A 71,940-nucleotide genomic window follows, 5' to 3' on the forward strand; every position below is an offset into this window, starting at 1 on the left:
TTGCCACTGAAGACTAAAGGTGCCCAGAGCCATCGGCCCCATCTCACATCGCTGTGGATGAGCCTAGAGTATTTCTTCCAAGTAGCAGGTAAACTGATTTCCTTTCTTATGGACACAAGGGCTACCTACTACGCCTTGCCTGAATATTCAGGTTTTTTATTCATCCCTTGAAGATCTCTGTTGTGGGTGTTGATAGTCTTATTTTCTGCTGCTTTGTTTAATATTTAGTGTTTCCTTTATTCCTCTTGCTTCAATGCCCCATGCCTATTTTAGGCTGGGACTTACTCCTAATTTAGACGAACTTACCTCTGCTACCCAGGATAGTGTATCCACAGGTTCTCTTCACCATGCCATAATTGCAGAGCTCCAGAGAAAGGCACCCTGGGTTCACCTCTCCAGTTTAAAGAAAATGGGTGCTCCATTTTCATGCGTGCTGCAGGTGGCTTTTCCAGTCTACCTGGGTCATTGCCAGCTGGGAGCAGCAGTCATTGGGACTTTGACTCTAACTGAAGAGTGTAGAAGTGCGATGGCAAGTCCAGTGCCATGTGGACTTCTCTTGAATTTGGACTCTTACTGGACTCCTCCTGGGACAGTTTTTGATGGACTGAACTGGGGTTGGGATGCATTTGCAGAGATTTGGAATGGAGTTGGTGCCAACCTGGTCTTGGTGAACACTTTAAGGACATTACTCTTTTATAGATTCTTGTTGTATTAGCTTAAAGAGTTTGCTTAAAAGCTTTAATCATTGTGATGTATTAGTATACTTGTTTTGGGTATCTGTTAGCATTGGCTATACTAATTTTGTGTTTGTTCTGTATTTTTCCAGTCTGCCTTCAAATCCGAACATGGGAATTAAAATGAGTAAGAATCACAACACACAAATTTAAAATTTTAATATCTTTTGGAAACTGAAATATAAGCAGGGTTTTTTTATATCCAGGGGACAGGTGCTGGGCCTAACCACCCATCTCACCTGCCCAGTTAACAGAGCAATACCTGATTATTGCTTATCCCACCCTGGTCAAATGCCAGCTAGGGGCCATCAACCTCCTGGTCTGCCTACCTACTTTTCAGCCTACCTACCAGCCTCTCCCCTTGGTAGATACCATGTCTTATCTTCCCATTCAGAGGGGGGAATGAGGAGCCACTGAGCCATTTCACCAGCAGGTGTTGTAAAGCACCAAAGGCTACAGAATTAATATTAATATTTTAGGAGGCTTGGAGAACATTTTATTAATTTGGGTTAAGGTGTGCAGAGAAATTGTGAGAAATAGTCTCTGTGCTGTGTGATTGGCATAACCAGGATGGCCTTTGGCATTGTATTGTAAATGCAAGGGGAGGAAAACATGGACTCCTAGACATTCCACCACACCTGTGGAGAAAGGGTGAATGGCTAGCCAGCTAAAGGGGAGAAAAGCCAAAATAAACCTTTTCTTATAGCAATGAGCCATTTGAGGGCATTTGTCCCCACCGAAACTACCTCTCCTATGTAAATGCATGTGTGACTCTGGACAGAGAGATAGCAGATGAACACTAGATAATATAGGAATGCCTTTAATATGTAAAGTGACATCTTTCTACCATTGTGTTGGCTTGTAAATTTTGTTTTCTCCAAAATGATGTATGGTTTGCAAATTGAATGTGGTCCTATCATGGTAAAGGACATATGACTATAACCAATAGTGGTAAGGGGCTCCTAATTGCAATTTTTGCTTCTGTACTTCCCACTTACAAAACTATAAAAACTAAGTAGAACAAAGGGCCGCCGCGCTCTCCCTCAGATTTCTTTTTTTTTTTTAATAAATTATTATTAATGGTAATAAGATGACATTAATAAATCAGGGTACATATATTCAAAGAAAACATGTCTAGGTTATTTTGTCATCAAATTATGTTGCAAACCCCTTGCCCAAAGTCAGATTGTCCTCCGTCACCCTCTATCTAGTTCTCTGTGCCCCTCCCCCTCCCCCTAACTCTCTCCCTCCCTCCCTCCCATGTCCTCCCTCCCCCCCCACCCTTGGTAACCACCACACTCTTGTCCATGTCTCTTAGTCTCATTTTTATGTTCCACCAATGTATGGAATCATGTAGTTCTTGTTTTTTTCTGATTTACTTATTTCACTCCTTATAATGTTATCAAGATCCCACCATTTTGCTGTAAATGATCCGATGTCATCATTTCTTATGGCTGAGTAGTATTCCATAGTGTATATGTGCCACATCTTCTTTATCCAGTCTTCTATTGAAGGGCTTTTTGGTTGTTTCCATGTCTTGGCCACTGTGAACAGTGCTGCAATGAACATGGGGCTACATGTGTCTTCACGTATCAATGTTTCTGAGGTTTTGGGGTATATACCCAGTAGAGGGATTGCTGGGTCATAAGGTAGTTCTATTTGCAGTTTTTTGAGGAACCACCATACTTTCCTCCATAATGGTTGTACTACTTTACAGTCCCACCAACAGTGAATGAGGGTTCCTTTTTCTCCACAGCCTCTCCAACATTTGCTATTACCCGTCTTGTTGATAATAGCTAATCTAACAGGAGTGAGGTGGTATCTCATTGTAGTTTTGATTTGCATTTCTCTAATAACTAATGAAGCTGAGCATCTTTTCATATATCTGTTGGCCATTTGTATCTCTTCCTGGGAGAAGTGTCTGTTCATGTCCTCTTCCCATTTTTTTATTGGATTGTTTGTTTGATTGTTGTTGAGTTTTATGAGTTCTTTGTAAATTTTGGATATTAGGCCCTTATCTGAGCTGTCGTTTGAAAATATCAGTTCCCATATAGTTGGCTGTCTGTTTATTTTGATATCAGTTTCTCTTGCTGAGCAAAAACTTTTAATTCTGATGTAGTCCCATTCATTTATCTTTGCCTTCACTTCTCTTGCCATTGGAGTCAAGTTCATAAAATGTTCTTTAAAACCCTGGTCCATAATTTTAGTACCTATGTCTTCTTCTATGTACTTTATTGTTTCAGGTCTTATATTTAGGTCTTTGATCCATTTTGAATTAATTTTAGTACACGGGGACAGGCTGTAGTCGAGTTTCATTCTTTTGCATGTGGCTTTCCAGTTTTCCCAACACCATTTGTTGAAGAGGCTTTCTTTTCTCCATTGTGTGGTGTTGGCCCCTTTATCAAAGATTATTTGACCATATATATGTGGTTTTATTTCTGGGCTTTCTATTCTGTTCCATTGGTCTGAGTGTCTATTTTTCTGCCAATACAATGCTGTTTTGATTATCGTGGCCCTATAATATAGTTTAAAGTCAGGTATTGTTATGCCCCCAGCTTCATTCTTTTTCCTTAGGATTGTTTTGGCTATTCGGGGTTTTTTATACTTCCATATAAATCTGATGATTTTTTGTTCCATTTCTTTAAAAAATCTCATAGGGATTTTGATGGGAATTGCATTAAATTTGTATATTGCTTTGGGTAATATAGCCATTTTGATTATATTTATCCTTCCTATCCAAGAACAAGGAATATTTTTCCATCTCATTGTATCTTTTTCGATTTCCCTTAACAATGCTTTGTAATTTCTATTATATAGGTCCTTTACGTTCTTTGTTATGTTTATTCCTAGGTATTTTATTTTTTTTGTTGCAATCGTGAAGGGGATTATTTTTTTGAGTTCGTTTTCTAATATTTCATTGTTGGCATATAGAAAGGCTATGGACTTTTGTATGTTAATTTTGTATCCTGCGACCTTACTGTATTGGTTTATTGTTTCTAATAATCTTTTTGTGGAGTCCTTCGGGTTTTCGATGTATAGGATCATATCATCAGCAAAAAGTGATAGCTTTACTTCTTCTTTTCCGATATGGATGCCTTTTATTTCTTTGTCTTGTCTGATTGCTCTGGCCAGAACTTCTAGCACCACGTTGAATAAGAGTGGAGAGAGTGGACAACCCTGTCTTGTTCCTGATTTAAGGTAGAAAGTCCTCAGTTTTATGCAGTTTAATAGGATGTTGGCTGATGGTTTATCATATATGGCCTTTATCATGTTGAGATATTTTCCTTCTATACCCATTTTGTTGAGAGTCTTAAACATAAAATTGTGTTGTATTTTATCAAAAGCCTTTTCTGCATCTATTGATAAGATCATGTGGTTTTTGTTCTTTGTTTTGTTGATATGGTGTATTACGTTAACCGTTTTGCGTATGTTGAACCATCCTTGAGATTCTGGGATGAATCCCACTTGATCATGATGTATTATTTTTTTAATATGTTGTTGTATTCGGTTTGCCAGTATTTTGTTTAGTATTTTAGCATCTGTATTCATTAGAGATATTGGTCTGTAGTTTTCTTTCTTTGTGCCATCCTTGCCAGGTTTTGGTATGAGGGTTATGTTGGCCTCATAAAATGTGTTTGGAAGTATTGCTTCTTCTTCAATTTTTTGGAAGACTTTGAGTAGAATAGGAACCAAGTCTTCTTTGAATGTTTGATAGAATTCACTAGTATAACCGTCTGGGCCTGGACTCTTATTTTTGGGGAGACTTTTAATAGTTTTTTCTATTTCCTCCCTGCTGATTGGTCTGTTTAGGCTTTCTGCTTCTTCATGACTCAGTCTAGGAAGGTTGTATTGTTCTAGGAATTTATCTATTTCTTCTAGATTGTTGTATTTGGTGGCATATAATTTTTCATAGTATTCTACAATAATTCTTTGTATATCTATGATGTCTGTGGTGATCTCTCCTCTTTCATTTTGGATTTTATTTATTTGAGTCCTGTGTCTTTTTTCCTTGGTGAAACTTGCTAAGGGTTTGTCAATTTTGTTGATCTTTTCAAAGAACCAGCTCCTTGTTTTATTGATTTTTTCTATAGTTTTTCTGTTCTCTATTTCATTTATTTCTGCTCTGATTTTTATTATCTTTCTTCGGCTGGTTTTGGGTTGTCTTTGTTCTTCTTTTTCTAGTTCCTTAAGGTGTGAAATTAAGTGGTTTACTTCGGCTCTCTCTTGTTTGTTCATATAGGCCTGAAGTGATATGAACTTTCCTCTTATTACTGCTTTTGCTGCATCCCAGAGATTCTGATATGTCGTATTTTCATTTTCATTTGTCTGTATATATCTTTTGATTTCTGCGCTTATTTCTTCTTTGACCCATTCATTTTTTAGAAGCATGTTGTTTAGTTTCCATATTTTTGTGGGTTTTTCCCCCTCTTTTTTGCAGTTGAATTCTAGTTTCAAGGCTTTATGATCAGAAAATATGCTTGGTACAATTTCAATTTTTCTAAATTTGCTGATATTGTCTTTGTGGCCCAACATATGGTCAATTCTTGAGAATGTTCCATGTACACTAGAGAAAAATGTATACTCTGTCGCTTTGGGATGAAGTGTCCTGTAGATGTCTATCATATCCAGGTGTTCTAGTATTTCGTTTAAGGCCACTATATCTTTATTGATTCTCTGTTTGGATGACCGATCTAGAGCCGTCAGCGGTGTATTGAGGCCTCCAAGTATGATTGTATTTTTGTTAGTTTTTGTTTTAAGGTCAATAAGTAGCTGTCTTATATATTTTGGTGCTCCTTGGTTTGGTGCATATATATTAAGGATTGTTATGTCTTCTTGATTCAACTTCCCCTTAATCATTATGAAATGACCATTTTTGTCTCTGAGTACTTTTTCTGTCTTGTAGTCAGCATTATTAGATATGAGTATTGCTACGCCTGCTTTGTTTTGGGTGTTGTTTGCTTGGAGTATTGTTTTCCAGCCTTTCACTTTGAATTTGTTTTTATCCTTGTTGCTTAGATGTGTTTCTTGTAGGCAGCATATAGTTGGATTTTCTTTTTTAATCCATTCTGCTACTATGTGTCTTTTTATTGGTAAGTTTAATCCATTTACATTTAGTGTAGTTATTGACACTTGTGGGTTCCCTACTGCCATTTTATAAATTGCTTTCTGTTAGTTTTGTATCTAGTTTGATTCTTCTCTTTTGTTTTTCTATCATTTGTTTTTGTTTGTGTTCCATACTTCTTTCCTCTGTTGCTACCTTTTTTAAGTCAAGTGTTTTTGTGGTGGTTTTTTTAAGGGTGGTTACCATTAAGTAATGAAAAGGGTACCTACCGTATTCATTGTAGTACCCTATCTTATAAGTATTTCTGCACTTCATCATCCTTTGCTACTGTTAATCTCCATCCTCTCCCCCCTTTTTTTCCTTTGTTGTCACAGTTTAAGTTTGGTTTTATTGTGTTCTTGGTGGAGCTGTTACTTGTGGTGTTGTTTTCTTTTGTTCTTTGAATCTGGTTGGAAAACCCCCTTTAGTATTTCCTGGAGTGGGGGCTTTCTGTTGATAAATTCTCTCATCTTTTCTGCATTTGTGAATGTTTTTATATCTACTTCATACTTGAAGGATAGCTTTGTTGGGTATAGTATTCTTGGCTGAAAGTTCCTCTCTTTCAGGGCTTTAAATATTGGGGTCCACTCTCTTCTAGCTTGTAGAGTTTCTGCTGAGAAACCTGATGATAATCTAATAGGCCTTTCTTTATATGTTGTACTCTTCTTTTCCCTGGCTGCCTTGAGAATTTTTTCTTTGTCATTGGTTTGTGTCATCTTTATTATGATGTGCCTTGGAGTGGGTTTGTTGGGGTTAAGAAAACTTGGTGTTCTGTTTGCTTCTTGAATTTGAGGCTTTAGTTCCTTCCACAGGCTTGGGAAGTTCTCGTCTATTATTTGTTTGAGTATATTCTCCATTCCATTTTCTTTCTCTTCTCCCTCTGATATACCTATTATTCTTATGTTATTCTTTCTGATGGAGTCAGACAATTCCTGTAGGGCTTTCTTGTTTTTTATTATTTTTGAGTCTCTTTCTTCTTCTCTCTGTTGTGCCTCAAGTTTTTTGTCTTCTATTTCACTAATCCTATCTTCAATTTGGGCTGTTCTGTTAGCTAAGCTTGTTACCTCGTTTTTCAGCTCGTGAATTGAGTTTTTCATTTCTGTTTGATTTGTTTTTATAGTTTCAATTTCCTTGGTAATATATTTTTTGTGTTCATTGAGTTGTTTTCTGATCTCCCTATATTGCCTTTCTGTGTTTTCTTGTATATCTCTGAGTATTTTTAAGATTTATATTTTAAATTCTCTGTCATTTAGCTCCAAGGCTTCCAATATGTTAAGTCTTTTCATTATAGATTTTTCCACATCTATTTGTGTTACCTCTCTTTCTTTTGTATCCATAATATTCGATTTCCTCTTTCTTATCGGCATCTGAGGGTGGTCTTATTGATAGCACTAATTAGAATTAATAAAGAGTAAAAAGTAAAAAAAAAAAAAAAGGTAAAACACCCCACAAAAAAAAAACAGTAATAATTTATTATTTCCCCCTTTTTTTCTCTCTTCTCTTTCCCTCCTCTCCCCTCCTCAAGGAAGTATCATGCCTATAATGGAGGGCCTGATTTGGGGTGAAGAGTTCAAGGGGCAAAAAAAAGGGAGTAGGGACCTACTAAATGCAAAAAAAAAAAAAAGGAAGAAAATCTTAGACAAGCATAAGATGATTTGCTTGTAAGTGATGGTCAACTAAGAGATATAATGAGAGGGATAAGAGAGAACCAGAAAAAAGGACCAAAAAAGAATAATAAAGAAGAAAAAATAAAAATAATAAGTAAAAATCTGTTGTATTAAGTGGAGCGAAGACTAAATACAATGGAGACCTTGGGTTGGGAGGACCCAAAATGCCACAAAAATAAACAAACAAGAAAAAAAATTAAAACAAAAGCAAAAAAGAGAAATAAAGCCAAAAAAAGCCTTGAGTCCCAAATTAACTAATTTGTTCGTGATTGAGGATTATATGGGAGGAAAGTAAAATGAGAAAAGAAAAAAGAAATAGAAAGGAAAAAATAAGAAAACGAGAAAAACGAAGGAAGAAATAAAAAAGGAAGAGAAAAAAACAAAATAAAGCAAGACAAAAAAAAAAAAACAAAAGAGGAGAGAGTGAGAGTTAAGTGTTTTGGAGTATAACCTTAAAGGATGGTGAGGATAAAGAAGAAAAATAAAATGCAACACTCATGGGTAGTGTAGTTCAAGAAAGGGGAAGCATAAGATGGGCAGAGAATAGAAGGACCGAGGTGGCGGAAATAAAAGCAAAAAGATTGAAGAAACAAACAACAACAAAAAATTAGTGGATCAAGTTGTAAAGTCTGTGGGTTTTTCTTGATTTTGAGAGGTTAACTTCTTCCTTTTTCTTTTCTCTCCCTCTTCCTGGTCAGTGACTCTGTACCCCAGGCTCTGCCCCTGTGTCACTCTTAGGTAGGGATTTGCAGTTGATGGGATTCTATGGCAATGTCATATAATTGGCTTTAGTCTTGCTGGAAGTAAAGGCTTGTTGGCGTTTGCAGGGTCCAACGATGAGAGAGTTTGCTTTCCTGGATTCTCTCTCCTAGTCCCGCCTTTCTGAATTAGCAGCCTGGTGATCCAGCTATAAGGCTGCAACTGCTTCTGCCTGGGGAGTAAGAGGCTCAAAGAGCTGGGCAATCCCCACTCTATCACCACTCAGTGCAAGGCTTTGGGAAAGGCTCTGACAGTCAGGGCCTCCAGTGTAATCAGGCGGGGGTGGGAGTCAATTGTTGTCAAGGTGACTGTTCAGCGCCTATCATTTAGTTGGACCTCTCAACCCAGGCTTTCCACACTTTGTAGCCTGTTTTTGCAGGGAAGAAGAGGCACTAATCTCTGCTCACGACTAGTGTAGTATAGACCTTATTATCTGCCAAGTCCTTCTTGTTAGCGTTTATCCCTGAATATGGAGGCTCTATCAATCAGAAGTTGCCCCCGCCCCTTTAGCGAGAGGCACTAAAAAATATCACGCCTCTTGTCTTGGATCGCTGAACTGAGAGAGATCTTATCAATTAGAACCGAGGGTGCGCAAATTTTATGGGTTAAGCTAATTTCAGTGATTGTACTTCCGAAGGTATTTTAGGCTGCCTGCACGTGCCCCTCCCCCAACGCTTGATTGTTAGCTCAAATGGCTGGGTGAGGTGCCCCGCCCATGGAGAGAATCTCCCAAGCCTCTCCCGCTCGCCTAGTCGCTGGGGGCTGGACCGCGCCAGGCGCAGGATAATGGAGTCCCCTGGGTGTGCGAGCCAGCAGGGCGCCCTGGACGCGTGGAATGCCCAAGGCACGTGCGCGAATGGGGCACTCCGGGCACCAGTGGCCGGCGACCCCCGCTTGCAGTGTGAGGGCCGCTGGGAACGTCAGCGGTGCTCAACCGGACCGGACGCGCGCGGCTGCTCGCGGCAGCTCGCGGCGGCTCCTCGTGGTGGCCGCTCGCGGTGGCGGTTCGCGGCGGCGGCTCGCAGGGGCTCGCGGCGGCTGGCGGTGGCGGCTTGCGTCGGCCGCTCGCGCTGGCTCGCGGTTCCCAAGTATATGGTCTGACTCACCACAGGCGCACTTTCTTGCGGTTTGAAAGAACGTCCCTGTGGTAGATTCCTCCACACCCTCGTCTCTCAGATTCAAGTGATAACAGTCCTTTCGCTATCAGTTTGTGTGGAACTCCGGAATGCTCCGAGGATAAATTTTTCTGTTTCTAGTTGATAAATTTGTTGTGATTTAGGGGAGAGCTGTCAGACGCGCTGCTCACAGCATCATTTCCGTGATGTCACCTACTCCGACTATTTTTAAGAAAAATATGAGGAACAAGTAAGCTTTGTTTTGTAACAGTATTTAATGTATTAAATACTTTTACTTATTATAAGAATAATAGTAGGAACAGTAATTTTTAACATAAAATTTCACATAGTGGAGGTGTTTTGAATGCCTGCTAGCCAGAAAGTCCCTGTCAGGTGATTAATCTGTCTTTATAAACCCACATAGCAAAGACTATTAACCCAAGTGAACAGGCCAGTCAGTTTTTAATGGGGTCACGATAGTAGAAGGTAGCAGGGTAGAATTAAGCACATAGTCCACTTATTTCAGGTAATGGGATGAGAGTATAAGGTTGCTTTTTTGAAGATTCTAGGCATTCCTTTTAGATTGGATAATTTTTAAAAGTGAAATAAAAAGTATTTTAATTCTCTCTTCTAAAATGAACCAAAGAAGCTTACACACCACCTTAACTTTCTTCTCTTAACACTTTTACATTCATTCTGAAACTAACTGGCATCTGTAGACTTAGGGAAACTTTGGTGTCTCCCTGCATTACGTACACTTTACCTACACTCAGACTTTTACTCTTTGTATTGGACCTGAATCCATAAATTTTACTTATTTATTTATTTACTTGTTTATTTATTTAGAGACAGAGAGTCAGAGAGAGGGACAGACAGACAGGAACAAAGAGAGATGAGAAGCATCAGTCATTAGTTTTTCATTGCGGCACCTTAGTTGTTCATTGATTGCTTTCTCATATGTGCCTATACCTTGGGCCTTCAGCAGACCAAGTAACGCTTTGCTCGAGCCAGCGACCTTGGGTCCAAGCTGGTGAGCTTTGCTCAAAGCAGATGAGCCCGCACTCAAGCTGGCAATCTTGGGGTCTTGGACTTGGGTTTTCTACATCCCAGTCCAATGCTCTATTCACTGTGCCACCGCCTGGTCAAGCAAATCCATGAAATTTAAAAGAAAGTTAAAAATGCTAACTGCTGAGATATGCTAGCTGATAATAGCTGTTTTTACTTTAATAAAAGCTGTTGTTTCATTTTTGGAAGTGTTAGACATAAAACCAGCTGGTTTTAGATGCTTGGTTATTATTGAATTCCACATGGAATAAACAGATTGTATATATAAATAAAATACCTAGTAACAAGTGTAAGGATGAACTATTCTAAAATGCTATATTTCTCCCTTAAAATTATAATTGAATATCATCACTTTAAAGCAATAAACTAAGAAAAAAGGGTAACACTAGCTTCAGCCGTTTTTGAAATCATAAGTACCAAAACTTATTCTCCCTACTGCTTTAAGCTGTAATATCTTATCTTCATAAAGGGCAAACCATTAAAGTGCTTTGATATATATGATTATTTCATTTCATAGTGACTATTTTACAACTTAGTAAACTACTTCTAAGTATGTAAATAAAATAAATGTAGACTTTATTTTAATTTTAAATGAAGAAAATAATGTTGATTTTGAGACTGTACTTAGCATGTTAAAGCATCAACACATACTATTCTTATAATTTGACACCCTGAATTAGTTAAACTTTACACATTCTCTTAACTAATCTGATAGTCAGTCATGTTCTTTTTGAAAATATTTCCCCTTCCTCCCCCCAAAATGAGTTTTTTATAAAAACTCATTGTAGCCTGACCAGGCAGTGGTGCAGTGTATAGAGCAGGGGTCCCCAAACTTTTTACACAGGGGGCCAGTTCACTGTCCCTCAGACCGTTGGAGGTCCGGACTATAAAAAAAAACTATGAACAAATTCCTATGCACACTGCACATATCATATTTTAAAGTAAAAAAACAAAACGGGAACAAATACAATATTTAAAATAAAGAACAAGAAAATTTAAATCAACAAACTGACCAATATTTCAGTGGAAACTATGCTCCTCTCACTGACCACCAATGAAAGAGGTGCCCTTCCAGGAGTGTGATGGGGGCCAGATAAATGGTTTCAGGGGGCCACATGTGGCCTGTGGGCCGTAGTTTGGGGACCCTTGATATAGAGCATAGGCCTGGGATGCTGATGACCCAGTTTCAAAACCCCAAGGTTGCCAGCTTGAGTGCTGGTTCACCAGCTTGAGTGTTGGGTCACTGGCTTGAGGGTGGGATCATAGACCTGACCTCATGGCCTCTGGCTTGAGCAAGGGGTCTCTGGCATGGCTATAACCCCCAGGTCAAGGCACACATGAGAAAGCAGTCATTGTTCAACTAAGGTGCCACAACAAAAAATTGATGCTTCTCATCTCCCTGTCTGTCTCTCTCACTTAAAAATAAAAAAGTCATTATATATAATATTTCCTTTGATAGTCAACAAGAAAAGATTTTTGTACAATTAAGTAACTATAAGATAATATCTAGATCACTGGGTACTTAGGTTAAAATTACTGGTCTAGATGTTTGTTGGGCAGATAAAATGTATTATGCTCACTTTGTTAAAGGTGGAGGCCGTCGCCCAGGTGATATTAATGTGTGTTTAGAATTCTTATAGCCTGGGGCTTGGTTTTGGGATTAAGCCTTTCCCAACCTTTTTGATGTGGGGTGGTACAATCCAATCATGCCTCAGAGAAGTGACTCTACTGGAGACTTCCCTATTTTGTATATTGGATTAGAGGTTGTGAAGCTACAGTATAAAATGGGGGCAGAACGGAGTTTGGGCTCTTGGTTCCTGAGATTATCATTAGAAGAGAGAGCAGAGGGGAGCAGAGAAAGGCCACGTGGAGGAGGCCAGGAGAAGCAGCCAAGATGGCGGAGTGCTAAGTGAGATGCCAGTTTGTGTAGAGTTTGTATTTTGGATAGGGAAGGAGATGGGGAACAGAGGTGAATAAGTCTGGTGAGCTAGGAACCTTTGATTCTAGGAAACTCGGATAAGTCAGTGGCTTTGTGAGCACTGAATGTGACTGGGTTTTGGAGCCCAGTGTGTATTTTTTTTTTCATTTTTCTGAAGCTGGAAACAGGGAGAGACAGTCAGACAGACTCCCGCATGCGCCCGACCGGGATCCACCCGGCATGCCCACCATGGGGCGACGCTCTGCCCACCAGGGGGCGATGCTCTGCCTATCCTGGGCGTCGCCATGTTGTGACCAGAGCCACTCTAGCACCTGAGGCAGAGGCCACAGAGCCATCCCCAGCGCCCGGGCCATCTTTGCTTCAATGGAGCCTTGGCTGCGGAAGGGGAAGTGAGAGACAGAGAGGAAAGCACGGCGGAGGGGTGGAGAAGCAAATGGGCGCTTCTCCTGTGTGCCCTGGCCGGAATAAAACCCGGGTCCTCCACACGCTAGGCCAATGCTCTACCGCTGAGCAACCAGCCAGGGGCCCAGTGTGTATTTTTACTTGCCCACCGGGTGCAAGCTAAAATTAAAGACTATGGCCTATCAGTTTTTGGCTCCACTGTTTCTTTACTGACTGTCCGAATCCAATGCGTACCTGCATGGGCCAGGTGGCTGCTCTGATGATGGCCCTGGCTGTGGCTTCTGGCTTTACATTTGGCATAGTCGGCAGGATTTGATACAGATCGGCAAGGAACCTTTGAGCGGTGGAGTAGAGGACTGGCTAGTGTTATGGTTCCCCATGGCTGTCCTTTTGGGGATCGTAGGCTGGCTGACTTTTACAGCCATGCATGAGGAAACTGAGAGCTCTGTGGAAGAGGCTGCCTGGGACCTGCCAACCGAGAAGCAGAAGGAGCTGGAGCAAACGTGGGAGAAACAGATGCTGACCCTGGAGCTGGAGGAAGTGCTGGAGGAGGAGGCCGACCAGGCTCACGAGATTCGCCTGGAAATGGAGCAGCTACTGGAGGAGGAATCACAGGTTCATGAGTTGCAGATTGCCCTGGATGTTGTGGAGAGCAAGCAGCGGCAGGAGGCCGGGGCTGAGGCTGAGGCTGAAGCTGAGGCCGGTCTGGAGCTGCAAGGTCTGCGGAGCAGAAGGCGGCAGCGGCCCAAAGTTCAAGCCCGGCAGCAGGAACTGGTCTTTTCAGTTCCTCTTTGGAGGATGAGAAGAATTGGGTTGGAGTTGTGATCTGCAGTCTCCAGAAGATGGAAGCCCAGCTGGAAGGAGCACCTACTGCGGCCCCAGTTGGTCTGCGATTTTGGGACATAGGGCTGGACATGCTATCCGGAGCAGAGATGGAAATGCTGACTTCCATTGCCACGTGCCCCTCTTTGGGACAGTGTAAGACCTGCGAGGATGGCAAAAATGAGGTTGGTGGCTGATGCCCCATGTGCTTGGACTGATTTCCTGGACTACGACTGGAGTGGGCATTGGTTCCTTTGTTGGATGGATTTACGGATTACGGATTTTGGACAATGTGAAATACCCTGATGGCGGTGGGGGGTGGCTTTGCTGGAAGCACTCCCCTGCCCCCGGAAACTTTTCCCATAGGCCGAAGACATTTTGCACTTTGGGCAAAGTGCTCAGAGATTGGTGAAGTGTACCTTTGTAATTGTTGAAACTATGATTTTTGCTGTTGTAATTTGTGTAATGTTCTAATTTCCTTGCACAGGAATGCTGGTGATGTAAATTGTGGGTAGTAAAGTGAGCATAGGGGTGGATTGTTGGGCAGATAAAATGTATTATGCTCATTTTGTTAAAGATGGAGGCCGTCGCCCAGGTGATATTAATGTGTGTTTAGAATTCTTATAGCCTGGGGTTTGGTTTTGGGATTAAGCCTTTCCCACCCTTTTTGATGTGGGGTGGTACAATCCAATCATGCCTCAGAGAAGTGACTCTACTGGAGACTTCCCTATTTTGTATATTGGATTAGAGGTTGTGAAGCTACAGTATAAAATGGGGGCAGAACAAAGTTTGGGCTCTTGGTTCCTGAGATTATCATTAGAAGAGAGAGCAGAGGGGAGCAGAGAAAGGCCACGTGGAGGAGGCCAGGAGAAGCAGCCAAGATGGCGGAGTGCTAAGTGAGATGCCAGTTTGTGTAGAGTTTGTATTTTGGATAAGGAAGGAGATGGGGAACAGAGGTGAATAAGTCTGGTGAGCTAGGAACCTTTGATTCTAGGAAATCGGATAAGTCAGTGGCTTTGTGAGCACTGAATGTGACTGGGTTTTGGAGCCCAGTGTGTATTTTTACTTGCCCGTCGGGTGCAAGCTAGAATAAAAGACTATGGCCCATCAGTTTTTGGCTCCACTGTTTCTTTACCGACTGTCCGAATCCAATGCGAACCTGCATGGGCCAGGTGGCTGCTCTGATGATGGCCCTGGCTGTGGCTCCTGGCTTTACAATGTTGTATCAGTTTGTTTATAGGACTTGAATCTTACAACTATTTAGTGAAATATTTTAGTTTCCCCAGAATCTTGTCAAGTTATTCTATGTTCATTACTTGTTTTGTGGTGACTTTAATATCAGCTGCATTTTATGTCAGGGAACATAAAACCTGAAATTTTTTAAATTTACTTTAAAAAACTTTGCTTTCAAGCTCTAAGCATTTTGAGGTATATATTTAGTTTGGAGCTCAGTGGAAAATGTCAGCTTTGTAATGAGAAAAAGATAAATTCTAGAAACTGGAAATTTTTGTTTTAACTATTTCATTATCCCCTTAAATATTACAATATTTTCCCAAGTATATGATGCACCGTTTTTTTGGAAAAATTTGGGGTCTGAAAACTGAGTGTGTCTTATACAGTGGTTGTTGTTTTCTTACTTGCATTTTCTGCTTATTTGCATTTGTTATCATTTTCTGAAATTTTGGACCCCCAAATTAAGGTGTGTCTTATACATGGAGGCATCTTATACATGAAGAAATATGGTACTTTACAACCTTACCAGTTTTTTTTTCCTTTTGGGGTGAAATTTTGAAAAACATAATTCATTCCTCTATAGTATTTAAGCTGCAAAAACAACAAAAAAGGCATTGTCATTTTTTTCTTTTTTTTAAATTTTAATAATTAATGTTAGAGAGAGGAAGGGGTAGACAGACAGACAGACAGTCAGAAACATCAATCTGTTTCTGAATGTGCCCTGAACAAGACCAAGCCTATGACATTAGTGTATGGGGGTGATGCTCTAACCTACTCAGCTCTCTCGTGAGAGCAAGTCATTGTCTTTTGGGAGGAAAAAAGTACTAGAGAAAAGCTGAGGTAATTAAAAAATAAAATAATAACCTAGTCTGCTGTGGTGACAACACCAGAAGTATTTTCTTTGCTCTTAACAGTCAAGGGCATATACACTATTTGTAATTGTTTAGCACAGAGTGGCCCCTTTCCTAACATGTACTTTTCCTTGTGCCATGGCCACAGGCCAGACTGAGAGACCTGCTAAGCTCTGGGCATCCAGAATTTACCTGAGCCTGGGTCACCACTTACAAGCTAGGTTCTTTTCTTCACAGAACACCTTCAGGGTCCTTGTTTCCTCACTTATAAATTTTCTCAGTTTTATAGCTGAGAACTTGCATTGATGAAGGACCAAGACTTAGGCCACAGCTCTGCCTTCTGAGAAGCTGAGATACAGGACCTCGCCATGATCAAGCAAAACTGGGACCAAAGGCATTGCACTGCCAAATCCAATGTTTGTCATAACTTATAATTATTTTATTTATGTATATTTTTCTTTCCCTCTGTCTACCCTATGACAGCATAGTTTTTATAAAGAGAGAAAGTGAGTCTGTCTCATTCTCTAGGCAACAAGTGTCGAGCACAGTGCCTGGCACATAACAGAAGTACAATAAGTGTTTATTGGATAAGTGAATAAATACTCATTTGCATACATACACTGATATATGCAAATGACAGACACATGTGCACACAGAGATATATGCTCATGTGCAATGAACACCTATGCACACAATATATACACACCCAATCTACCTGGGTACATATAGAGAAATATAATAGGTACACAGAGAACATGGGAAGAAAATGCCACAATATTAACAGTAAATATCTCTGTAAGGTATTCCCCTCCCCCAGAAGGAAGGAAGGGGCCTGAGCCACAAAGTATGGAATAAAAAAAGGCTTTATTGAGTACAGAGCATGCATCATGCCCAACAAGGTTCCTTGGCCCATAGGAAAGCCGGAGGCCAGAGGAGTCGCAAGGGGTGAACCCTTGTAAGAGACATTTAAATGGTCCCTAGGGTAGTCGAGCTAATATGACATGGTGAACTATCACTGGCTGGAAGATGGTCACATTTTTCCAAAGGACTCCTGGGAAGTTTTTTTTGGCACACTTGGTTGTGGGCGGTCCCAGGCAAAGTTCACTGGTTTGGGTTCCCCACGTGACCTTCCCCCATTATCCACCGACCTTACAATCTCTGTATTGGAAATTTGTTGTTTTGTTTTTCTTATAATTTTTTCTAGCATTTCTGCAATAAGAATACTTTTTTATAATAAAAAGGCTGTTAAAATTCAATATACTTATCAAATCACATTATATTTTACAATAAATTAAGAACATTTAAATTAAAAAAGTTAAAAAGACAGAATTAAAAATAGTAGAATGGGAAGTCACTGACTGCAGGAATATGAGTTCCTAGCACAGTACCTGGTATATGATGGGCACTTTATGAGCACGGCAGGAAGGAAAGAAGAAAAACAAGATGAAAAGAAGGGTGATAGAGAAATCCAGGGAGGGAAAGAGGAAGAGAGGAAGAAAAAAAGAGAAAAACAAATCATAGCAGAGAAAAAAATAGGGAATGAAAGAGACAGAAATTCATCACAATTATACACATTCACATTCTCTCAGATCCCAAGTTTACGATAAAGGTTTTTAGCATTTACGAAGTATTCAGAAAATATTTTTAGAGCAAAAAGAATACGTGGAACTTATTGTCTCCACAATGTTGAATTTTTTGGACTCCTGAACTTCCTGGATTTGATAAACATAATCAAGTGAGGACTCGAAAATAATGTGCCTCTCTTTGTCCACCTGCAGGTCTACCTGTAGAATGGTAGCAAATGTCACAAATTGGCACCATCATTCATGCAACTTGATGCTCATGGAATGAACTGAATTCTGGAGGTAGAGGAGAGTTTAGGCACCATGGAGTGATCTGATCACTTTATTTACAAATAGGGAATAAGAAGCCAAGAGATAAAAGCGAGACTAATGCAAGACTTCTGGTTTCTGGTCCTACAAGTAAGAAGCTCAGCAGTTATCATGCCCATCCTCACAGAAGAAAAAAGCTAAACAAGGTGAAAATAAACTACTCCTCTTGGATCCAACAAAGAATTGAAGTCAGAGAGAAAACAAATGTCTCGAGAATTGTTTAGACATTTGAATATAAAGATTAAGAGCATATCAAAGCAGAAGCCTGTAGCTTCAGCCAATATCAGACTTTATTTAAGAACTCTCCAGTGTGTCAAAGATGATGGCACAAGTGGACGCTGAGCTTGCACCCACCCAAAACCAATCCAATGTACCCCTTTACTTAGAACAATTCCTCCAAAAAGACAACCGAGAAACAATTAAACAGCTTCTGCACAACAAGCTAGAGAGAGAAAGAAAAAGAGAGAGAGAGAGAATGCATAGAGAAGGTTGAGGAACCATGAGATCTCTGCAGAAGGTGAAGGATCAGCTCAGGACCCAATAGAACAGTGAGCACCACTGTTTACACCTCCCAAGCATGTGGATAGAAGATGGGAGCTCCATCCAGACTCTATGGCCACCCTCAGGGAGCTGCAGCACAACCCCAGCCAACCCTCCTGGAGCTAAATACAACAGAATCATGAGGGCAGCTTAGCTTGTGTAAAAAGAGGTCCTCTTCCCAGATATAGACCCAGCAGGTAGGTATGGCAGGGTCACACATCAGCCACTGAGCTGCATATGCATCTGAGGCTCCCCCACATAGAGAGAGTGCCTAGCTAGCAAAAAAATCTGGTACCAGCTGATAGATATGTGTATTCCAAACTGCCCTCTTGATGTTCCACTTATCTGTCAGACCTCACCCTTACTGGACTATCGCCCCTGAGACAGAGGAATTCCAAGAAGCTGACAAGCCACCCCCAAAAAGGGGCTCCGGACATACCAGGACTTTTGATTCAACACCCACATGATAGAAGACCCCCAAGGAGGAGCATTCCAGACATACCAGGACTTTTGCCTCAGTATCCACTCAGGCTCTCCCAAACACTATGTAACTTGCCCCTAGTCTGTAACTGGTGCTCTTCTCCCCCAGAAGAAGTGCCCGGCAGGGTTCGTTTCTTCCTTTCAATAAAGCCTGTTACTCTGGTCTTTCGGACTCCCATGGATTCCAACACTAGCTGTGAGAATATTCGACCCAGAGAAAGTGCAGAGATAGTGGGTCACTACTGGCATTCCCATCTTGGAAAATAGGAGCTAGAAAATGGGTTATGGTCTGCACACTGAACTGTATGATCAGAGAAAGTTTAGAGATTGGGGGGCACTGCTGCTCACACTGGTCAGGCTGCTCTACCCAAAGAAAGTACAAAGCTAGCAAAACCTTGTGGCCCAGTGTAGAGTGAGGGGGGCAATGCTGTGCATGTGCACAGGGCTGCCAGGTCCTGTGAAGGTGAAGAATAAACAAATTAAGGCTCTGTGTGCACCCAGGCTACCCCACCAGGACAGAGGGTGAATCTAATGGGGGGTGAGATACAAGAAAGCAATCAGGTAACCCACTGCAGATCGTGTTCTGCCAACAGATAATTAAAAGAGGACATGCAAAGCACACACCATGCAGCCCCTTTTACACCAGGCTGCCCTACCCAGATTAAATGTGCAAGGGGGCTCACACACCCCAGGTGGCCCATTCAGAACCCACTCCTTCAGGCCAGGTGACAGGACAGGCACTTCATGCACCTCCCCCCAGTGACAACCCGACAACCCTCAGGCTGAAACTATTCAACACACAATGTAACAAAGACAACATGTTCAAGACTGGGTGAGATTACTAATTACATTCAACTCAAAGGAACAAAAACCGACAAAGAAAATGGGGAGACAGAAAAATATACCACAAATGAAGGAACAAGAAAAAAACTTCAGAGAAATATCCAAATAAAATGAACATGGGTAACTGGACAGAGAAAGAATTCAAGGCAAACAGTCATAACGATGTTCAATAAACTTGAGAGTAGAATAAAAGGATCTCTAGAGAGCGTTTGAACAACACGAAAATGTAATAAGTTCATCTGGCATCAGCGCGGACTCACAGGCTTGAGCGCGGGATCATAGACATGACCCCATGGTCACTGGTTGAGCCCAAAGGTCGGTGAATTAAAGCCCAAGTCGTTGTTTTGAGCAAAGGTTCCTCTGGCTTGGCTGGAGTCCCTGCCCTGGCCTGTCCTAGCGTCCCTGGGGCTGGTCCCTTGTGTCCCCTTTCAGGGATACCCCACCGCGAGCGCCCACGCACGTGCGAAAATGCGCTTGGAAGGCCAAGCAGTCAGCCTCAGCATCGTCTCCTGCACAGGCACATAGGGGCTGGGCGTGTGGCGTGGCGGGAACAGAGACGTGGACGGGAGCCTGCAGGGCGGCAGAGGCAGCGCCGCAGGTAAGGGGGCAGGGAGGGGAGTTGGACTTGGAGCAGCTCGGATCCAACAGAACGAGGGGCGGTTCCGCCAGCCGCTGTGACGGGTCACGAGGCCGCGTCTTCCCTCAGGCACTGGAGGTTTTCAGGGACATCCACGCCTACTTCTCTCAGGAAGGGTGGCCGCCATGGGTGACTGGGAGACGGTGCGCTGCCCCAAAGTGGAGAGGAACCAGGACGCATTGCTGCGCAAAGGTGACGGGGTGGGGATGGGGGTGTGGGAACCGGGCAAGGACCCTGGGGCGACACAGAAGGCAGCGAGTTCCGGGGCTACTTTTTCAAGAGCTTCGCTTTGGGGACCACGATTTTGTTTCTCCCCAGGCCTCAGAGCCCCTAGGCCTGCTTTCATGTTTCACCGCCAGCAGGCCACTAGAACCCCAGCGGAAGACACTGAGGACTCGCATGAAGAAGGGAATCGGAGGCAGTGAGGTGAGGGGTCGCAGGCACGTGCTGCCCATTTGAAACTCACCTGGGGTCAGGTCCCCAGCCTATCAACAGCTAACCGGGGACAGAGCTTGCGTTTAACAAACAAGTGAGATGCAAACAGTGCAATGTGCAGTAAGGGGCAATTTGATACACTGCTTCCATGTGTAAATAATTACATATATTTATAGATGTGTTAATGATCAGGAAAGGTAGAGAGTATAAAAGCACATAAAAAATAACTCATTCAGAGCACTTGTCATCACAAAAGGAAGAGGAAGGTCTGGCAGGTGAGGAGTGCTCCAGGACAGCGCTGTCTAGCAGCCCTGGCCTCATTGCAGACAGGAAAGGATTAATCATGATTAAGGCAGCTGGGGTTGTGGGCCAGGGTAGGGACCATTGTATCAGGCCCTGTGTCAGCCATCTCTTCAGTGTGTCTGGTTTTATGAGGATGTGGTCAGCAAGGTCCTTCCACTTTCATGGGTCTAGAACTGAAACACAGCTGAAGTACAGATGTGATCTCTAACTTGAGCCAAATGGTTTCTGTGGTCCACAGACCTGAGGCTGTGTTCCCAAGACTGTTTGGTGCTGACCAGACTCTGATGATTAAGGAAGGGCAAGGATGGTTAAATGTGTAAAGGTGAAAGGATAAGAAGGAAAGGAGGTAAGGTGGTCACTGTACCATTAGACTGGACAAGGCCACTCTGAAACAAGAAGACAGAAAAGAGCCCTGGCCAAGTTGCATAATTCATTAGAGAGTCATCCCCATATACCTAAGTTGTGTATTTAATGTCCAGTCAGGGCCCATATAAAAATTAACCCTTGAAACCTGACCAGGTGGTAGCACAGAAAATAGAGCATCAACCTGGGATGATGAGGACTCAGGTTTCAAACCCCAAGGTTGTAGGCTTGAGGGGGTTCATGGGCTTGAGTGTGGGGTCCCTGGCTTGAGCATAAAATTGTAGACGTGACCTCATAGTCACTGGCTTGAAGCACAAGGTTGCTGGTTTGAGCAAGAGGTCAGTGACTGAGCTAGATTCCCCTGGTCAAGGCACCTATGCAAAAGCAATTAATGAACAACCAAGATGCTGCAGCAGTAAGTTGATGCTTCTCATCCCTCTCCCTTCCTGTCTGTCTGCCTATAGATTTAAAGAAAAGAATAAAAAAAGAGTAATTAACCACTAGATGCATAAATGAGTGGAACAACAAATTAATATTTCTCTCTCACTCTTATCCCTCATATCTCTCTAAAATCAATAAAAATTTAATTTATTGATTTTAGAGAGAGGAGTGAGAGAGAGAGAAAGAGAAGGTAGAGGCAGACAGGAGCAGGAAGCATCAACTTGTAGTAGTTGCTTTTTGGATGTGCCTTGACAAGGCAAGCCTGGGGTTACAAACTGGTGACCTCAGTGTCCAGGTCACTGCTTTATTTACTGTGCCACTGCAAGTCAGGCAAATTTTTAAAAAATTTTAAAAAAGACATGCCGTGAACCAGCATGGCTCTTAATAACAGTGCAGAATTAAGGAAACACACTTATCAAAACAAAAATGATGGGACCAGGAGAACTCTTCAACATGCCTGGCAGTATCTGAGTGCCCCATAGCCCCAGTTTGCTTTATGATAAAGCCATATGCAAATCAAGGACCTTGATACAAAGTTGCACATCCAAGGCTAAGACAGGAATTCTTCCAATTCAAAAACAGGATACATTAGTGAAATCTACCAACATCCTGAACAAAAAAAAAAAGTTAGAGGAAGGGCATGTATATTGCTTCTAGCAACCCAAGGAAGCAGGTAGAGTGGGTACAAAAAAGCAAGCATCACAGCCAAATATGGAGATGGAGGGGGGAGAACTCAGCCCTGTGCTAAGCCTCAAATCTACAATGGCTTTTTGCCATTTACAGTCCAAAACATATCCCCCTTTTTTATTTTTAATTTTTGTGTTGAGATTTGCACTCATCTGATTTCCTAGTTTCCCAGATTATAATTTGGAGGCAGACTAAAAAAATACAGAACAAACAAAAATTAGTATAGCCAATACTAACAAGATACCCAAATATTCTAAAACATAACAGTGATTAAAGGCTTTAAGCAAACTCTTGGCTAATACAACAAGAATCTATAAAAGAGTAGTGTCCTTAACATGTTCACCAAGTCCAAGTTGGCACCAACACCATTCCAAATTTCGGCAAATGCAACCCAATCCCAGTTCAGTCCATCAAAAGCTGTCACAGGAGCAGGAGTCCAGGAAATACATCTAGAAGTCCACATGGCACTGGAGTTACTGTCACACTTCTACACTCTGCAGCTAGTGTCAAAGTCTCAATGACAGCTGCTTCTAGCTGGTAATGACCCAAGTAGACTGGAAAAACCATTTGCAGCACACATGAAGATGGAGCTTCCGTTTTCTTTAAACTGGAAAGATGAACCCAGGGGGTCTTATACTGGAGCTTTACAACCATGGGTTGGTGAGGAGAACCTTGGGATACACTAAGCTGGGTGGCAGAGGAAATTTGTAAGTTGGCAACAAAGGAAAAAAGGAGCTCTAAATTAGGAATAGGTCCCAGCCTAAAATATAAATGGGGCATTGAGGCAGGAGGAATAAAGGAAAACTATATATTAAACAAAGCAGCATAAAATAGGACTATCAACACCCACAACAGAGATCTTCGAGGGAAGAATAAAAATCCTGAATATTCAGGCAAGACATAGTTAAGTGGCCCTTGTGTAAATGAGATCAGTTTACCTGCTACTTGGAAGAAATACTCTAGGCTCGTGCACAGTGTCATAGATGGGGAAAACGGCACTGGGCACCTTCAGCCTTCAGTGGCAAATCCTAGCATTCTGGGCAAGGTTAGGTCACAGGTGGCTGGAACAGGGCTGGAAGAGACTGAACCCTCCCTTAGAGGAGTGGGGGGGGGGAAGCCTACCTTCCAGTGTCCCTTCTTCCTCACAGCAAAGGCATGTAAGCCTGGCAAGCTTTGGCTTAAATCATTTCCACTATTGAAGCAGGGCCCTGATGGAGTCCTAAGAGGCCCCTTTGGGGAATTGGAGCCTTTTGAGTGTGTATCCCAAGAGCTAGTATTTCACCTGATCTCTTTTGGGCTTTTTCTGCCACTTGGTACCTTAAAAGACATGCTCAGAAGATCTTGCTGAGGGGTTTGAGGATCCCCATCTGCCTATATAAAACTTTTCCATATATCTGGAGCCATTTGGAAAAAGACAAAACAGTGTTATTAGCTGGATCAAATAAAAGAGCGTAGAAGTTTGCAGGAGAAAAAAAATTGGCGTCTCCTGTTCAACATTCAAAAGAAAATTTTTTTAAAATGTAAGGTAGATTTGCAGGAATTCCAGGATAAGACTTCCCCTTTTATATATTTAAAATTGACCTTAAATATTTGCTGGGAACACTTTAATAATACCTTGACCTTAAAGATTGTAAGAAATACCTGTAATTCAAAAGATTTGACAAAATACAGTAAATGCTTTTGCTACATATGCAGGAACATTGTCAGTTTTAATCACATCAAGAAGTCCAATAGTAGAAAATGCATACAATGAGCTATATAACATGCTTAGCAGCTTCTCCTCTCCTAGCAGAGGCTACCATAAATCCAGAATAAGTATCCACTGAAACATGGACATAGGACTGTTTGCCAAATGAAGGTATATGAGTAACATCCATTTGCCAAAGTTGTCCTGGTAGGAGTCCTTGAGGGTTAACTTCAAATGAAGGGACAGATTGTAGTATAGGACACCTTGGACAGGATTTACCAATCTGTCATTCTGCCTTCTGAAAAAGTTGAAACTATTTACGTAGGGCTGCAGCATTCTGGTGATGAATAGTATGAGAATGAATTGCTTAATCGGTCATGGTTGCTCCAAATAATTTTATTTTGGGTAGCTTGATCAACAAGGGCATTCCCTTGTGCTAAAGTTACAGGGAGCATGGAGTGAGCTCAAATATGTACTATAAAACATGGAGCTCTATGTTGACGTACAAGTCTTTGAAGAAGGAGAAACTGCTTAAATAGTTCATCAGCAGTTGTCCCTAAGACAGCAGTCTCTATAGTGGAAACAACCATAAGTAAATATTTGCTGTCTGTATACAGGTTAAAGGAGGAATATGGCAAATGCTGAAAAGCCATGATAATGGCATGTAATTCTGGTCTTTGAGCTGATTTTAAGGCAAATTATTTTAGTATAAATTTGTCCATCGATTATAAGCCTGCTATTCCTGAGCTAGACCCATCAGTAAAGACTGTAGGTGCTTCAGGAATGGGCTCATTAACAATTGTTTTAGGAAATACAAATGTAGTAATTAATGAAAATTAAACTATTTTATTAGTTGGATAGTGAGAATCAATTTGGCCTCTAAAATTTGTAAAAGCAATTTGCCATTTAGTGAAAGTTTTCCACAGCCATTGTTGTTGATCCTTTGAAAAAGGAAAAACAATAATTTGAGGCTCAAAACCTATAAGCTGTTAGAGTCGCCTACACCCCTTGATAATCAAGGAGATGGCAAGATCAAGATACAAAGATAAAACTTTTTTAGAAGTAACAGCCAAATGAATCTATTCAGTAGGACCTAAAGCTTGCCACAATAGTCCCATTGCCATGTAACTGGAGGGACAAATTAGTAAGGCAATTGATTCTTCAGAATTTATGCATTTTAGTTGTGCTTGTTGCAAGGCATTTTCTACAAGCTTTAAAGCTTCTTGTCCCGCAGCTCTAAGTAGCTGAGCAGAAGCTGGTTTAGTGGAGCCTCTAAGAATATCAAAAAGTGGTTTCAGTTCCCCAGTAGTTAATTTCTAGGAAGGTCTAAGCCAGTTAATGTCTCCTAACAGTTTCTGGAAATTATTTAAAGTTTACAAATGATCTGTCCTGATTTCTATTTTCTGTGTATAAATTTGTTGTCCCTCAACAATTTGTCCTAAATAAGAAAAAGGTAAAGATTGCTGTACTTTTTTAGGAGCTATATAGTCCTAATTCTTTCAAAGAATATTCTAATTGTTGTAAAATGATTAACACAGTTTCTTTTTCTAAATGAGTGATAAGAATATTATCCATATAATGAATTATGTATGCCTTAGGGTACCACCTTCATACTGGAGAAATAGCTTGAGAAACGTATTTTTGGCACAAGGTAGGACTGTTAGCCATACCTTGAAGAAAACTCTTCACTGGTATTGCTCCATTGAAGCCTAGAAACTAAATGAAGGAACACTGAATGCAAAACACTTGCAATCATGCAGGATTAAAGGAATAGTAAAAAAGCAATCCTTCAAGTCAATAATTACAATGTGAAAATTCCATGGAATGGCAGCAGGAGAAGGGAGTCTAGCTAAAGAGGACCCATAATTTTCAGTCTTATTTATTGCTCTCAAATCTTGTAATAGTCTCCAGGTTCCTGATTTCCTTTTAATGACAAATATAGGCATATTCCATGGACTATTGGATGGTTCAGTGTGCCCAAGCTGTAACTGCTCTTGTACCAATTGAGCAGCTCTCCTAAGTTTTTCCTGAGAAAGGGGCCATTGATCTACCCATACAGGATTATCTGATTTCCAAGTAATTGGGTCTACACAATGCCTTACTGGGCTAGCAGGAGCTACCAAGGCCCTTATGATAATTTTGATATCCTAATCCACACCTTCTGGTATTGGGTGCCACTTCTATGGGGGTGAGAATTCCCTGCTGTTATTTCCCTAGTCCCTTAGTGGGCAAAAATCCCTGATCAAGCATCTGAGTACTGACTAATCTATTAGGACTGACAAGTAATGCTCCCATATTTTTCAAAACATCTCTACCCCACAAGTTACCTGGCAATCCAGGGAGCACATAAGGCTGAAAAAATCCAGAATGACCTTAATCTTTCCAGAACTTTGTTGAGGGGATTTACTCTGCCCTATACCTTGTAATTCTGTGGCTGCTGCATGAGTGGGCCAGGAAGGAGGCCAATGTGGCTTAGCAATATCAGATACATCAGCTCTGGTATCTAAAAGTCCTTTAAATTTACACCCTTGTATTGTTAGTTCCATTTCAGGGCATTCCTGACCTATTTTTTTTAATCAATTGGAAAAATCAGAGGAGCCAAATTACCAATTTTCTTGGGGCCCTTTTGCAGGACGTGGCCTGAGAAGCAGAATTAGCATGCTTATACTATTCTTCTAACTGCCTGAATTAGCCATGAGACAAATTCCTGAAATGACTTATTAGGGCCCTGCTTAATTTTGCTCAATTCCTTTGTTTTGCCTATCTGAGTATAACTTTACACATAACAAGACAATTTACATACAAAAAACACAAGTATAACATGTAACTTTGACTAATCCTAATATTTAAATTGCTATTTGGCTCTAACTCTGAACATACCTCACAATGCACTAACCAAATCAGGAAGTCTTAAGGATCTACATTTTATTCTATTTAAATTTAAATGAGCACTCCTTACAAGTTCTAAAAACATTTTATTTTTTTTAAATATTGGAGCCAGCATTTCCAATTTTGCATGCAAAAAAAACCTTAGTTTATGCCTTAAAAACAGACACATTTTAGACAACATTAAACAAAGACTAAACAGAGACAAGAATTAGATAAACCCAACAAACCAGAGAGAAACCCAGGATTTCAGAGCACATCCAGATTAAAAAGATGCCTGCCAGATATTAGTTCGGGCATTTTCAGTCAGAGGGACTGAAAGATGTGACTAAACAAAATCTCCCCAAGAAAATTTGCTCTCGGCAGCTGCTGGGATATTTTTTATAGGCAGATCCAACACAGTTCCCCTCCCTCAACCTCCAGGCAAAGAACAAGGAAGAAACAAAATAATAGTTCAGAAAACCACAGTCAGAACATTAAAAAAAATCAGACCATGACAGGAAAAGCTGCAATCTTCCTGTTACCTGAGTCTCCTTTCCATTCTCAAGAAAGTCCAACTTCCACAGCAAATAATTACCCTCAGAGAGACAAGCACAAGCAATCGCCTTCCAGCCATTTGGGGAAGAGCCTTTGCCCTAATATTATCTAATAAACCAAGTGTAAAAGGGGCAGTAGGCCCATATTGAACACAAGCAAGTAAGTTCTTTCAGAGTTCTAAAAAGTACAGGTTCATGTTCTTGCACTAGTCTCCCTGTACCATCCTCTCTTTTTACAACAGGAAAATGGGTAAAGCCATCATTTATTGTTTCCCCTACATTTTGAGCCTGGTCTATAGATTGTTGGAGAGGGGATTTCCCAGATTTTGAGCTATAGACTCTGGAATCAGCCCAATAAGGGAACAGACGAGCAGAGGGTTGAATGTAGAAAGGATTTGAGGGCAGTGAAGGCCCCACGGCTAAGGCAACCATAGCCTGGATTTTTTATCCCCCCTGTCATCCTCAGACTCCCAAGTTATCCTTGTATTCACATCCCTCTGTTTCCAGCTCACCCTGATACTCTTCAGACAACAATTTGTCTTCATACAGAAACATTTCTACATAAAGTTCCCTTATTTTTTACCCTATCTGTCCCATAATCTTTTACTCCTGGCTACACTTTCCCCAAACACTTTCTTTACTCACTGTGTGAACTTCACTTTGGGGAGTTCCATCACCTTCATTCAGTTTTAGTTTCCTTGTACTCATACTCAAGTCTTCTGTTCAGGCGCCACTTGCCATGGACCAGCATGGCTCCCAAGGTACAGAATTAGGGAAACACACTTATCAAAACAAAAACGATCAGACTGGGAGGACTCTTCAACATGCCTGGCAGTATCTGAGTGCCCTGTAGCCCCAGTTCGCTTTATTATATAGCCATATGCAAATCAAGGACCTTGATACAAAGTTGTACATACAAGGCTAAGACAGGAACTCTCCCAAGGCAAAAACAGGATACATTAGTGAAATCTACCAACATCTGAAACAAACAAAAAGTCAGAGGAAGGGCATGTATATTGCTTCCAGCAACCAAAGGAAGCAAATAGAATGGGTGAAAATACTCAGCATCATAGCCAGGGGGGAGAACGTAGCCTTTTGCTAAGCCTCAAATCTACAATGGCTTTTTGCGATTTATGGTCCACAACAAAGACAGAAAAGAGAAAGTGTTATATTAAAGAAATAGACTTTCTGTCCAGTTAAGTGACCTTTATTATATTTTTGACATAAATGGCCAATTTTTTTTCTTTTTTCTTTTACTGAGAGATAGAGAGGGAGGGAGGGACAGACAGAAACAGACTGGCTGAAAGGGAGAGAAATGTAAACTACCTATTCTTTATTGCAGCTTTTTAGTTGTTCATCGATTGCTTTCTCATATGTGACTGACTGGGGGGCTACAGCACAGTGAGTGACCCCTTGCTCAAGCCTGATACCTTGGACTTGAGCCAGCAACCATGGGGTCATGCCTATGATCCCACACTCAAGCCAGCGACCCTGTGCTCAAGCTGGTGAGGCTGGCACTAAAGCCTGAGTAGCCCCCACTGAAGCTGGCAACCTCAGAGTTTCAAAACTTGATTCTTCAGCATCACACTCCATCCTGGAGAAGCAAGACCCTCTAGAAAACAGTCTAGATGAAAATTGGTTAAGAAAAAATTATTTGTAGATTCCAGTTCCTCTGAGTCTTCTAAAAAGGCTAATAATTTCGGCCTAGGTGTGTGGGGTGGACTTTGGATAGGCCTGGATTTAAGTTCTACTAAACTGAGAGTGAATTTAGCACTGGACCTTTGGGCAAATCTTACAAATTATCTAAGCTCTTAAATGCTAATGTGTAAAATGAAGATACGTGCATATATTCTTTGACAGTACTCAATTCAATTTATCTGTATATGTATTTCTTTATTTTTTAGGTAAGATGAGGAGAGATAGGGAGGTGACTCACATATGCACTCTTACTAAGATCTACCCGGCAACCCCAATTCTCAAGTATTGAGCTGGTTTTTAGCACTTCAGGATGATGTATTCTAGCTAACTGAACCATCCTCAGTGCCCAGGGCTAATGTTCAAACCAATTGAGCCACAGGCTGCAGGAAAGGAAGAAGGAGAAAAGGGGAGAGGGAGGGGTGGAGAAGGAGATGGTCACTTCTCTTATGTACTCCAATGAAAATCAAACCGGGACATACACTGGCCAAAGCTCTATCCACTGAGCAACTGGATAGGGCTTAAATTCAATTTAAAATAACTGACACATACACGTTGTCCAATAAATACATCTCTGATAATAGCAACCATATGCTGTTGGTGTTGTATCCCTGGCCTTTCCTAAATGCTTTACATATACTGTACCCTTAATAAATATTTTATGAAAAACTAAAATTTGAGAAGTTACACCTCATAATCAGAAGATCTAGAAACTAAAACTGAATTGACCATCTGTAGTCAGTGTAGAGGCTTACTATTATAGGGACAGTCTGAGCCAATAGTTGACAAAGAAAAATACCAGAGTGTATAGAAGGACAGGTGATAATTTGATGGCAGCAGTTTGTGTGTTTTCTGACAAAATAGGAACTAACACTCCAGACTCCACCAAACTCACTCTTCTCCAAATTAGAACTCAAGAGATAGGAGACTGAAGTAAAGATGTATAGCTTATGAGAAAGAAATAGCCACGTGTACCTAGAGATCAGTGAGCCCCAGGACAATGACTACCTCTGTAAGTGACCCTACAAAGCATGCTAACTCTTCATACAATAATGTCATCTCATCATTTGGCCCTTACAGCATTCAGTTCGCCCATGGACCCACATTACAGAAGTGAGGCTCAATGATGTGAGTTTCTGGGCTCTCTATGAGGCTCTATATGTCCAGGAACATGCACTACACCTTCCCTAATTCCTGTTGCTCTCACCCCCAGATTGTGAGAAATGTCAGAACTTCTTCATTGACAGTTGTGCCGTGCATGGGCCCCCTACATTTGTAAAAGACAGTGCAGTAGATAAGGGGCATCAATACCAAGCAGCCCTCACTCTGCCCCCTGGGTTGAGAATCAGAGCATCGGGCATCCCTGATGCTGGGCTTGGAGTGTGGAATGAGGCACCTGCTCTGCCAGTGGGTCTGCACTTTGGCCCTTATGAGGGCCAGATCACAGAAAATGAAGAGGCAAGCAACAACGGATACTCCTGGCAGGTGAGAAGTATTTACCTCTTCCTCTGTCATGTGAATTCCCACATCCCCCCCATAGCTTGGTGGGACCTGCCATTCTACATGCTAGGACATCGATGGAGACAATATGGTTAGCTCTGGGTACTGAGTGGACTTTGCAGACCATGTACCAGCTCCTGTTGAGGATCACAGGTTAAGTGGGAGCAAAGTGGTACAGACACAAAAGAATGCCTCCTCCCAGCCTTGAGTTGACAGGTCAACGCAGATATGATGAATAAGAAAAATATGTGGTCACTAGTGGCAATGCATGCAAGCTGAAAGAGCTCTGTTAACAGTAGAGTAAAATAATTTTATTAACTTACCATCCAAAAAAATTCTTTATTTTTTTCCCTGAAATGCAGATCTCCAAAGGGAGAAACTGCCATGAGTATGTGGATGGAAAGGATGAATCCTTGGCCAACTGGATGAGGTAAAGCCAAGAAGTTTCTGGGAGTCACGAAAACACTCATCCCTCTCAGGCCCATACATCGTCTCATCATGCCTCCCTCAGTGGTCTCCCTCAATTCTCTCTTCCTCTATTTTCTCCATTTAGTGCTCTTTTAAACCAAGAAGTATATAGAGAAAAAAAGAAGATAAAAATATAGCATATGTCCTCAAAATATAAATCTCTATGCTAGACAAAATTTAGGCACTGAAAAAAATTTTGAGGGCCTGAATTACACTTTAATTGATCTAATGAACATTATTTAAGCAAGCCCTAACTATAGTGTATATTCCATGTTAGAGAAAGGTATTCATTACTTAAACAGATTATATAACTTATCTTCTCATAAAGAACTAATTGCAGACATGGTGAAACAATACATTTTAGAAATGTTTAACTATAATTTTTCTATTTTTTGAGAAGTGCAGAGTGCCAGGATACCTAATCCAAGTATAGCCTACACCTGTGAGGGCAGCAAATTATCCCAGCCTCAATTCTAACTAGAGCTGAGTTCTGAACCCCACAGAGCCACATGATCATTGGCCACTTCCCTGAGGGGCTCTTTTATCAGAGGCTACCGAATGTGAATAAGCTATTATTGTTCTTTATGAATTTGCTAAGACAAAGAGACCTCCAAGTCCTGGTCGGTTGGCTCAGTGGTAGAGCACTGTCCCGGCCATGGAAGTCCAGGGTTTAATTCCCACCCAGGGCACTGAAATGCGCTCATCTGATTCTCTGCCCTTCCCCCTCTCCCTTATTTCTATCTCTCTCTTCCCCTCCCACAGCCAAGGCTCCACTGGAGCAAAGTTGTCCCTGGCACTGAGGACAGCTCCATGGCCTCTGCCTCAGGTGCTAAAATGGAGCAACATTCCAGATGGGCTGAGCATCGCCCCTTGGTGGGCATGCCAGATGGATCCTGGTCAGGTGCATGTGAAAATCTGTCTGCCTTCCTGATTCTCACTTCAGTGGGCAGGGGGAGACCTCCTGGTTTTTATGGAAACCTGGGTGAGGCATCAAATGCTACCTAAATAAAATGTGAGAATAGAGAATGGCCTCTCAAGAAAAGATGTACTTCACCTGACCAGGCAGTTGTACAGTGGATAGAGCATCAGACTGGGATGCCGCAGACCCAGGTTTGAGACCTCGAGGTAGCCAGCTTGAGTGCAGGCTCATATGGCTTGAGCACAAAGCTCACCAGGTTGGACCCAAGGTTGCTGGCTCAAGCAAGGGGTTACTCAGTATGCTGAAGGCCTGCAGTCAAGGCACATATGAGAATGCAATCAATGAACAACTAAGGTGTCTCAATGAAAAACTGATGATTGATGCTTCTCATCTTTCTTCGTTCCTCTCTGTTTGTTTCTATCTATCCCTCTCTTTGACTCTCTCTCTCTCTGTCCTTGTAAAAAAAATTAAAAAGAAAAAAAATGGACTTGAGCTGAATATTGAATGATGTGAACTAATCTATACAGAGTCCAACATCAAGTAGCAAGTTCTGTGATATAAAACAGAACCTGAGTTAATTTGAAAAAGCTAGGGGTCAGTGGGTTTTATGGCCAATCAGGGTGGAGATTACATCTGGAATTGGCTTTGGAAAATGGTATTAGGCAGGATAAGCATTGTAAGTAAGACCTGGAGATAGGAAGTCATTTGACATTATGACAGGCTGAGACATTGAACAAAAGGTTCTTCAGGAGCACTGTGGGAGTAGGTGACATCTGAACCCGAGTGTCAGGTGCAGAGCTGGACATGGATCAGAGAGGCAGTAGGAACTCAACATCTTTGGGTTTCTTTTCTTTCACCTGCCTCAATCCCAGGTATATGAACTGTGCCCAGGATGATGAAGAGCAGAACCTCGTTGCCTTTCAGTATCGCAGGCAGATTTTCTATCAAACCTGCCAGGTCATCATGCCAGAGTGTGAGCTGTTAGTCTGGTATGGTGACAAGTTTGGCCAGAAGCTGGGCATCAAGGACTGCAGCAAGTGGAAGAGAGAGCTCTCAGCAGCTAGAGGTGGGCACAACCATTCTTCAAAATGAAAATGAAGAGAGAACTCACCTTAGATATTTTCATGGTACACTGTAAAGTCAGTAAGATTTTGAATCAGATGCTTCAGAAATTAAGAATTCATTTTGTATGCCTTTGATTCTTAGAAAAAATATTTATATTTTTTATTTTTTATTTAATTTTTTTAAGTGAGAGGAGAAGGGAGAGACATATTCCTTCATGTGCCCAACCAAGACCCACCCAGCAACCCCAGTCTGAGGTCCATGCTCAGACTAGCTGAGCTATCGTCAACACCTGAGGTCAACACTTGAACCAACTGAGCTATCAAGCTGATGATCAAACCAATTGAGCCACTGGCTGTGGGAGGAAATGAGAGAGAGCAGAGGGAGAGGGAGGAAAAGATAAGCATATCATCAATTTCCATGTGTGTCCTGACCGGGGATCAAACCCGGGACATCCACATACAGGGCCAACACTCTATTCACTGGAAAAATTGGCCAGGGCCTGTTTTCTAAGGGCCACCGCTGTCTAGTATACAGGGTAAGAGCAGAGGTCGGAGAGATGTTCAGCAGCCTGGAAATGCATGCTGGGATCCACGCTGAGACGCATGGGACCTTTCTGAGTGAGGTGGGATGGTGGTGCTGTTCTAGACCACAGGGTGGCTTATTCTCTAAGATTTTCTTTGTTAATTTTTGAAAAATACACTTCAGTGAGAAATCCCCTCAGAGATTACTTCATCTACAAGTGAGAGAAGATTATGGATTAGCTTCAGAGGAATAGAAGTAAGAGTCAAGTATGTAAAAAGTATGGTTGGGGGATCTGGCTGGTTAGCTCAGTCACTTAAGCACCAAACTGTAATACCAAGGTTGAGTCCAGGTCAGGGCACATACAAGAAAAGACCAATGACTGCATGCCTACGTAGGAAAATGAATAAATGCCTCTCTCTTACTCTCTCTCCCCCCTCTCTGTCTTCTTCTTCTTCTTCTTCTTCTTCTTCTTCTTCTTCTTCTTCTTCTTCTTCTTCTTCTTTTCTCTTCTCCTCCTCTTCCTATTCTTTATCTCCATCCTCCTCCTCCTCTTTTTGCCTCTCTAAAAATCAATCAATTTTTAAAAAATATGATTGAGGAAATATTTTGAAACAGGACTTCACATTATATATGAAATGGGCTGACACTGAATAAAATCAAGTATGAATATTTGATGTGAGGTTTGAGGAAGGGCATATTTTCAGTTTATCATCTGTGAAAATGTATGAGGAAAGCAATTTCTAGTTGGGGCCAGTGGTATTTCTAAATAACTGTTTTAAAAGCTACATGTATATAGGATAGGTCAGCATTGTTCCAATCATATAAGGGGTGAAACAGCCCCTGATGCTACTTGAAAGTCCCTCATCTGGTAATGCATACAAAGGACCCTTGATATGGGCTTTCTGGATTTCTAAAGAAGATACAGTACATAAAAATGAAAAGAGAAAACATACTGTAAAAAAACATTTTGTGAGAGACAGAGATTACATTGTCAACCCCATAAGAATGACTGATGGGACAGGTCTTAATAGAGACAAAACATATGACTCAGGCAGCCTTGTCAACATCTGTCCTGACCAAAATTTTCTCTTTCAGCAGAACTACAGCCAGAGATACACCAATGACCAATGTCCCTCCTGCTCTCTGGCATTCTCCAGTCAGAAATTCCTCAGTCAACATGTGGGATGCAATCACCCCTCTCAAATTTTTTCAGGAACATCTGCAAGAAAACACCTCTGATCAGAGGATCCCTGCCCAGAGGATCCAAATCAGCAGCAGCACCATACTGATACACACAGCTGGGATGACAAAGCTGAAGGTCAAAAGGACAAAGGAAAGTCCAAACATTTGCTTAAAAGGACCAGTCCAAGGAGGATTTCAAGGGCCTTTTTTAAAACTCCCAAAGGACACTTGGGAAGCTCTATTGAGCAAGAGAGAATGCTGCAGGAAGCACCCATCAGAGGCCAGAGAGTGAATTCAGTGGACACACAAAACTGTCTATGAGAGTAGGAATTTTGAGAATTGTACCTGTCAAGTATAGAGTGTTTGGGCAAGGCTTTGATGATGGGTCACATCTCCTCAGACACCAGAGGACACATTCAAGAGAGAAGCCCTATGTTTGCAGGGAGTGTGAGCAAAGTTTTACACGGAAATCATATCTCCTCAGACACCAAGTTACACATTCAGGGGAAAAGCCCTATGTTTGCAGGGAGTGTGAGAGAAGCTTCACATGGAAGTCATATCTCCTTATACACCAGAGGACACACTCAAGGGAGAAGCCCTATGTTTGCAGGGAGTGTGAGTGAGGCTTCACACAGAAGTCAACTCCCCTCACACATCAGAGGACACACTCGGGGGATAAGCCCTATGTTTGCAGGGAGTGTGAGCGAGGCTTTATACAGAAATCAAATCTCCTAATACACCAGAGGACTCACTCAGGGGAGAAGCCCTACATTTGCAGGGAGTGTAAGCAAGGCTTTTCACAAAAGTCAACTCTCCTCAGACACCAAAAAACACACTCAGGGGAGAAGCCCTATGTTTGCAGGGAGTGTAAGCGAGGCTTTTCACTGAAGTCAACTATCCTCAGACACCAGAGGACACACTCAAGAGAGAAGCCCTATGTTTTTCAGGGAGTGTGAGTGAGGCATCACATGGAAGTCATATCTCCTCAGACACCAAAGGACACATTCAGGAGATAAGCCATATGTTTGCAGGGAGTGTCAGCAAGGCTTTACACAGAAGTCAACTCTCACTTGACCAGGCAGGGGTGCAGTGCAGAGTGTGGGACTGGGATGAAGGCTCATCTGGCTTGAGCAAAAAGCTCACCAGCTTAGACCGAATGTCGCTGGCTCAAGTAAGGGATTACTTGGTATGCTGAAGGCCCACGGTCAAGGCACATATGAGAAAGCAATCAATGAACAACTAAGGTTTCACAACAAACACTGATGATTGATGCTTCTCATCTCTCTTTGTTCCTGTCTGTCTCTATCTATCTCTCTATCTGACTCTCTGTCCCAGTAAAAAAGAAAAAAGAAGTCAACTTTCCTCAGACACAAAAGGACACTCTCTGGGGAGAAGCTCTATGTTTGCAGGGAGTGTGAGCAAGGCTTTACATAGAAGTCAATTTTCCTCACACACCAACGACACACTCATGGGAGAAGCCCTATGTTTGCAGGGAGTGTGATCAAGGCTTTTCATTGAAGTCAACTCACACACCAGACAACACACTCAGGGGAGAAGCCCTATGTTTGCAGGGAGTTTGAGTGAGGCTTTACACGGAAGTTAGTTCTCCATGGACACCGGATGACAGTCAGGGGAGAAGCCCTCAGTTTGCAAAGAGGGTGAGTGAGTCATTAGCATTAAGTTGCATATTTGCAGCTACAGCTGTGACATAGGTCATACCCCAGCTCTGAGGGAACTTCAGAACAAGTCTACTGACCCCTTACCCTCTTGCTCCTGTCCTGGTTTCCTCTGACTTTTGTAGAATCAGAGCTGAAAGCCAGGGAGAAACATGTTTGTGTGTATCTCTGTGTACCTGGCTCAGTCTGGGCACCTGGTCTACCTCACTGCCCTTTAAGGGTGAGTATCATGGTGTACACCACATGGACTCCAGGTAATTCCATAGTGTGTTTGAATCTCAGCTCTGCCCTCACAAGCTCTGAAACCTAAGGCAAAATTCTCAACTTCTCTGTGCCTGTTTTTTAATCTATAAAATGGAAATGGTGCCTGACCAGGCAGTGGTATAGTGCATAGAGCATTGGACTGGGATACCAAAGAACCATGTCCAAAACCCCAAGGTCACGGGCTTGAGCACAGGTTCACCAGCTTGAGTGCAGTGTTGCAGGCTTGAGCGTGGAATAATAGATATGACCCCATGGTCACTGGCTTGAAGCTCAAGGTTGCTGCCTTGAATAAGGGGTCACTCACTCTGCTCGAGCCTCCTGGTCAAGACACATATGAGAGAGCAATCAATAAACAACTAAGGTGCTCCAACAAAGAATTAATGATTCTCATCTCTCTCCCTCTCTGTCTGTCACTATCTGTCCCTCTCTCTGTCTTTCACAAAAAAATTGCTTCCCTGTCCCCATACTTTCAAATTAATAAAATAAATAAACAAAAAACTGGAACTGCCTGATCAAGGCATATATGGAAGTTCATGCTTTCTGCTCCTCCATCTCTCTCTCTCTCTCTCTCTCTCTCTCTGTCTCCCTCTCTCTCCATTCTCTAAAATTAAATTTAAATAAATAATTGAAATAGAAATTGCTACACTGTCAGTCTGCAGGATTGGAGATCTTCATTCCAAATGTTTGGAGTCATTTTGGCTCAGATAAACTCTTTAAAACCTCCCAGTTTTCATGTTTCTTATTTTGATAGGACCAAGTACCTAATCTTATAAAAATAAGCTCTGCCTGATATATCATTAGAAAATGGCAAATTCAGACTACTATAGTATGGCACTCACATCATTTAGAAATGCTAAACTCCAAATATGACAGCACCAATGTTCTCATACATTCATTAATTCTGAGATGTCCCCTGACAGGATTGAGCCTATGACCTTGTATCAGAAAGACGCTCTAACTAACTGAGCTACCAGGCCAGGGCATAACCATGGGTTTCATCCAACTCTCTCATTTAGGGATACAGAATACCTCTTTCAGAACCAATAGATTACCACAAAAAAAGAAAATCCACAGAGAGATTAAAAAAACTTACTTAACATAAGCAGGTAAGTGGATCAACTGAGGAAGGAGGGGCAGGCACCCTCTTCCTTGAGAAGAAAGAAAAATGCAAAGGAAGGGAGCCTGCAGGGGTAACTGAGTCAGCCAGTTCTAGATTAACTACTTTCTATAGTTCTCTGAAAGGGTGCCTGGAGCCACTTGCTTCACAGAGCAAAGAAGATAGAACTTATCTGAAAACCCCTTCACTTTTCTCAAAAGCTGTTTAAAAACAATGTTTACATTCCTTAATTTAAAAATCCAACACTTATCCTCTAATTTCACCTATAAATTCACCCTCCAATCCTGGAGTCATGAAAGTGACATATAGACAAAGGAATCACAAGCCCATTGCATGAAAACCCTGTATTCTATAAAACGTATATAAGATGTAAGATATCTAACTTTGGGGAGCACGTGTTTGGTTGCCTCTTTGGGGGTCACACTACTTCACCAGCTAAATAAATCCTACCTCCTTCATCAAGTTGTCTGGGCATTTTTGTCCTTTGATTCCTGCAATATAACCACTGACAGATAATGCACTGTACCCACCCCTGTTCCTCCTGACCACCACCAAGGTGTTGTTCTCAAGGTGCACACGACATAACAGCAGAGACTCACATTGAGGACACATTTAAAAGGAACCATATTGCAACATAAAGCAAGTGACAACAAACTTCAAAGATTTGAAATTATATAACCCGTGTCCTCCCTTCATGACAGTTGACCTTGAAATTATTAGTAACAGATAAATCAGGAAGTCCTTATACATACACTTATAAAATACCATTTTATTATTATTTTTTAATATGGTTAACATCTATTTTTATTTTCCTCTCTTTTTATTTATTTATTTATTATTTTTTACAGAGACAGCAAGAGTCAGTGAGAGGGATAGATAGAGACAAACAGACAGGAATGGAGAGAGATGAGAAGCATCAATCATCAGTTTTTTGTTGTGACACCTTAGTTGTTAATTGATTGCTTTCTCATGTGCCTTGATCGTGGGCCTTCAGCAGACTGAGTAACCCCCTGCTTGAGCCAGCGACCTTGGGTCCCAGCTGGTGAGCTTTTGCTCAAACCAGATGAGCTTGTGCTCAAGCTGGAGACCTCGGGGTCTTGAACCTGGGTCCTCCACATCCCAGTCTGATGCTCTATCCACTGCGCCACCACATGGTCAGGCTAAAAATATATTTTAAATAACCTGTAACATACATTGCAATCAGAATTCTAAAATAATTTCCTCAACTAAAAGATAATAATTTAAAATAACCTATGGTGCCCTGACCAGATGGCTCAGTGCATCGTTGTGGGTTTTGTCATAGGCCTCAGCATCTAAAAGAAGTGACCAAGTTGTACATAACTAAATAGAACAACTAATTTAAAAAAATGATTTCACGGTGGTGCAGTAGATAGTGCATCAGACTGGGATGTGGAGGACCCAAGTTCAAGACCCTGAGGTCACCAGCTTGAGCGTGGGCTCATCTGGTTTGAGCAAAGGTCAAAAGCTTGGACCCAAGGTCACTGGCTCGAGCAAGGGGTTACTCAGTCTGCTGAAGGCCCACAGTCAAGGCACATGTTAGAAAGCAATCAATGAACAACTAATGTGTCACAACAAAAAACTGATGATTGATGCTTCTTATCTTTCTCTGTTCCTGTCTGTCTGTTCCTATCTATCCCTCTCTCTGACTCTCTTTCTGTCTCTGTAAAAAAAATGATTTCATGCTTCTCTATCTCTTTCTCTTTCTCAAATCTATGTAAAAACTGTAAAAATCTAATGAAAAAAGCTGTGATAGACCAGCAACATGCCTAGTGCATTTCTCTCAACAAAAAAGTAGAAAACACAGGAAAGAAAAACAAAGTAAAATACCCAGATATCTCTTCGGACCATGTTTCTATTTTTCAGCTAGAAAAGACTAACTTTTTTTTTTACTATCAACAAAAGAATTCTGCACCTCACACTGTTTCCCACCCATTTCTGTCTCCAATGGTGCTTATTCTACACTGGAACCATTTCCCTCTCCCTTCCCCAAAACACATGACCAGCACTGCCTTGGAGAAACTCCTCCCAAACTTGAACTAGAGGGCTAAGGGAACGATGGACATCTCAGAACATAACAGACTACTCTAATGTGCCACCAAGCCTATGAATATTGGAGCCTTCTATCAGATTTGACTAAATGGAACCTTGAGACTTCTTCCTGGAGCAAGTATTCCAAGTTTTATAGAATAAAATCTCCCATTCACTTTGCTCTCTTTCCCCATCCAACATCATTACTGAACAGACACCAGAGTCCTTAGACAAAATCAGGATCCCATAGACCCTAGACGACTTAAACTGAGCAATGGACCAACCCCCAAACCAAAAAGGGGACTTGGCACCAAACACCAAACACTAGTCTACAGACCCAACCAAGACTAGGAAACACCAATTTCAGAAACTGACACAGCACCTTGGACACCAGAGTCCATACATCATGCCCTAGAACTGGAAGCTGCTTGAGGGACCCACATTGGAACTCGGATACAAGGCTACATGCAAAGGGACTCCAAGTGCACAGCAGAATACAGATTATACAACAAACCCTGGAGACACTCCTGATATGTAACCAAGACCCCATAACTGAACTTCAGACATAGAGCCAAAGGACATGCTGTTTGACACTTGCAGCATGACAAATGCAGGAGCTGAACCTGATACTCACTAAGCAAACAGAGCCAGGACTCTATAAAGGACATCTTATGACTCCCTAAGTCTGAGCAGTGAGCTTGAAAATATATTTTATTACTCGTGTAAATGTAGAAGAGAGAAACATCACTAGCAGCACTACCACATTCTAACAAACCCTGCAAAAATAAACCAATTAAGAGATGGAACAGAAATAAAGCTTACCCTTAGCAAACACATGTCCATGATCTCAGCTGCAGGACTCTCCAGGACTTAATGCCCCAGCTATTCATGTCACATGCCTGGATATTGACACTGTGTGGAATAAAATTAAAAAAAATGTTCTTATACTTTGAAAGTTCTAGCAGGTGGGCTAATAATCAAGTGAAATAATAAGATGAACAAGGAATATTCAATGTATAATAAAGACTCAAGGGGAACTGATATAAGACAATGAGGTTATACTGGGTATGTAGATCACTTCAAAAAACTGAATAACAGAATCTAACATTTTTTGAAAAAAATATTGATTGATTTTAGATAAAAGACAGAAGAGATAGAAAGGGGGAAGGAGCAGGAAGCATTACCTTAGAGGTGTTGCCTCTAACCTGTGCCCTGACCCAGCAAGCCTTGAATTTCAAACCATCAACCTCAGCATTCCAAATCAATGCTCCATCCACGGCACCACCACAGGTCAGGCCAGAATCTTATATTCACAAAGGTGACATGGATAACATGCAGCTAATTTGAGAACAAGTGACACATCTGACAGATTATTTTTGTTGGGAAACCCCAAAACATATTGGACACAAGAAATAAGGTAAGGGGGTAAAGAAGCTGCTCCTTGCAGTCTTCATGTCACACACTAAGGTGCTTGTACTTAAGTTCTCTTTTGGAACTGGCATGTGCACAAGGTGACAGAGAAGCACACTTCAAACATATTTAAGAGACCACAAAGCAACAGAACGCAACCTTCAATGAGTTCATGGTTTCAAAGAATATAAAGTGTATGTCTTGCTGTCATGGCCATGAACCTAAAAAATTTTAATAAGAGGGACCTACAAGCTCCTTATGGTTTAAGGTATAAATGATATTTTCTAAATAACCTCCCAAATGCATCACAATTGGAAATATAAAATAACTTCAATTGAATGATAATTAACATATTACATTTAAAAAAACCCTATGTGGCACTGGCCATGTAGCTAAGTGCAGATACCATTTTCCCAAATGCTAAGGTAACAGGTGTGAGCCCCATTGTCAGCACCTAAAAGGAGCAACCAATAAGCACATAACTAAATGGAACAACTAAGTGGAGCAATGAGTAAGTGCTTCTCTCTCTATGTATCAAATTAATGGATAAATTTGGAATACCAATGAAAAGTGGAGTGATGGATCCACAACATGGCCACTGTGTTTCTCTCAGCAGGAAGGCAGAATAAAATGACAAAAAAAGGCCCAGATCCCTGTTAGGACCATGTTTCTATTCTTCAGCTGGGAAGGACGACCTTTCTTGACCATCAACATTCTGGATTCTGAACCTCAGTGTTTCCAACCCATTTTTTACTCCCATGGTGCCTCTCCTACAATGGAACCTTTTTCCTCTTGTTTCCCCTCTCACCTGGCCAGCAGTGCCTTGGGGAAACTCCTCCCAAAATTGAGCCAGGGGCTGTGGGGCCAATGCACTTCTGAGGACACAATGGATTCCTCTAATGTGCAATCAAGCCTATGAATACTGGAGACTTCTATCAGGAAAGACTAAATGAAAACCTGAAGCTTCATTCTGAAACACCTATTTCATTTTTTGTTTCTTATTTTGTTTGTTTTTGTTTATACGTTTCTGAAGTGAGAAGTGGAAAGGCAGAGAGACAGTTTCCCACATGCCATCAGCCGGGATTCACCTGGCAAGGCCACTAGGGAGCAATGTTCTGATTATCTGGGGCATTGCTCCATTGCAACTGGAGCCATCCTCAACACCCAGGCCAATTTGCTCCATTGGAGCCTCTTCTGTTGGAGGGGAAGAGAGAGATATAGAGGAAAAAAAGAGGAAAAGGGTAAATAAGCAAATGGACGCTTCTCCTCTGTGCCCTGGCCAGGAATAAAACCCAGGACTTTCACATGCCAATGTTCTATTACATATTCCGTTTTATAGAATAGAATATCCAATTTGATTTGCTCTATTTCCCCATCAGTATCTACTTTCCTGCCAATGTGAACATAACAACCATTACTGAACAGAGACCTTAGACAAAATCAGGATCAAAGGACTCTAGATGACTGAAGCTGAGCACTGGACCAACTCTCAAACCAAAATGAGGACTCGGCACTGAACTCCAAACACTGGTCTCCAGAGCCATCTGAGTCTAGGAAATACCAATGCCAGAAACTTACATGGCACCTTGGACACCAGAGTCCATACGTCATGCCCTAGAACTGGAGCTGCTTGTGGGACCCACACTAGAACTTGGATACAAGGCTACATGCAAAGGGACCTCAGACCCCAGATGCACAACAGAATACAGATTCAATCACAGACCCTGGAGACAGACTCCTGATCTGTAACCAAGACCCCATAACCAAAATTCAGACATGAAGCCAAACACCTGACCCCACATGCTGCATGACAGATGCAGGAGCTGAACCTGATACTCACAATGCAAACACAGCCAGAACTCCATAGAGAAAATCTCATAGCTCCCTAAGTTCAAGCAGAAAGCTAAAATATATTTCACTACCAATGTAAATGTAGAAGAGAGAAACATAACTCACAGCACTACCACATTCTACCAAACCCCACAAACATAAACCAAGTAATTGGTAGAGGAAACAGAAATAAAGCTTACCCTTAGCTGACACATGTCCATGATCTCAGCTGCAGAACTCTCCAGGAGTTAGTGCCCCAGCCATTCATGTCACATGTCATGCATTGACACTGTGGGAGGATAAAATTTAAAGATTTTCCCATACTTTGAAAGTTCTAGCAGCTGGGCTAATAATCAAGTAAAATAATCAGATGGACAAGAGATATTCAATGTATAATACATGCTCTGGGGAAATTCATATTCCCCAAAATACAAGACAATGAGGTTATATTGCATAATAGGACATTTCAAAAACCTGAATAACATAATATTATATTTTTGGGAAAAAATTATAGATTGATTATAGAAAAAAGAGAGAAGAGACAGAGAGCAAGAGAAAAAGTAGAAAGCATCTCTTCAGAGTAGTTGCCTCTCATGTGTCCCATTACCTGGCAACCCTAGAGTTTTAAACCAGCAACAGAGTTCCAAGTTGATACTCTATTCACTGTGCCACCTCAGGTCATGCCAGAATTTTGGATTCTTAAAGGTGACATGGACAGGCCCTGGATGGTTGGCTCAACAGTACAGCATCTGCTGGGTGGAAGTCACGGGTTCAATTTCCAGTCAGGACATACAGGAGAAGTGCCCATCTGCTTCTCCACCCTCCCCCCTCTTCTTTATCTCTATCTCTCTCTTCTCCTCCTGCAGCCAAGGCTCCATTGGAGCAGAGTTGGCCTGGGAGCTGAGAATGGCTCCATGGCCTGCACCTCAGGCACTAGAATGGCTCCAATTGCAGCAGAGCAACACCCCAGAGAAGCCAGGCATTGCTCCCTGTTGGGCATGCCAGGTGGATCCTGGTAGGGAGCATGCAGGAGTCTCTCTGCCTCCTACCGCTTCTCACTTCAAAAAACAAACAAACAAACAAACATGCATCTAATTTGAAAACATGTGACATACCTGACAGAATACTTTTTGTTAGGAAACCCCAAAATCTATTAAACACAAGAAATAAGGTAAGGTGTCAACAAGCTGTTTCTTGGAGTCTTCATGTTAACACTACAGCGATTGTACTTAAGTTCTCTTCTGAAACTACCATGGGCACAGAGTGACAACAGAGAAGTACACTTCAAACATATTGAAAAGGGACCACGAAGCAACAGAAAGCAACATCCAACCAGCTTCCAGGTTTGAAAGAATATAAAATGTGTGTTTGGTTTTCAGGGCCATTACCTAAAATATAGGTTGAGAGAGGAACAGAGAGGGACAGACAGGCAGAAAGGGAGAGAGATAAGAAGCATCAATTCTCATTGCAGATCCTTAATTGTTCATTGATTGCTTTCTCATATGTGCCTTGACTGGGGGGCTAAATCAGAATGAGTGACCCCTTGCTCAATCCAGCGACCTTGGGCTTCAATCCAGTGACATTTAGCCTCAAGCCAGCAACCAAGGGGTCATGTCTATGATCCCACGCTCAAGCAGTGACTCCACAATCAAGCTGCTGAGCCCGTTCTCAAGCCAGATGTGCCTGCACTCAAGCTGGGGACCTCAGGATTTAGAACTTGTGTCCTCTGCATTACAGTACCCAAATTGTGTGTGAGAAAAATAGCCCTGAAGCTAGTTATATAGACTTGATCACATATACATTGGGGGAAAAGGAGGGGGAGCATGACACAATAAGCTTACAACATTCGTCTATAGGATCTATAAAAACATTCTTACATATTAAAACTTACAAAGTAACACAACAGTGATGTCATTCTACATATCAAATACATTTATAAATTTTTTAGTGTCTACCTCCCATTCCTTTGTCTAGAGGTATATGTTAGTTTCAGGACTCCAGGAAGGGAGAGTTAAAATCAGTGTAGGATATGTAAATATTGTCTCCTATTGAAAGGGAAAAGAATTTCTTCCCATTATGCCTCAGATAACTGACTTTGTATCAGAGACTTTCTTATTTGTATATTAGATTAGAAGTTTTAATTTCTAAACTATAAAGTGGGGCAGACCGGGAGCTTGTTTCTCGGTTCCTAAGATAAGCTTTAGAGGAGAGAACAAAGGAAAAAGAGCAGAGAAAGGCCACATGGAGGAGAGAAGTAGCCAAGATGGTGGAGTGCTGAGGGAGAATCCAGTCTGTGCAGAGAGGAGATGGGAAACAGAGGTGAGTAAGGCTGGTGAGGCAGAAACCTTTGATTCTAGGAAACTTGGATAAGTCAGTAGCTTTGTGAGCACTAAATGAGTGAGGTTTGGATCCCAGTGTGTGTTTTACTTGCCCACCAAGTGCAAGCTAGGATTAAAGATAATGGCCCACCAGTTCTGGGCTCTGTTGTTTCATTACCATCTGTCCGAATCAAATGTGAACCTGCATGTGCCAGAAGGCTGTGATAGTAGCCAGGGCTACTGGCTTTATAATACATTTTTACTTTCAACCAGTCCCACAGATTACCCTGTTAGCGTTCTCAGCCTTCCTAATCTATCACCAATTTTATGTAACCCCCTTGTCTTCAGCTTTGCTTCTGATGTACAAAATATAGGTCAAAACGCCATTTTCCAGATCACTTTTTTAATCTGCTGAGATTTTGATTACCAGCAATCGTAGACAGTTTGGCTAAAATAAACTAATAAAAATTTTACAGGTCTGGACATTGCTTAACTTGATAAGGGAGACCTGGGGGAAAAAGGCTCACTCCCCTCAGTAAACACCTCCAGGGAAGGGCCGCCCCTCCACAGAACGAGAGCCACTCTACAGAGGGAGGGTCCCCTCACTCGGAAGGTCACCAAATTTTAGGAGAAAGACCTTCTCCAGGGAGTTATCCCCTCTCCCGGGAGGAAGCTCATGTCCAAGGCGAGGCTGGAGCTCCTGTCCACGAACTGACCCCCCCCCAATAGTGGTCTTCTGCCCTCGCTGTCTCTGCCCCGCCCCACCCTGCGCTATCTAACCAGCTCCTTGCTACCCGCCCCGCACTTTGCCAACCCTACCCCACCCTGCCTGGTGTTGTCCCCGACCTGCGTGGACCCCGCTTCTCGATGGCCCCACCCCGCCCACATAGTCCACGCCCTGCACCATTTGTTCCACTCCATCACTGCCCCACACCATCCTTAAAATATAAGCGTGTAAAGAGATTCAAATTGAAAGACGGGATGAGACACGTGGGTGATGCAAAAGTAGGTTGAGAATTTTTTGGTTAATTGCACTCAGCTTTTCATTTCAAATTGTGCACCAGATTGCAGCAGAGGAAATAACTTTCTGGTGACTTTTACCTAGCTGTTATTCTCAAGATGTCCACGAGATGGCAGCAAAAACATAGTTGTGGGTGTTTTTCCTAGACTGGTCCACTGCGATATTGATCCAAATATGTACAAAATAGAACAGCAAATGCCCTGGCTGGATGGCCCCACTTGTTGGAGCATCGTGCTAAGATGCAGAGGTGGCTGGTTCCATCCTAGGCTGGGGCACATACAAGAACAGATTGATGCTTCTGTCTTTCTCTCTCCCCCTTCCCCTCTCTGGATTCAATTTTAAAAAAAAGACAAAAAATAAATAAAAATTAAGCAACAGTACTGCCCTCTGCATTAAATGAGAATCCAGACTTGGAAATAATTCCTACTTTAAGACCCTCACATGCCTAAACTTACCTGTACCTCTCATTTGCCTAATGAAACAGAGACAATTTTGTTATCTTCATTTCACAGGCATTTGAACTAAAGACTTATTCTAACACAGTTCAAAGTCCAGAACTGATGATCCAAGATGGGCTAGGAAACTGTGCACTCACAGTATCCTGGAGACATCGAGCAATTCAAGTACTCCTTGCAGCTTTGTGTTGAATATTGTACTTTAATTTATTTTTATGTTAAGAAAACCTTCACACAACCTGAGGGTTCAGCTTACCATGCTCTCACCTGAGGTGGTGTTTGAGGTGGAACTTGGGCAGGAAATGTGATAGGATAGGTGGGGAGGGAGGACGTACCTTGGCCCCTTCCAGGTGCTCAACCAACAGATCCCTTTAAGAGTGCCCTCCCCACTTCTACCCCCTCCCTGTCTTATGGCATTCTAAAATCTGTTCTTGAGTCCAGAGCACCGGTCTGCTTCTACCCACGTTTTCTTCCTTTCAAACCTCAACTGACAGAAGCTTCCCACAGGCTCGAAATAAAATCTAGAGCTGACTTCTGGCTCTACCACCTGTAAGTTTTGTGATTTCTGGCAAATAATGAAAACTTAGTCTTCCCCTCAGTCAAATGGGGAGACACCTCCCTCTCAGGGGGCTGTGAGGATTCAGGAAAGTGGTGCGTGTTAGCTCCTGCCAAACATGTGACCCTCTGTCCCTCTGTCCTATATTTGTCCATGCCTCATATGACATTCTTATCAGTCCCCTCCTGTCAGCAGCCACCACCACATGGCATGTGAGACCTTGGAGCTCAGGATGACTCTCTTCCACCCTGTCCTTGCCATTTCCAGCTGACATCAGGCCAATAATAAACTGATATGGCCAAGCACCTTGATGGCTAGGCTTAGCCGGGAACACCCTCCCAGTTTTTGCTCTCTCACAACCTCTTCATTTCTTGTAGACTGTGGTCTGAGAAGGGACACTAAGGGGCCACCTGAAAAGGGAAGGCATCCAGAGGAAAAGGGCAGAAGGAATCAGTGCCCATAACCTCCACCATTATTATGACTTGCTCTTAGCCTTCTCCAGAAGCAGAGCAGCTATGGCACAGAGGGGCCAGACCCACAGGCCATTGGGCTGTTTTCCCTAAACTCCTTCCTGACATCTAATGTGAGATCCTCAAGCTGTAGAAATTGTTCATATGGCCATACTGGGGTCTCTGTAAAGATGAGACTCTCCAACCTATTCATTTTTAAAATTCATTTTAAAATTTTTATTTATTATTTTTTTAGAGAGAAGACAGAGAAAGGTGGGAAGGAGTGAGAAGCATTGACTAGTAGTTGCTTCTCTTATGTGCCTTGGCCAGCAGAGCTTGGGGTTTCTAACCAGCAACCTCAGCATTTCCAGCTCGATGCTTTATTCATTGCACCATCACAGGTTGGGCTATTTATTGATTTTAGAGAGTAAGAGGAAGGGGAGTGGGGGAAGACAGACAGAGGGTGAGAGAGAGAAACATTGATTTGTTGTTCTACTTATTTAAGCATTCAGTGGTTGCTTCTGACATGTGTTCTGAGCAGAAATCAAACCTACAACCTTGACATATTGGGAGGACACTCTAATCCACTGAGGAGCTACCCTGCCAGGGCTCCACCCTATTCATTTTGTAAGTTAGCTCTCAATATGCCAATGTGGCTTATCTGTGTCCATGGCTAAGAATTGGGACACCTGCCAGTGCATGATGACCTGGGCCTCCTTCACTCACTCCTGACTGACTGGAATGCAGGAGACAATAAACTTCTGAGGACACAGTGGATTTATGAAATAGGCCATCAAGCCTAGAAATACTTGAGCTTTAGTGCTGATTGAGCTTAAGCTAAATAAAATGTTGAAGCTTCTTCCTAAAACAGGCTTTCCTAGATTTATAAAATATAATGTGCAAGTTTCTTACCTGTCTTTCTCCACCAATAGCCAGCTACCTGTCTATAAAAACACAACAACCATTACTGACAGACACCAGACAGAGGCCACAGTTAGACTCAGGACCCCAGACACAGACCCTGTGTTTCTTCACCTAAATAATAGACCCCAAACCAAAAGTAGGACCCTGGGCCCCAAACAAAACACTGTTATTTAGACACAAGTCAGACCCTGAAACCCAAATGCCAGGCACCAGAGACTAACACAAGTATTTGGACACTAGATGCCCCGCATTATATCTTATAGTTAGAGCTGCATGTGGGCCCCACACAGATGCCACAAAGCTCAACACAGATTTAACCACAGGTGCCGCAGACTGAATCCACATCTGTAACCAAGACTTCACAGCCAAATTACAAACATGGAGCCAGACAACGGACCCAAGTTTCCACACAACAGATGCAGGATCTCAACCAGATTCTTACAATGTAAGGATCAGCTGGGACTCAATACAGAAAACTCATGATTGTCTGAGTCTAAGCAGCTAGCTTCTCAGATGTGTCTTCATGCTAGTGTAAATGAGGAAGCACTACATAATTCCACCAAACCCTGCAAAAATTAACCCAAACAGCTGACAGTGAACAAAAAGAACAGTAACCCCAGCTGGCAGAGGTCCACATCTCAGCTGCAGCACTTCCCTGAAGTTAGTTTCTCATCCTTTATCTTCACATGCCCAGCTCATTGACAGGATGAGGAATAAAAAACAGACAAACACATTTTCCTTGTACCTTGTAAGTCCCAACAGCTGTGGTAATAATAAAATCAACTAAATCAGATGAACAAGAGATACTCAACATATAATACATGCTCAAGGTGAACTCATATTCATACAAGACAATAAAGTAACAGGGGCTCCTCTCACAGGAAGAAGGCTCTGCCTTGTGAAAGTAAGGGGTTATGCCTGTAAGCTCTGGGTCCAGTCATTGTGGAAGGGGTCTCATCTGACACAGGGAGTCCTGTCACTTTGGTTCTGTTCCCTGTGAGCATAGGAAACAGGCCCACCAGAGATAAGGGGGGGTCCTGTCACATCAAGTCTGGAACCTGTGAGTATGAGGGGAGGTTCCTCCCTGAGAGAGTAAGGAGAGTATCACATCATTTTTGATCCACATGAGTGAAAGGAAAGGTATTTCCCTGAGAGCATAGGGTATCCTCTCACATCTGCTCTACATCATTTGATGGTGTGGAAGGGTCACACCTGAGAGAGTAGAGGGTCTGGATTTGGTCACACTGGCTCTGGACCCTGTGATGTAAGAATGGATCCTACCACAGGAGTCATGGTAGAACAGGACTGGGTCTTCTGACTGTGGTGAGGGGCCACACCTAGGAGGGGGTCATGTGAGCTATAGATTTTGTCTCCATGGAGAAGAGTCCCACCTGACAGAGTGGTGAACTTTCTCCCATGCACTTTAGTTTCTACCATTATGGAGACACAGACATCCAGAGCTGGGGGTGATGGGAGGTGCCTTGGACATTCCCTGTGTCCCTGCAACATGACAATGGCCTGGCTCAGTAAATAGGCACTGTTCCCAAGGTGCACACTAGATGGCAGCAGAAAGGAGTGTTCCTGGCAGCATGCACCAGAGCGTGCGTGAGGTTCAGCTCAGACAGCCAGACAGCATGGAGAATCCAGTCACATTGGCTCTGCCTCCTCTGAGTGTGGCCGGGGGTCTACCCTGAGGGAATATGGAGCCCTGATACATCAGATATGACCCTGTGAGTAGCGGCAGGGGTCCCACCTGAGACTAGGGGGTCCTGTCAACTGCAGCGACCAGTAAATGCTTACGTAAATGGAACAACAAATTTCTCTCTTTTATCAATAATTTTTTTTAAAAAAGCTGAAGGCCTGGCTACTGGAATTGGCAGCAACTGATGCTGCTAGACCCTGCTGTCTCTTCCTCTCTGCGGGGGAAATGGGAGCCCAGACACATCACCAGGCAGCTTCATGATTGTGGTTTTCATTCCATTCCCTTTCCTTAGGATCTCTCTCTCTCTCTGTCTGTCTGTCTTTCTTTCTCTCTCTCCTTCCATGACCTCGTCACACCCAGGCTCTCTGTTCTGAAAGCCTCAGTACTATCTTATTGCACCTTACTCTACCATAGGCATGCACCCCTCCTTTTCCTTACCCACCTCTTCATAGCGCCCCTCACAGCAGCCCCATCCTCCTTCCAAAGACAGGAAACAGCCCCTTCCCTTCTCACCCCCAGTTTTTCAGCCCCGAAGTGATGCGGCTGAGCCCCGCTTCCACCTCCGCTTACACTACATCCCCCACCTGGCCCAGCCAAGGGTTCTCTCACCACCTACCAGATCTGTGCTCCTTCCCCCACTGTCTCACCTCCTCCCCTACCCCACCTGGCAGCGTCCTAGTCCTTGTTTCTCTGGAGGTTCTTTGTCTGGACATCACCACCCTCTCCCATCAACGTTCCACCCCTAGAACCTTGGCAGCCTGTTCCCTGTCCGGCCTGACACCCCGAACAACTTCTGCCACATCGGCTTATGCAGATTCATCCACACTGAACATCTCAAGTCCTGACACTGCTGGGAGGGAAAAGCAGAGGAGAGATGAGTAAAGGCTGGGGGAGGCTGTGATCTGAGAAGTACTTCTGGAACCTGGACGGCGAGGGAGGCTTCAGAACCAGTGAGCCCTGACCTGAGCTGAGCAGCTGGGGCAGGGCTGCCTGGCAGTGGCCTGGCCGGACTCATGCTGGCTGAAGTGCACCCCTCACCCCAGACCCAAATACCTCTCACAGGCTGGCAAGAAGCCACATCCAGGTCTCTCCTTGCCCTTGACCTCAGGGTGACCTCAGGGCACCCTCTGCCCAGCACAGACCTGCTGGAGCCAGGAAGAAAGAAGTGGCTCCATGTCTCTCCTCATCTGTTTATGGAGGCTTCACCTGCCCATGAAATGCTTGACTGGAGTCTGGAGAATCAATTCTCCTCCAGGCCTCTCCTGGCCCCTTCCTACAGAAACCTCTTCTGCCCATCATTATGGCTAAAGCAGCAGTGGAAATTCTGCCCCAGATGACCCTTTTCACCACAAAAGCTACTGCAGCTGGGATGCAGAATCCTGCTCATGGTCTTTCCTGGCCAGTGAACTGAAGACTCACTGTGCTCTTCACACCCTGGCCTGAGCAAAGAGGGAGAATACACCAGCCAGTCTCCCCCTTTTGTTTTCCCTTGACCCACTCAAAGAGATGCATGCAGAGGACATAAATATTCATCTCTGATCTCTCCTCATCCCTTAGCAGAAACATCTGCTCTGCCCTCACACATTGACCTCAAGCCTCCATGGAAAAGTTGCCACAAGTTCAGCCACATTCTTCTCCAGACATTCCCTCTTCTCCTTTATGGTTGCTGGGAATTGGGGTAGAAAGTCTGCCTCCAGGTGTCCCTCACCCCTCACCCCAGGACACCAGATGTCAGACATGTGGATCCAGAGAACAAACTTCTCAGGGTCTTTCTCCTATCGCTTTTAAAAGTCCTCATTTCTGGAGCTTGGAACATGCACCTAGGCTCTGGACTTGGCTCTGCTGCCTGGAAGCCTGTGAGATTGGACCTCGCCATGCTCAATAAACTGAAACCACAAGTAGTGTGTTTCTGAATATGCTTTGCATCTATAGAAGAGGCTCACAAAAATTGGTCCCAAGAGAATAGCTCATCTAAATTGGGACATGAAGCATGTACCACATAAATAGCCTGGGTACACTTTTTGGGTCCTCACAAGCTGCCTGTAGCTGTTCTCCACTCTCTCTCACCTCAATCCCTTCCACTTACCTAATATCCCCTGGACCACATTGCTCACTTTACATTTGGATTCTGATATATGGACAAAAATAGAGCCCTTGTCTACTAAGAGGGACCCCACCCAAAGTGTACAAAACAGCTGGAAGAACAGCTATTCTGCTACAGACTGGATTTTCTCATCTTCCTTTCTTGTTCCACCCATGCACTCACTAAGTCCACATGGAGGGGACTGGAGGAAAATAACTACCTGCTCATAGCAGGCTACATGAGGAAACCTAGCTTCTTCATAGCCCTACACCTTTTCCTTGCTCCCTATCTCACCTGGCCATTGAGGAAGTTGTTGGGGAGGTTCCACATTCTTCCAAACCAGCAGAAGAGATGGTCATTCCAGAGCTGACTCATTCAATATGCCCTGACTATAAACCCCAGAATGTGAACAAATATTTTCCCCATAACATTACACAAAATAGTAGAATGGAATGTCACTGATGGCAGGGACATGAGTTACTAGTACAGTGCCTGGAATATGATGGGCACTTTGAAAGGCTTTAAGAGCATGAAAGGAAGGAGAGACGGAAAAAAGATGAAAAGAAGGGTGATAGAGAAATCCAGGGAGGGAAAGAGGAAAAGAGGAAGAAATAAAGAGAAAAACAAATCATAGCTAAAGAGAAAAAATGGGAGAGAAAAGAGAGAGATTCATCACAATTATATACATTCATATTCTTTGAGATACTAAGTTTATGATAAAAGTTCTCAGCATTTACCAAGCATTCAGAAAATATTTTTACAGCATTAAAGAATAAATGGAAATTACAGGCTCCACAATGTTGAATTTCTTGGACTTCTGAACTTCCTCAATTTGATAAACATAATCAAGGGACAACTTGAAAATAATATGCCTCTCTGTCCACTTGCAGGTCTACCTGTAGAACAGTACCAAATGTCACAAATTGGCACTGTTCTTTATGTAAGTCAGTGCTTATGTAATGAACAGAATGCTAGAGCTATTGGAGACTTTAGGCACCACGGAGTAATCTGATCCCTTTATTTTACAAATAGGGAACAGGAAGCCAAGAGATAAAAAGCAGTTAACACAAGACTTCTTGTTTCTGGTTTTACAAGTAAGAAGCTGGAAGTTATGCTCATCCTCACAGGAGAAAAAAGCTAAACAAGGTGAAAATAAACTACTCCTTCTGGATCCAACAAAGAATTAAAGTCAGAGGGAAAACCAATGTCTCAATGATTGTATAGATGTTTGACCATGAGGAATAAAAGCATATCAGAACAAATGCCTGTAGCTGCAGCCAATATCAGACTTTATTTAAGAACTCTCCAGTGGGTCCAAGATGGTGGCACACGTGGACGCTGAACTTGCACACTCACCAAAACCCATCCAATTTACCCCTTTGCTTAGAACAATTCCTCCTGAAAGACAACTGAAAAACAATTAAACAGCTTCTGCACAACAAGCTAGAGAGAGAGAAAGAGAGAGGGGGTGTGCATAGAGAAGGCTGAGAAAACATGAGAGCTCTGCAGGAGGTGAAGGATCATCTCAGGACCAAAGAGACCAGTGAGTGCCACTGTTTACATTTCCCAGACATGAGGATAGAAGACAGTAGCTTCATCCAGATTCTATGGCCACCTGCAGGGCACTGCAGCACATCCCCAATTATCCTCCTGGAGATAAATACAACAGAATAAGGAGGGCAGCTTAGCTTGTGTAAAGAGAGCTGCTTTTCCCAGATATTGACCCAGCAGGTAGGTATGGCAGGGCAACATTTCACCCACTGAGCTGCATGTGCATGTAGGCCTCCCCCTTCTACAGAGAGTACAGAGCTAGCAAAATACTCTGGTAGCAGCTGCAGGACCCAGAGAAAGTGCAGAAATTGTGGTTTACTACTAGTATTACCCCCCTGAAAAATGGGGAGCCAGCAAATGGGCTATGGTCTGCACACTGGACTGCCTGATCAGAGAAAGTGCAAAAATTGGGGGCTGCTGTCACTCACACTGGTTAGGCTGCTCTACCCAAAGAAAGCACAAAGCTAGCAAAACCTTGTGGCCCAGTGTGGAGTGAGGGGGGCAATGCTGTGCATGTGCACAGGGCTGCCAAGCCTTGAGTAGGTGAAGAATGAACAAATTAAGGCTGTGTGTGCACCCAGGCTACCCCACCAGGACAAAGGGTGGATCTAATGGGGGGTGAGAAACAAGAAAGCAATCAGGTAATCCAGCTCAGACTGTGCTCTGACAACAGATAATTAAAAGAGAACACACAAAGCACACACCACGCAGCCCCTTTTATACCAGCAGCCCTGCCCAGATTAAATGTGCAAGGTAGCTCACACACCCCAGGTGGCCCATTCAAAACCCACTAAGGTCAGGTGACAGGACAGGCACTGCATGCACCTCCCCCAACCACAACCAGCAGGCTGAAACTATTCAACACACAATGTAACAAAGACAATAGTTTCAAGACTGGGCGAGATGACTATTTCATTCTACTCAAAGGAACAAAACCAGAAAGTCAAACAAAATGGGGAGACAGAAGAATATATACCCCCAATGAAAAAAGAAAAAAACTTGGGAGAAATGTCCTAATCAAATGGAGATGGGTAATTGGACAGATAAAGAATTCAAAGCAAACAGTCATAACAATGTTCAATAAACTTGAGAGTAGAATAGAGGAACTCAAGAGAGCACTTGAACAACAAGAAAATGTAATAAGCTCATCTGACTTGAGCTTGGAATCACCAGCTTGAGCACGGGGTCATAGACATGACCCAATGGTCTTCGGTTGAGCCTAAAGTTCACTGGCTTAAAGCCCGAGTGGCTGACTTGAGCAAGGAGGTCACTGACTTGGCTGGAGTCACTGGCCTGGACGATTCTTGCTTCCCTGAAGTTGGTCCCACGTGTTCCCTCGGGGACACCCCAGAGCAAACACACACACACACACACACACACACACACACACGCGCGCGCGCGCGCGCGCGAATGCATGCCCCTGGGCCAAACAGTCAGCCTCATCGCCGTCTCCTGCTCAGACAAGTTGGGGCTGGGCCTGCGGGTGGCCGGAGCAGGGACGCAGACGGGATTGTGCGGGGTGGGGGGGCGGCGCTGAGGGAGCGGCAGAGCACTGAGGGAACAGGGGAAGCCTGGACCCAGCGGGGCGAGCAGCTGTTCCCGCCAGCTGCTTCTGTGAGTCACGTGACCGCGTCTCCACCCAGGCCCCCAAAGCCTTCAGGGACATCCATGTCTCCTTCTCCCGGGAGGGGTGGCCACCATAGGTGACTGGGAGAAGGTGCGCTGCCCTAACGTGGAGAGGAACCAGGACGCGCTGCTGCACACAGGTAACGTGGCGCTGGAACAAGGGTGTGGGATCCGCAGGCGGCAGTAAGGCCCACCTTGGTGGGGACTGCTCCTTCAAACACTTCGCTTTGGGGACCACAATTTTGTTTCTCCCCAGGCCTCAGAGTCCCTCGAACTGCTTTCATGGTTCACCGCTGGCAGGACACCAAAACCCCGGCAGAGGACACTGAGGACTCGCATGAAGAATGGACTAGGAGGCAGCAAGGTGAGGGGCCACAGGCATGGCGCTGCCCTTTTGAAAACTGATGGGTGGTCAGGTCCTGGTGTCAAAACAGCTAAGGAGGGACAGAGCTTGCGTTTAGCAAACAAGCACAATGCAAAAAGTAAGGAGCAATTTGCTATAACGCTTTCATGTGTAAATAATTACACATATTTATAGATGTGTTAATGAGCAGCAATGGTAGAGAAGTATAAAAGCACATAAGAAATAACTCATTCAGAGCACTTGTCATCACAAGATAATGAGGAAGGTCTGGCTGATAAGCAGTGTTCCAGAACGGGGCTGTCTGGGCAGTGCCGGCCACATTTGCACATGGGAAAGGATTAAACGTGGTGATTAAGGCAGCTGTGGTTGTGAGCCAGGAACCATTGTATCAGGCCCTGTGTCAACCACCTCTTCAATGTGTCTGGAAAACACTCTAGTTAAAAATTTGTTAAGAGAAAATCATTTGTAGATTTCAGTTCCTCTGAGTCCTTTAGAAAGGCTAATAAGTGTGACCTAGGTATGTGGGGTGGACTTTGGATAGGCCTGGATATAATCTCTACTACATCCAGAGTGAATTTAGCACCGGAGATTTGGGCAAATCTTACAAATTCTCTGAGCTCTTGAATACTAATGTGTAAGGTGAGGATACGTGCATATATTCTTTGAAAGTGTTCAGTTCAATTTATTTATTTGCATATGTATTTGTTTATATTTTAGGTAAGATGAGGGGAGATAATGAGGCTGTCTCCCATATGCACTCTTACCAGGATCTACCTGGCAACCACAATTTTTGAATACTGAGCTGATTTTTAGCACCTCAGAATGATGTGCTCCAGCTAACCGAGCCATCCTCAGTGCCCAGGGCCAATGCTAGAACCAATTGAGCTGCTGGCTGCAGAAAATAAAGAAGGAGATAAGTGGGAGAGTGAGGGGTGGAGGAGATGGTGGCTTCTCCTATGTACCCTGAATGGAATCACACCCGGGACATACGATGGGCCAACACTCTATCCACTGAGCCACTGACTAGGGCTTAAATTCAATGTAAAAAAACTGACACTTACGCCTGATCGGGTGGTGGAACAGTGGATAGAGCATCAGACTAGGATGTGGAAGACCCAGGTTTGAGACCCTGAGGTCGCCAGCTTGAGAGAGGGCTCATCTGGTTTGAGCAAAATTCACCAACTTGAGCCCAAGGTCGCTGGCTCCAGCAAGGGGTTACTTGGTATGCTGAAGACCCGCGGTCAAGGCATGTATAAGAAGGCAATCAATGAACAATTAAGGTGTTGCAATGTGCAATGAAAAACTAATGATTGATGCTTCTCATCTCTTCGTTCCTGTCTGTCTGTCCCTGTCTATCCTTCTCTCTGACTCTTTCTTTCTGTCTCTTTAAAAAAAACAAAAATAAAAAATGACACTTACATGTTGTCCAATAAATACACCCCTGATACTAGCGACCACACCCCGTTTGTGTTGTATACTAGGCCTTTCCTCAATACCTTACATATACTGTGCCCTAAATATATATTTTATGAATAACTAAAAGTTGGGAAATTAAACCTCATAATGGAAAGATCTAGAAACAAAGATTGAATTGACCATCTGTTCTCAGTGTAGAGGCTTACTATTATAGAGACTTTCTCAGCGATGAGTTGGCAAAGGAAAATACCAAAGTTTAAAGAAGTACAGGTGATAATTTGATGAGAGGACATTATGTGTTTTTTGACAAAGTAGGGGCTAACACTCCAGACTCCACCAAACTCACTCTTCTCCAACTTAGAACTCAGGAGAAAGGAGACTAAAGTAAAGATGTATAGCCTACAAGAAAGAAAAGACCATGTGTACCAAGAGGTCAGCAAGCCCCAGGATGATGACTACCTCTGTAAGCAACCCTCACAAAGCATGTTATCTCTTCATTCAATAATTTCATTGGTCATTTGGCCATTAGAGAATTCCATTCCCCTATGGATCTGCACTACAGAATTGAGGCTCAATGATGTAAGTGCCTGCGCTCTCTCTGAAGCTCTGTATGTCCAGGAACATGCACTACACCTTCCCTAATCCCTGTTGCTCTTACCCCCAGATTGTGAGAAGTGTCAGAACTTCCTCAATGACAGTTGTGACATGTATGGGCCCCCAATATTTGTAAAAGACAGCACAGTAAAAAAAGGGGCATCCAGACAACGCAGCACTCACTCTGCCTCCTGGGTTGAGAATCAGACCATCGGGCATCCCTGAAGCTGGACTTGGAGTGTGGAATGATGCATCTGCTCTACCAGTGGGTCTGCACTTTGGCCCTTATAAGGGCCAGATTACAGAAGATGAAGAAGCAGTCAACAACGGATACTCCTGGCTGGTGAGAAGTATTTACATCTTCCCCTGTCTTGTGGCTTCCCACATCCCTCCCAAAGCTTGGTGGGACCTGTCTTTCTACATGATAGGACATGGATGGAGACAATATGTTTAGCTCTGGGTACTGACTGAACTTTGCAGACCATGGAGCTCCTGTTGAGGATCACAGGTTAAGTAGGAGCAAATTGGTACAGACACAAAGGAATGCCTCCTCCCAGCCCTAAGTGGACAGGTCAACTCAGATGTAATGAGTAAAGAAAGTATCATATGGTCACAATTGGCAATGCATGCAAACTGAAAGAGCTTTGTTGAGAGTAGAGAAAATACCTCTGCATGAAAAAAAAGCCTTTGTGTTTTCTTCCTAAGTCGCAGATCACCAAAGGGAGAAACTATCATGAGTATGTGAATGCAAAGGATGAATTCTGTGCCAATTGGATGAGGTAAGGCCAAGAAATTTCTGGGATTCATGGAGAACACTCATCCCTCTCAGGTCCATACATCTTTCCTTCTCATCATGCCTCCCTCAGTGCTCTCCCTCAATTCTCTGTTCCTCTTTTTGCTCCATTTGGTGCTCTTTTAAGGAAAAAGGTATTTAGAGGAAAAAAGGCAATAAAAATATAGCATATGTCCTCAAAATATAAATCTCTATGCCAGACAAAATTAAGGCACTAGAAAAAAATTTTGAGGGCCTAGATAACACTTTAATTGATCTAATGAACATTATTTTAGCAAGTCCTTACTATATTTCAGTTTACAGAAAGATATTTATTATTAAAACAGATCATATAACCCATCTTCTTATGGAGGACAAATTGCAGAGAGAGTGAAACAATTGATTTTAGAAATATTTAATTATAATTTTTCTATTTTTTTAAGAAGTACACAGTGCCAGGATACCTAAACCAAGAATAGCCTAGAACTGTGAGGGAAGCAAATTCGGAAGCCTGCAGAGTAATGATCATTACCCACTATCCTAGGGGCTCTTTTATCACAGGCTACAGAATGTGAATAAGCTATTATTGTTCTTTATGATTTTCCTAAGATAAAGACACCTCCAAGTCCCGATATGTTGGCTCAGCAGTAGAGAATCAGCCCGATCATGGAAGTCCGGGGTTTGATTCCCAGCCAGGGCTCACATAAGTGCTCATCTGCTTCTCTACCCTTCCTCCTCGCCTTCATCTCAATCTCTCTCTTCCCCTCCCATAACCAAGGATATATTGGAGCAATGTTGGCCTGAGCACTGAGGATGGCTCCATGGCCTCTGCCTCAGTTGCTAGAATGGCTTCAGTTGCAGCGGTGCAATGCTGAGATGGGCTGAGTATAGCCCCCTAGTGGGCATTTCAGGTGGATCCCAGTTGGGCGTATGCAGGAGTTTGTCTCTCTGCCTCCCCATTTCTCACTTCAGTGGGGCAGGGAGACCTCCAGTTTTTTTGGGAACTTGGGTAAGGCATCAAATATTACCTAAATAAAATGTGAGGAGAATGGAGAAAGGCCTCTCAATAAAAGATGAACTTGCGTTGAGTATTGAATGATGTGAACTAATATAGACACAGAGTCCAATATCAAGTAGCAAGTTCTATGATATAAACAGGACCTGATTTATTTTAGAGAAGCTAGAGGTCCCTTGGTTTTATGGCCAATCAGGGTGGAGGTTACATCTGGAATTGGCTTTGGAAAATGGTATTAGGCAGGATGATCATTGTAAGCAGGACCTGGAGATAGGAAGTAGTATAACATTGTGAGAGGCACAGACACTGAACAAAAGGTTCTTCAGGAGCACTCTGGGAGTGGACGACATCAGAGCCCAAGTGTCAGGTGCAGAGCTGGACATGGATCTGAGAGGTAATAGGAACTCATCATCTGTGTGTTTCTTTTCTTTCACCTGCCTCAATCCCAGGTATGTGAACTGTGCCCAGGATGATGAAGAGCAGAACCTGGTGGCCTTTCAGAATCTCAGGCAGATTTTCTACCGAACCTGCCAGGTCATCAAGCTAGACTGTGAGCTGCTAGTCTGGTATGGTGACGAGTATGGCCAGGAGCTGGGCATCAACTATGGAAGCAAGGAGAAGAGAGAGCTCTCAGCAGCTAAATTTGGGCACAACCATTCTTCAAAATGAAAAGAAAAAAAGAGAACTCACCTTAGAACTGTTCATGGTACACTCTAAATTCAGTAAGATTTTGAATCAGATGGTTCAGAAAGATTCATTTCTTATGCCTTTGATTCTTAGGAGAATTTTTTATATTTTTTACTTTTTTTGATTTTTTCTTCTTTATTTTTTTAAATTTAATTAATTGTGAGTTTTTTAAGGACTATAAAAGTTATATTTATTCACAATGCTACATTTATTGCATTCCCTTAGAAAAATGGAGAACTGTTTATGTACCCAATTTGCACATATAAAACTTCATACAAATTATGTGTAGCAAATAAAGGCCTCTGGAACAGCTAAAATCCTGACATAATAATTGGGGTAATCCTGCTGCAAGGTGTCCAGTTTATCAAGTCTGTCCATAGAAAATTAAACACTGGAATTACAGTCAGTCTCGCGACTCACATGTAGAAATGATTTTAAAATATAATAAAATAAAACTTTTAATTCTCTGAAACTCAAAAAAGTTAAACTGGAAAGGGATACATTTTGTTACTCATTTCAATTTAACATGACAAATTCACACCTCATTTTGTCTGGGAAAAAATGATCACTGTAGTGTTGACATTGTCTTTATGATCTTTGGCCCTTTTAGAAGGTACTTTGTCAAAATTTTTGCCAAACAAAAAAAATAATATCCCTCTTATAAAATGGTACAATATGTTAAGGAACCAGAAGATACTAAATGTCTTTGGCTATACAACTAAGAGGCCATTTTCTGTGTACATAGATTCTAGGGCCACCCCGAATGCGTCTCCCCTCCTCCCATTCCCCTCAACCTCTTCCTTGCTCCCCTCCCTAAAGTGCCCTCCTCTTTCTGTTCAGGTTTATTCCTTCTTTTCACCCCCTTTCCCCTCTGTCCTCTTTTCCTCTGGTCCCTTTGATCCCTCCTCTGTCTCTATTCCATTCCTCAGTTCACATTATTCCTTGAATTCTTCAAATTAGTGAGGTCATATGATATTTTTCTTTCTCTGCCTGGCTTATTTCACTCAACAAAATAGTTTCCAGGTTTCTCCATATTGTTGCAAAAGGTAATATTTCCTTTTTTTTCATAGCCCCTTAGTATTCCATTGTATATATGTACCACAGCTTTTCAATCCACTCATACTCTGATAGACACTTGGGCTGTTTCCAGATCTTAAATATTGTGAACAATACTGCCATGAACATGGAGATGCATTTCTATATTTCAGTTGGTGATATGGTGTCCTGGGGATATATTTATATAAGTGGGATGGCTAGGTCAAAGGGCAGTTCCATTTCTAATTTTTTGAGGAATCTCCATACTGTTTTCCACAGTGGCTGCACCAGTTTGCATTCCCACCAGCAGTAAATGAGGGGTGCTCCTTTTTCCATATCTGCACCAGCACCCATCATGTGTAGTTTTGTTAATGAACGCCATTCTGACTGGTGTGGGGTGGTATCTCATTGTGGATTTAATTTGCATTTCTCTAATTAGTGATGTTGAACATTTTTTAAATTTGTCTATTGGCCATTTGTATGTCCTCTTTGGAGAAGTGTCTGTTCATTTCTTGTGCCCATTTTTTGATTGTATTACGTTTGTCTTCCTGGTATTGAGTTTTACAAGTTCTTTATAAATTTTGTTCATTAATCCCTTATCAGATGTATTGTCAAATATGTTCTCCCATTGTGTGGTTTGTCTATCTATTCTGTTCATATTGTCTTTTAGATGTGCTGACACATCCCCCTCCTTCAGTTGGTGAGATAAAACCCCCTTTCTTTTCCCTCCCCTTTTCCTGTCCTGATGTCTGTCTATCCTATCTAACAATAGCATGTCTTTGAAATATAAAGGTAATATTTTCCTGCAATCCTCAGAGAAATCATATCAGCAAAGCAGAACCCAACCACTCCCATTGTTGTTATTATCTCGGTCCTTGTTATCTATCTTATTCCTGCCCACATAAAAGAAATTTCAGTATATACATTTTTACTTTTAATCAGTGCCACAGATTTCTGACTTTTGCGTTCTCGTTCTCAGCCTCCCTAATCTATCCAAATCAATTTCATGTAACTCCCGTTTTCAACTTCGATTCTGATGTACAAAATGTAAGAATCCAGAAAAGACCAGAGTAACAGGCTTTATTGAAAGGAAGAAAGCAACCATTCCAGGCACTTTTCCAGGGAGAAGGGCACTGGTACCACACTACAAGGTAAATTTTATAGGGCTTGGGAGAGCCTTAAGCAAGTATTGAGTCAGAAGTTTTAGTATGTTCCCTTCTGAGGTTTTACGGTTTTGACTTCATGGAATGATTCTCCTTGAGGCGGTTGACCAGCATCCTGGAACTCTTCTGCCTCAGGGGCGATGGTTCAGTAACTCAGGGTGAGGTCAGGTAGCCAGGCGAACAACTAAAGGGCAGTTAAAAGTTTTAGTGGTCACGGAAATGGCGCCGTGAGAAGCGCGTCCGACAGCTCTCCCCTAAATCACAACAAATTTATCAACTAGAAACAGAAAAATTTATCCTCGGAACATTCCGGTGTTCCACACAAACTGAAAGCAAAGGGACTGTTGTCACTTGAATCTGAGAGACGAGGGTGTGGAGGAAGGTACCGCAGCGACGCTCATTCGAGCTGCCAGGGAGTGCGGTGGGTCGGCCCATATACTTGGGAACCGCAAGCCGCTGCTCGCGGCCGCGAGCCCGCGAGCTGCCGTGAACCCCCGCGAGCCGCCACCGCGAGCTGCTGCGAGCCCCCGCAGAACCGCCACCGCGAGCTGCTGCAAGCCCCCGCGGAACCGCCACCGCGAGCGGCCGCCACGAGCCCCGCTGCGCGCGCCCGGTCCGGTTGAGCACCGCTGACATTCCCAGCGACCCGCACACTGCGAGTGGGGGTCGCCGGCCACCGGTGCCCGGAGCGCCCCATTTGCGCGTGCCTTGGGCATTCCACGCGCCCAGGGTGCCCTGCTGGCCCGCACACCCAGGGGGCTCCATTATCCTGCGCCTGGTGCGGTCCAGCCGCCAGCGGCGGGGCAAGCGGGAGAGGCTTGGGAGATTCTCTCCGTGGGCGGGGCACCTCACCCAGCCATTCAAGCTAACAATCAAGCGTTGGGGGAGGGGCGCGCGCAGGCAGCCTAAAATACCTTTGGAAGCACAGCTGCGACCCAATCACTGAAATTAGCTTAACCCATAAAATCTGCGCACCCTCGGTTCTAATTGATAAGATCTCTCTCAGTTCAGCGATCCAAGACAAGAGGCGTGATATTTTTTAGTGCCTCTCGCTAAAGGGGCGGGGGCAACTTCTGATTGATAGAGCCTCCATATTCAGGGATAAACGCTAACAAGAAGGACTTGGCAGATAATAAGGTCTATACTACACTAGTCGTAAGCAGAGACTAGTGCCTCTTCTTCCCTGCAAAAACAGGCTACAAAGTGTGGAAAGCCTGGGTTGAGAGGTCCAACTAAATGATAGGCGCTGAACAGTCACCTTGACAACAATTGACTCCCACCCCCGCCTGATTACACTGGAGGCCCTGACTCTCAGAGCCTTTCCCAAAGCCTTGCACTGAGTGGGGATAGAGTGGGGATTTCCCAGCTCTTTGAGCCTCTTACTCCCCAGGCAGAAGCAGTTGCAGCCTTATAGCTGGATCACCAGGCTGCTAATTCAGAAAGGGGGGACTAGGAGAGAGAATCCAGGAAAGCAAACTCTCTCATCGTTGGACCCTGCAAACGCCAACAAGCCTTTACTTCCAGCAAGACTAAAGCCAATTATATGACATTGCCATAGAATCCCATCAACTGCAAATCCCTACCTAAGAGTGACACAGGGGCAGAGCCTGGGGTACAGAGTCACCGACTAGGAAGAGGGAGAGAAAAGAAAAAGGAAGAAGTTAACCTCTCAAAATCAAGAAAAACCCACAGACTTTACAACTTGATCCACTAATTTTTTTGTTGTTGTTGTTGTTGTTGCTTGTTTCTTCTATCTTTTTGCCTTTATTTCCTCCACCTCGGTCCTTCTATTCTCTGCCCATCTTATGCTTCCCCTTTCTTGAACTACACTACCCATGAGTGTTGCATTTTATTTTTCTTCTTCATCCTCACCCTCCTTTAAGGTTATACTCCAAAACACTTAACTCTCACTCTCTCCTCTTTTGTTTTTTTTTTTTGTCTTGCTTTATTTTGTTTTTTTCTCCTCCTATTTATTTCTTCCTTCGTTTTTCTCTTTTTCTTATTTTTTCCTTTCTATTCGTTTTTTCTTTTCTCATTTTACTTTCCTCCCATATAATCCTCAATCACGAACAAATTAGTTAATTTGGGACTCAAGGCTTTTTTTTTGGCTTTATTTCTCTTTTTTGCTTTTGTTTTTATTTTTTTTTCTCTTGTTTGTTTATTTTTGTGGCATTTTGGGTCCTCCCAACCCAAGGTCTCCATTGTATTTAGTCTTCGCTCCACTTAATACAACAGATTTTTACTTATTATTTTTATTTTTTCTTCTTTATTATTCTTTTTTGGTCCTTTTTTCTGATTCCCTCTTATCCCTCTCATTATATCTCTTAGTTGACCATCACTTACAAGCAAATCATCTTATGCTTGTCTAAGATTTTCTTCCTTTTTTTTTTTTTTTTTGCATTATTTAGTAGGTCCCTACTCCCTTTTTTTTGCCCCTTGAACTCTTCACCCCAAATCAGGCCCTCCATTATAGGCATGATATTTCCCTGAGGAGGGGAGAGGAGGGAAAGAGAAGAGAGAAAAAAAGGGGGAAATAATAAATTATTACTGTTTTTTTTGTGGGGTGTTTTACCCTTTTTTTTTCTTTTTACTCTTTATTAATTCTAATTAGTGCTATCAATAAGACCACCCTCAGATGCCGATAAGAAAGAGGAAATCGAATATTATGGATACAAAAGAAAGAGAGGTAACACAAATAGATGTGGAAAAATCTATGGAGAAAAGACTTAACATATTGGAAGCCTTGGAGCTAAATGACAGAGAATTTAAAATAGAAATCTTAAAAATACTCAGAGATATACAAGAAAACACAGAAAGGCAATATAGGGAGATCAGAAAACAACTCAATGAACACAAAGAATATATTACCAAGGAAATTGAAACTATAAAAACAAATCAAACAGAAATGAAAAACTCAATTCACGAGCTGAAAAACGAGGTAACAAGCTTAGCTAACAGAACAGCCCAGATTGAAGATAGGATTAGTGAAATAGAAGACAAACAACTTGAGGCACAACAGAGAGAAGAAGAAAGAGACTCAAAAATAATAAAAAATGAGAAAGCCCTACAGGAATTGTCTGACTCCATCAGAAAGAATAACATAAGAATAATAGGTATATCAGAGGGAGAAGAGAAAGAAAATGGAATGGAGAATATACTCAAACAAATAATAGACGAGAACTTCCCAAGCCTGTGGAAAGAACTAAAGCCTCAAATTCAAGAAGCAAACAGAACACCAAGTTTTCTTAACCCCAACAAACCCACTCCAAGGCACATCATAATAAAGATGACACAAACCAATGACAAAGAAAAAATTCTCAAGGCAGCCAGGGAAAAGAAGAGTACAACATATAAAGGAAGGCCTATTAGATTATCATCAGATTTCTCAGCAGAAACTCTACAAGCTAGAAGAGAGTGGACCCCAATATTTAAAGCCCTGAAAGAGAGGAACTTTCAGCCAAGAATACTATACCCATCAAAGCTATCCTTCAAGTATGAAGGAGATATAAAAACATTCACAAATACAGAAAAGATGAGAGAATTTATCAACAGAAAGCCCCCACTCCAGGAAATACTAAGGGGGTTTTCCAACCAGATTCAAACAACAAAAGAAAACAACACCACAAGTAACAGCTCCACAAAGAACACAATAAAACCAAACTTAAACTGTGACAACAAAGAAAAAAAGGGGGGAGAGGATGGAGATTAACAGCAGCAAAGGATGATGAAGTGCTATAATACTTATAAGTTAGGGTACTACAATGAATATGGTAGGAACCCTTTTCATTACTTAATGGTAACCACCCTTGAAAAAACCACCACAAAAACACTTGACTTAAAAAAGGTAGCAACAGAGGAAAGAAGTATGGAACACAAACAAACAAAAACAAATGATAGAAAAACAAAAGAGAAGAATCAAACTAGATACAAAACTAACAGAAAGCAATTTATAAAATGGCAGTAGGGAACCCACAAGTGTCAATAATTACACTAAATGTAAATGGATTAAACTTACCAATAAAAAGACACAGAGTAGCAGAATGGATTAAAAAAGAAAATCCAACTATATGCTGCCTACAAGAAACACATCTAAGCAACAAGGATAAAAACAAATTCAAAGTGAAAGGCTGGAAAACAATACTCCAAGCAAACAACACCCCAAAAAAAGCAGGTGTAGCAATACTCATATCTAATAATGCTGACTACAAGACAGAAAAAGTACTCAGAGACAAAAATGGTCATTTCATAATGATTAAGGGAAGTTGAATCAAGAAGACATAACAATCCTTAATATATATGCACCAAACCAAGGAGCACCAAAATATATAAGACAGCTACTTATTGACCTTAAAACAAAAACTAACAAAAATACAATCATACTTGGAGACCTCAATACACCGCTGACGGCTCTAGATCGGTCATCCAAACAGAGAATCAATAAAGATATAGTGGCCTTAAACGAAATACTAGAACACCTGGATATGATAGACATCTACAGGACACTTCATCCCAAAGCGACAGAGTATACATTTTTCTCTAGTGTACATGGAACATTCTCAAGAATTGACCATATGTTGGGCCACAAAGACAATATCAGCAAATTTAGAAAAATTGAAATTGTACCAAGCATATTTTCTGATCATAAAGCCTTGAAACTAGAATTCAACTGCAAAAAAGAGGGGGAAAAACCCACAAAAATGTGGAAACTAAACAACATACTTCTAAAAAATGAATGGGTCAAAGAAGAAATAAGCGCAGAATCAAAAGATATATACAGACAAATGAAAATGAAAATACGACATATCAGAATCTCTGGGATGCAGCAAAAGCAGTAATAAGAGGAAAGTTCATATCACTTCAGGCCTATATGAACAAACAAGAGAGAGCCGAAGTAAACCACTTAACTTCACACCTTAAGGAACTAGAAAAAGAAGAACAAAGACAACCCAAAACCAGCCGAAGAAAGGAGATAATAAAAATCAGAGCAGAAATAAATGAAATAGAGAACAGAAAAACTATAGAAAAAATCAATAAAACAAGGAGCTGGTTCTTTGAAAAGATCAACAAAATTGACAAACCCTTGGCAAGACTCACCAAGGAAAAAAGACACAGGACTCAAATAAATAAAATCCAAAATGAAAGAGGAGAGATCACCACAGACATCATAGAAATACAAAGAATTATTGTAGAATACTATGAAAAATTATATGCCACCAAATACAACAATCTAGAAGAAATGGATAAATTCCTAGAACAATACAACCTTCCTAGACTGAGTCATGAAGAAGCAGAAAGCCTAAACAGACCAATCAGCAGGGAGGAAATAGAAAAAACTATTAAAAATCCTCCCCAAAAATAAAAGTCCAGGCCCAGACGGTTATACTAGTGAATTCTATCAAACATTCAAAGAAGACTTGGTTCCTATTCTACTCAAAGTCTTCCAAAAAATTGAAGAAGAAGCAATACTTCCAAACACATTTTATGAGGCCAACATAACCCTCATACCAAAACCTGGCAAGGATGGCACAAAGAAAGAAAACTACAGACCAATATCTCTAATGAATACAGATGCTAAAATACTAAACAAAATACTGGCAAACCGAATACAACAACATATTAAAAAAATAATACATCATGATCAAGTGGGATTCATCCCAGAATCTCAAGGATGGTTCAACATACGCAAAACGGTTAACGTAATACACCATATCAACAAAACAAAGAACAAAAACCACATGATCTTATCAATAGATGCAGAAAAGGCTTTTGATAAAATACAACACAATTTTATGTTTAAGACTCTCAACAAAATGGGTATAGAAGGAAAATATCTCAACATGATAAAGGCCATATATGATAAACCATCAGCCAACATCCTATTAAACGGCATAAAACTGAGGACTTTCTACCTTAAATCAGGAACAAGACAGGGTTGTCCACTCTCTCCACTCTTATTCAACGTGGTGCTAGAAGTTCTGGCCAGAGCAATCAGACAAGACAAAGAAATAAAAGGCATCCATATCGGAAAAGAAGAAGTAAAGCTATCACTTTTTGCTGATGATATGATCCTATACATCGAAAACCCGAAGGACTCCACAAAAAGATTATTAGAAACAATAAACCAATACAGTAAGGTCGCAGGATACAAAATTAACATACAAAAGTCCATAGCCTTTCTATATGCCAACAATGAAATATTAGAAAACGAACTCAAAAAAATAATCCCCTTCACGATTGCAACAAAAAAAATAAAATACCTAGGAATAAACATAACAAAGAACGTAAAGGACCTATATAATGAAAATTACAAAGCATTGTTAAGGGAAATCGAAAAAGATACAATGAGATGGAAAAATATTCCTTGTTCTTGGATAGGAAGAATAAATATAATCAAAATGGCCATATTACCCAAAGCAATATACAAATTTAATGCAATTCCCATCAAAATCCCTATGAGATTTTTTAAAGAAATGGAACAAAAAATCATCAGATTTATATGGAACTATAAAAAACCCCGAATAGCCAAAACAATCCTAAGGAAAAAGAATGAAGCTGGGGGCATTACAATACCTGACTTTAAACTATATTATAGGGCCACGATAATCAAAACAGCATGGTATTGGCAAAAAAATAGACACTCAGACCAATGGAACAGAATAGAAAGCCCAGAAATAAAACCACATATATATGGTCAAATAATCTTTGATAAAGGGGCCAACAACACACAATGGAGAAAAGAAAGCCTCTTCAACAAATGGTGTTGGGAAAACTGGAAAGCCACATGCAAAAGAATGAAACTCGACTACAGCCTGTCCCCGTGTACTAAAATTAATTCAAAATGGATCAAAGACCTAAATATAAGACCTGAAACAATAAAGTACATAGAAGAAGACATAGGTACTAAAATCATGGACCTGGGTTTTAAAGAACATTTTATGAACTTGACTCCAATGGCAAGAGAAGTGAAGGCAAAGATAAATGAATGGGACTACATCAGAATTAAAAGTTTTTGCTCAGCAAGAGAAACTGATATCAAAATAAACAGACAGCCAACTATATGGGAACTGATATTTTCAAACGACAGCTCAGATAAGGGCCTAATATCCAAAATTTACAAAGAACTCATAAAACTCAACAACAAACAAACAAACAATCCAATAAAAAATGGGAAGAGGACATGAACAGACACTTCTCCCAGGAAGAGATACAAATGGCCAACAGATATATGAAAAGATGCTCAGCTTCATTAGTTATTAGAGAAATGCAAATCAAAACTACAATGAGATACCACCTCACTCCTGTTAGATTAGCTATTATCAACAAGACGGGTAATAGCAAATGTTGGAGAGGCTGTGGAGAAAAAGGAACCCTCATTCACTGTTGGTGGGACTGTAAAGTAGTACAACCATTATGGAGGAAAGTATGGTGGTTCCTCAAAAAACTGCAAATAGAACTACCTTATGACCCAGCAATCCCTCTACTGGGTATATACCCCAAAACCTCAGAAACATTGATACGTGAAGACACATGTAGCCCCATGTTCATTGCAGCACTGTTCACAGTGGCCAAGACATGGAAACAACCAAAAAGCCCTTCAATAGAAGACTGGATAAAGAAGATGTGGCACATATACACTATGGAATACTACTCAGCCATAAGAAATGATGACATCAGATCATTTACAGCAAAATGGTGGGATCTTGATAACATTATAAGGAGTGAAATAAGCAAATCAGAAAAAAACAAGAACTACATGATTCCATACATTGGTGGAACATAAAAATGAGACTAAGAGACATGGACAAGAGTGTGGTGGTTACCAAGGGTGGGGGGGGAGGGAGGACATGGGAGGGAGGGAGGGAGAGAGTTAGGGGGAGGGGGAGGGGCACAGAGAACTAGATAGAGGGTGACGGAGGACAATCTGACTTTGGGCGAGGGGTTTGCAACATAATTTGATGACAAAATAACCTAGACATGTTTTCTTTGAATATATGTACCCTGATTTATTAATGTCATCCCATTACCATTAATAAAAATTTATTAAAAAAAAAATTAAGGCTAAAAAAAAAAAAAAAAGTTTTAGTAAATTCATACATCTATCATTTCTCAACTCTGTGGTATGATAAAAAGGAAAAGAAGTGGGGGGAAGAAAAGGGTATGAGGTTCAAAAAGGAGGTTTGTCTCATATCGACTATCTTCTGGAGCTACTTCTTGCTCTAGTTAGAAGCCTCCTTCATGGACCTCTCCATGGGGCAGTTGGAGTATGGGTTGTAAAAGCACTTCATTAAAGGTAATTCTGGAGATTTCTCCCATTTGGGCCTGCAGAACTTGATAAAAAAAGGGGAGGGCAAGCAGTAAAATTAGGCAAAAATTAGGATTGGTCCTATAATTGGTGCTAGCATTGAGAACAAGGTTTATTTTCACTATTGTTCAAAGTAGGAACCTATTGTTCATAGGTTTGCTGATATAAGGTTTCATATTTTTCTGTTTTGTGAAGGCAGGTTTTAGGGTTGGTGTGTAGGGTTAGGTAAATTTTTCCAATTTTCTGATTGGTGAATGTCTGCAAGTGGTTCTGTAGAAAGTAGTGAACCAACATAAGAGGCAGGGTCCCAAATTTAGAAAAATAAATAGGAGAATGAGTGGACGAATAAAAGGCAACAGTAAAGACATCCGGTTTGTGTGAAACCACTGATTCCATGACTGGTTTCTCTTTTATGAATTCATTGAGCTTCAGAGAGAGGGAGAGAGAAAGTGGGAATAAGTCAAGGTATTGAGCAGTTCCCCTGCCACTAGACCTATTTTTATAGAAATTCTTAAAGCAACAAGAGGAGGAATCACCTGTATAGCTCGTTTGGTTCTTAGATTGATGGATAGTGTACTAGGAATTGAAAGAGGCTCTTGTGGTGGGATTAGGTTGTTAATTTGGGTGAGATAGATTATGGTACAGGTTTCTGTCCAATTAGTAGGAAGACGCATATAGGTGTTGGTCCCACACAAGTAGAAAGTCCGTGATTGGGTGAGGCAGGCTGAAAGGTGAATAGAGAATAGAAGGACCGGTCCTGGCCGGTTGACTCAGTGGTAGAGCGTCGGCCTG

General features: G+C 42.2%; 1 pseudogene; it reads left to right on the forward strand.

Annotated features, from left to right (window-relative positions):
* Positions 1 to 20,205: 20,205 nt before the first annotated feature.
* On the forward strand, positions 20,206 to 60,630 carry LOC136335672 (histone-lysine N-methyltransferase PRDM9-like; annotated as a pseudogene).
* The last annotated feature ends 11,310 nt before the right edge of the window (positions 60,631 to 71,940 follow it).

This window comes from Saccopteryx bilineata, chromosome 4 (genome assembly GCF_036850765.1).
Source record: "Saccopteryx bilineata isolate mSacBil1 chromosome 4, mSacBil1_pri_phased_curated, whole genome shotgun sequence".
NCBI classification, from domain to species: Eukaryota; Metazoa; Chordata; class Mammalia; order Chiroptera; family Emballonuridae; genus Saccopteryx; species Saccopteryx bilineata.